The 72089-nt window shown below is 42.9% G+C and overlaps 3 protein-coding genes across 3 annotated transcripts in view; all 3 read left to right on the top strand.

Moving 5' to 3' along the window:
• LOC137621855 (uncharacterized) overlaps positions 1-5498 on the top strand; it is an 8861-nt gene extending 3363 nt beyond the window's left edge. Inside the window, exons 4-8 of the mRNA XM_068352366.1 lie at positions 16-166; positions 2114-2255; positions 3374-3462; positions 4713-4806; positions 5328-5498. Of these exons, the coding sequence (XP_068208467.1) occupies positions 16-166; positions 2114-2255; positions 3374-3462; positions 4713-4806; positions 5328-5498 (647 nt within the window). The remainder of the gene's footprint in view (positions 1-15; positions 167-2113; positions 2256-3373; positions 3463-4712; positions 4807-5327) is intronic.
• Positions 5499-7716: 2218 nt separating this feature from the next.
• LOC137629560 (uncharacterized) lies at positions 7717-12793 on the top strand. The gene is made up of 4 exons (XM_068360997.1): positions 7717-7842; positions 8399-8620; positions 10597-10794; positions 11975-12793. The coding sequence occupies exons 2-4, from the start codon at positions 8402-8404 to the stop codon at positions 12770-12772; spliced, it is 1215 nt and encodes a 404-aa protein (XP_068217098.1). The 5' UTR covers positions 7717-7842; positions 8399-8401; the 3' UTR covers positions 12773-12793.
• Positions 12794-14337: 1544 nt separating this feature from the next.
• mRpL17 (mitochondrial ribosomal protein L17) lies at positions 14338-45802 on the top strand. Its single transcript, XM_068353450.1, has 4 exons — positions 14338-14652; positions 16660-16761; positions 18781-18889; positions 45398-45802. Exons 1-4 carry the CDS (start codon positions 14455-14457, stop codon positions 45550-45552), a joined length of 564 nt encoding a protein of 187 aa, XP_068209551.1. The 5' UTR covers positions 14338-14454; the 3' UTR covers positions 45553-45802.
• Positions 45803-72089: the final 26287 nt, after the last annotated feature.

The following is a 72089-nucleotide window of genomic DNA, read 5'->3' as shown; positions in this document are numbered from 1 at the left end:
CTTACCACCTTTCAGACACAGAGCGATATGAAGGCGCGTGTGGACTTATATTCGACGCAATAGCGGCCACCATGACAACTTCCGCTTCTCTTAGCTCCAGTGGCCCAACAGGAACGCATATCAGCAGCAGTAGCAGCAATATGAGCAGTAGTAGCAGTAGTTATGGGTAGGTAATCACTGGCTTCACAATTTAAGGTGTACGCGAAAGTAAAGGTTTGGCTGGATGATAGAATAGTTGAGTCAACTCCTACTTATGGAAGTGAAGTGGGGATGCTGAATGCTGATGAGTGAGAAAAAAGCTAATAGGTGTTGAAAGGGACTATTTAGGGTTGTGGTGGCCGATGTGGTAACGTCCCTGGCTTGTGAACGCCACACTGGGGTTCGAGTCCCGCTCTAACTTGTTAGTTTATTTGGTCGCTGCAACCTCACTATCCTTGTGAACTAACGATGGGGGGTTTGGGGGAGCCTTTAGGTCTATCTGCTGAGTCATCAGCAGCCATTGCCTTGGTCCTAGCTTGTGGAGAAGGGGCTTGGGCGCTGATCATATGTATCTATGGTCAGTCTCTAGGGCATTGTCCTGCTCGATAGGGCAATGTCACTGTCACTTGTCTCTGCAATTCATGAGCGGCCTTTAAAGCTTTAAATCTGTCGATGAACTTTCGGAAATGCATAAAATCTTAAAGATATATCAAAGTTACACTTGTTTGTACCAACAAAGAAATCTTGTTCATGCCAGGAAAATTGATATAACTGTCAACAGTATGACTTCAATATTCAAACTGGTGGTGGACAAACTGACAAAGAATCAAAGTTACAAACATGTTCTACCAGTCTCAGTACAGTATACTCAATAGCAAGTAACCTATAATTATCTAAACCTAAAAATGTCCCACAATATTAACTATGCAGTGGATGAAACGGGTAGCAGATTGCCTAGTTTACTGGGCATAACCCACAAATTGTGGTACCACAACCATATTGTCATGCCTGTTAGGTTTCCCGTTTAAAAATACATACATATAACATAAGCTAGGAGCCAAATCAACTTCACAATAGCATAGAGGTGTAGTGAACATTAATATGTACCTTTGGAGAATAATAAAATTCATACAGATAATGAACATGTATCTACAAGCAAATCAAGATGAATTTAATACTAAAAAGCTGCAGAAGCTAAACCGTGGCAGAAGTGGTGGACCTGATCACACTACAGTATGGCAAAAGCAACACCAAGAAAAGGAGCAAGATAGAAGACAGAAGATAAGTGCAAATAGAAAATGATAACAGAATAGGACTTAAGTTTAAAAGAGTAAGAAAGAAAGGAGCAGCATCAGTTTTGTAAAGTATGGCCCCACAAAACAAAACATGGGAAAACGCAGCATCTACGGAAATTTTGAAAATACACCTAAGCAGATTCTGGTGAAGAAAACTGCACAAGTCTCTCAATCGCCAAAGATAACGTCTTCACTACTCCTAACCTCACCAAGAAATCAAGAAATAACCATAGTACTCATACACAGATGCACTGATAATGCCACAAACCCTGGATCTACTACAGAACAGCTTTACCACAAAACACTGAAGTGTAAGAAAGATTAAGTTTCGATCAAGAGCACCTCGCTCTCAAACTGTAAGATAATTCAAGAGTTAACAGCATAAATTTACCAAGATATAGCCTCATAGATATGATTTTAAGACTAAAACTTCAGTGTGTTTAAAGCACATGAATAAGAGTATAGTCAAATGTTGTTCATATTATACTTATGTCTTGTATATATAACACTCCTTGGTAAGCAATGCGCTATTGTCCACGCATTTCTGAGCTTATGTCTCCACAAATAAATTACAATGTCATGAGTATCTTCCTCCCCTCACTAAAATATTAGAGTCTACTTCATCAGCTGACCCTGTAATATTTTTGCGACAATCGTAGAAGTGAAAAAAAAATCACCTACCACTTCAGGTTTAGTTAACCTTACTAGTCAACAGTTACAGCTTAGAATAAAAATACTATCTTGTCTCTTAATTTGCCATCCTTTCCTTCCACCCCAACCATCCAAGTTAATTCTACCAACATACATGATACTAACCTCATACATTATCAATTTTAAAGGGGGAGCACCAGTACTGTGGGGATCAGCTGGGGTGGTCTCATTACTTACCTGGCCACTGGCGTTGGTGCAAGAGGTCATGACGTTTCACAGGAAAAGTTGTTTACTCCCACGCCCAAATATATTCTTCTCACACACAACAAGGTAAGATGGAAGAACCTCAAGGTATAAAGTTCTTTTTTTCATTATTCTAAGACGATTTATTAGTTGGATAGTATTATCAATAATTCATTATAGAAAGAAGACGACTAAAGTATATGAAAATCAGGGGATAATATTCCTCTAGATATTTCCATACATCCCTGTCCCTCTTAAATTTGTTTTTTGATGTTCTCTTTTGCATCAAAGTGGATGATACATAGGTAATGGAAGAGTGATTTGCTATATCAATAGCCAATTTATCATAATGTTTTATTATTATTATTATTATTATTATTATTATTATTAGCTAAGCTACAACCCTTGTTGGAAAAGTAAGATGCTATAAGCCCAAGGGCTCCAACAGGGAAAAATAAGGAAATAAATAAACGATACAAGAGGTAATAAAGGATTAAAATAAAATATTTTAAAAACATTAACAACATTAAAACAGATATTTGATATATAAACTATAAAAGGACTTATGTCTGCCTGTTCAATATAAAAACATTTGCTGCAAGTTTGAACTTTTAAAGTTCTACCAATTCAAATGTTTGTAATTGAATCAGTAGAACTTTCAAAAGTTCAAACTTGCAGCAAATGTCTTTATGTTGAACAGGCTGACATAAGTCTCTTTTTATAGTTTATATATGAAATATCTGTTTCAAAGTTTTTAATGTTTTTAAAGTATTTTATTTTAATTCTTTATTAATTCTTATATTGTTTATCTATTTCCTTATTTCCTTTCCTCACCGGGATATTTTTCCCTATTGGAGTTCTTTGGCTTACAGCATCTTGCTTTTCCGACTAGGGTTGTAGCTTAGCTAGTAGTATTAATAACAACAACAACAATAATAATAATAATAATAATAATAATAATAATAATAATAATAATAATAATAATAATAATAATAATAATAATCTCAACCAGTTATAATTTTTGTAGTTGCTCATACTTTTCCTTGTACAAGTTCCCTGTTAGAGCCCATGGGCTTATAGCATCCTGCTTTTCCAGCTAGGGTTATAGCTGAGCTAGTAATAATAATAATAATAATAATAAGCAGCTATAATTTTCCTTGTATATACCATACTATTATCTGCTTCTTTCTTCAATTTGGATATAGAGAGAAGCTATAGCTGGGGTGTCAGTATGTGGTCGCAAAAAGCTGCTGATTGTTGGAGCGAGAGGCATCGTTTCCAAGACAATGCAAAGGTAACATGTTCTATTTGGTTTCCAGGATTTCATTTACGTATTCAGGCAGGATAGAGAATATTCTAGAGATTGTTAACATTCTGTAATCAGAAATGGTTCAACAGAAAACGTGTTAGTTGTAGCACAATGAGATCGGGAGTTGTAACGGCTCGCGTGCCCATGTATCCTACCCTCTACCTAATTCTTCGAGACAAAGTTAACTCTATTCGGGGAAGGATAACCATGGTTGTTATTGACACGTCCCTGATTTATACACAATATATCTTGGGATATTAGCTCCAGAGGTTAGAACTCCGTTGATACCACTAAGGTAAAATTTCTCTGGTATATCACTCGCAGAAATATCCCAAGTAGAAGCTGCCAATGAAGAACTTCCATCAGGACAACATGGCTCGAGCCAAAAAATAACTTTTATAACAAACAAAACTTGCAATAAACTCTATCCTATATCTCTTCCCTTAATACCATAATGTAAACATGTATAGAGATGTAAAATAATGACATGTCTAAGGTGTTCACCCCGGGGTTTGTAATTAAAAGATAACAAACAGTAAGAAATTAGAACTTGGTTTTGATTGCAGGGTTGATATTAAAAGGCTGTGTTTAATCAAGGAAGTTAAATTAAAGCTACATGTGTTTAATACCTAATTATTCAAATGAGATTGTTTAAATACTCAAAATATATCCCAAACTCGGATAAGAAAAAGCAACGTTCATTGATATTTTCCAGGGGAACATGAGTGACATGTTAAATATTTATCATCTGTAAAGCACGTTTACATTCACCGTGGATATCCAATTTATTCTTTAACTGGTACAGAAATTAGTTGCTTTTCACAAGGAGTTAAATCTATTATAATTTTCTTTGGTACATACAAAGAAACTATAGTAAATACAAAAAAAATGGGTTAAAATATAGTCTAGCTCGTACAAAGAGTACTAAAGAAAATATACAACTTCAAGATTATACTGTCAAAGAAGGAGTAATGATCCAATCACCTAACTACAGTAATACATCAGGTTACGAAATTAATTAGTCACGAATTTCATTTCGTATCCTGAGTATTTTTTCGTAATACGAGGCGAAAATATCTTCATATGCTATTCCGTATGATGAGATTTTTGAATGCAGAAACTTTTGTATCCTGAAGTTTTACTGTATAGAAGTATATCTAGTTTTTTAAAATGCTAGTTTTATCTCATCCAAATAAACATTAAGCTAATCAATTAATTGGATTTTCCACCTCAAGAGTCCGCCAGCAATCTCATCACCAATGTGGAAGAATTTATTTGGATTCAACGCCAGAGGAGGAGCCTAAAGGAACAAACAATGTTGCACGCAAGGTACGAAATTTAAAGTAACTTGAATTTGTACAACAGCATTATACATCATTATGATTTATTATTATTATTATCTATTAATATTATTATCATTATTTATTAACATTATTATTAATTATTATTATTATTATTATTATTATTATTATTATTAATATTATTATTATCATTATTAATTATTAATATTATTACTATTATTAATTATTAATATCATTATTATCATTAATTATTAAAATTATTATTATCATTATTATTATTAATTATTAATATTATTATTATCATAATTATTATCATCATTATTATTATTATTATTAATATTATTAATAGTATGAAAGCTGTGCTGTCTGTGTAGGAGGTAAGTAATGATAATTAATTTTCTGCAGATTGCAGCGCTTTGTACGTACTACGCTTCTTCTAGTAGCGTACCCACAATCGTCGTATTGTGGAGAGAGCTATGAGGAACCTGGAACCCATTCAGTTAACAAGCATCCCTTTACATTTAAAAATCCTTTAATTTCTCATTCCAGACTAACCTTGGAACCTGGATAGTCGAAGTGGCCATGGTCGAGGAGGAGATGGCCGTCATGGCAGCTTCTTCTTCTACGTTGCATTTCGTGGAAACCTCCGGTGCTGTTCCGGGTGAAATTCTTCGTATCACAAATCTGCCCAATCTTCCAAGTTGTATAGCAGCTGGGTGAGGATATTAATTGAACTATAAATCAATGTGGATAAACGTAAATTAATATTTTAAGTTAAAACAAGTGAATAATATAAAGGTAAGCGTTCATAAGTATTAAAACTTACTTAATACAGAATCTATATCATATGGAAAGGCCTTTAGTTTAAAAAATTAAAAGTCATCTGCAACAGTGGTAAAATCACAGTACTAATATCCAGCTAAAATACAAACATATTTGAAAATCACCAGGTTTTAAATAGATTACAATTTTTGGACAATATCAATAATATAAAATCCATGTACATAATTTAGACAAGGGAGATTTACTAAGTTAAAAAAACTGGAATGGCATCCTATTTTCTAGATCCTGTTGGGGCACACGATTTTGAAAATTCATAAAAGACAGCTGATATGCATATAGGGTAGACTCAAGAAGGTTCCAGGGCATTTTTCCAGTGTCACAAATGAGTCAAGATGCTAGTTTCCCTTATGTGCTAGCCTCACTTATGCATCACATAAGGAAGATATTATCTCCATATCATGGGGTGTGGCAGCAGTAGTCGATTCTCAGATGTTAGTGTCAGTTACCTGGTGAACATGAGACCCAGGTTTTTGGAAAGTAAATAAGGGAGCTCAGTGCTCATGGATTGCAATTATGCCATCAATAGAGCAGCCAAGCTTCAGAGTTAATGACTGATAGATGAATGTTAACTCGCTTAATAACCAGCGAGTGGGTGAAGCATCTTTAGGAATGACAATTTAATGAATGATTCTAAGATCGTAGTAAAGAGGATGACAAATGGTTCCTTTTAAATCAACAGGTGAAGGATAAAACTAGTTAGGAAAATCTGACAGGGAACAATATAAATGCAAGTCTATCTTACAGGGAGGATGAAATAGAGGAAAAAACTGGGAGACACAAACATGCAGGTAAAATGAACATACGATCAACTGTATGCGATGCAAAAGAACTCAAAGTTAACTATTGTAAAATTATATGCAAGTGGGATATGTTCGCCCCACGTAGGGGACTCCTCCTTGTTCACACAGATAGTCTGTAGCTGGCTCTCTTGTGTGATGGACCACGATACATTATATTCCTCATGCGACATTCAGGTTTTCACTCCCATACTATGTATCTCGACATCCTACAACTATCTTGAATTAGTTCTTTATACTCCACACTGTATCTAGACATCCTACAACTATCTTGAATTAGTTCTTTATACTCCACACTGTATCTAGACATCCTACAACTATCTTGAATTAGTTCTCTATACTTCACACTGTATCTAGACATTCTACAACTATCTTGAATTAGTTCTTTATACTCCACACTGTATCTAGACATCCTACAACTATCTTGAATTAGTTCTTTATACTCCACACTGTATCTAGACATCCTACAACTATCTTGAATTAGTTCTTTATACTCCACACTGTATCTAGACATCCTACAACTATCTTGAATTAGTTCTCTATACTTCACACTGTATCTAGACATTCTACAACTATCTTGAATTGGTTCTCTATACTACACACTATGTATCTAGACATCCTAAAATTATCTTGAATTGGTTCTCTATACTCCACACTGTATCTAGACATCCTACAACTGTCTTGAATTGGTTCTCTATACTCCACAGTTTGTTTCTAGACATCCTACAACTATCTTGAATTGGTTCTCTATACTCCACACTGTATCTAGACATCCTATAACTATCTTGAATTGGTTCTCTATACTCCACACTGTATCTAGACATCCTCCAACTATCTTGAATTGGTTCTCTATACTCCACACTGTATCTAGACATCCTCCAACTATCTTGAATTGGTTCTCTATACTCCACACTGTATCTAGACATCCTCCAACTATCTTGAATTGGTTCTCTATACTCCACATTGTATCTAGACATCCTCCAACTATCTTGAATTGGTTCTCTATACTCCACACTGTATCTAGACATCCTCCAACTATCTTGAATTGGTTCTCTATACTCCACACTGTATCTAGACATCCTCCAACTATCTTGAATTGGTTCTCTATACTCCACACTGTATCTAGACATCCTACAACTATCTTGAATTAGTTCTCTATACTCCACACTGTATCTAGACATCCTACAACTATCTTGAATTGGTTCTCTATACTCAATACAGAGTCAAGTATGGAGCCTCAGCTTGTCGGCTATAAAATACAAAATGTTGAGAGTGACATTATCTTTTCCAGGTGCGAGAATGAAGGCCGATGGATTGTCATTGGTGACGACGTAGGGGATGCATATCTAATACGATTCTCTCAACCTGTTGGCTCCCTGTTAACCCGATCACGCAGTGAAGGTCTCACCATTTTGACATGGCAGGTATTGGTGATCTTTTCGATGACTAGTTTGAACATAAAGTGAGGGTATTTTTTTGTGGGGAGACCCTTACTGTTTTTATAAGCACTCTTTTTAAAATGCATAGCCACTTGCCAGAATAAGTGTTATTTTTTTTTGCTCTCAAGACAATCATACAAACATGCATAATCCTTTAGCAAAACCAGCTTTGGGATCAAAATCCGCACATTTTTTTCAACGATGAAAAAGGCCTACTTATACAAATATTACTGGCAAAGAATATAAAGAATTTTATATAAAAGTAATAAAAGTTTTTGACACGAAATAAAGTTCCTAATATTTATGAGCTCTAAAAGATAAAATACGGTCGTTAGATTACATTACCATCAAATTGCAGAATAATATAATGGTAGTGTAGAGCTTTGGGCAGCTTATATAATTTGAATATCAATTAACAGAATGCTTCTCGTATAATCCAAAAATTAATTAAAAAATTCAGTTGAAATTGACTATTGTTGCCCTACATTGACCAAGACCTGTCATGAAAGTTTGCTGATTACCTGTCCAAACTTTAATGAAGGAAATGTGTGCTGGGTACCAAGAAATTAACGGCCGAATGAAGGAGATCTGTGTCGGAGTGAGGGTCGTCAGTGTTCCAGATCTCCATAATGCAAGTATAAGGCAGATATCGTATCACCCACCCTCGTCATCACTGGTTTCTTGCAGCAGTGATCCAAAGGCTAGTTTAGTCATCCGAGCTCCAGACCACAACACCAAGACCTATACTTTTGTCATACCAAAGGTAAGTCTCTTCTTTTTCAGGTGGCATGAACACTATTGTATATCTTTTGTAAACAATATATTGTTATGAATATAAAAAGATCTAGGATTATAATAACTAAATAAATGACCCTAGGCACCAGGAAGCAAGGCGAAGAGTGAAATTCCACGAAAGCTTCACAACAGTGGATTGACTGGAACCAATCCCGGCAGCTGCTCACAGGCTAGAGAAGTGGCGGGAAAGTAACCAGTGGCCATCCAATGAGGAACTGCCCAGCCCAAATGAAGTTCTGCCCAGTGGAACAACTCTCACCAGGAAGGAATGGCGAACCCTAAACAGAGCAAGGGTAAAAGTGGGCAAAACTGGAGATAACTGCCACAAATTATGATTAGCCACCAACCCTGAATGTCCTTGTGGGGCAACACTACAAACAATGGAACACATCCTACATGGGTGCTCACTGGGCCCTCATTGCTCAGATCAAGACCTCAGAGAGGCAAACGACAATGCCATCTGGTGGATTTGACATTGACGTGGGAAGATATGATGAAGATGTTGTTATAAAATCTAAATAGCTTTCAGAAGAATTGCTTCGGAAATAAATCTGAAAATACAGCTTGCATACAGGTAGTATAACACGCCTTGCCCAAGAATCTTGGCAGGGATGAACCTGCCATCCTCACCTCGAGCCTCAAACAGGTATCTATTTCTTTCAGTACTACAGTATATGGGGCATTCGGTCAACAAATGGCCCACTGTCAAGGGTACCATACAGTCGTTGCAATATGGCTGGTATTGGCCAGTTAGCAGAAACTCGTTTGTCAACCGAGTGTGACCAATGCAGAGATGGCAAATCATGAGCTAAGATTTGGCCTTAATATCGTGCATCATTATTAAGGGGAGGAGATTTACCACCTCGATGAGTCAAACTTGACTCCTAAAGAACTGGCCACCATGCATCAAAAGAGGGCCTTCATCTTTATCTCTAAAAATAGGTCATGGTACTTGGATGCTGGAATATCCTTGAAACCAATCATCTTTTAAAGGTTGAATAGCCGCTCATGAATGGCTGAGGCAAGGGACAGTGACATTTCCCTAACATGCAGGACAATGCCCTAGAAACTAACCACATATCATATGATCAGCACCCAAGCCCAATCTCTACCCAAGCTAGGATCAGGCAATGGCTACTGATGACGCAGCAGATGGACCTGTAGGATCCCCCCAAACCCCCATCCTTAGCTCATAAGGATGGTGAGTTGCAGATACTAAAGGCTCTAATGAATCTGAGCGGGACTCTAACCCACATCTGGCAATCACCATGCAGAGACGTTACCAATCAGGCCACAACAACCCTTTCAATTATTTGTATACAAACAACATGATCAATCTCTATTTGTCAATTAAGAAAATTGCCTTACTGATAGCTCAAGGTCAAGAAAGGTGTCAAGGGATAAAGGTGACATTATTCATATAGTTTTCTGAATGGCTATGAACTTGCATTGTACCTAAGAAACCAAATAGAAGCCTCTTCTACATCAGCACTATTCGTGTTTACTTTACGGAGAAGAATAGCTGCAGATCTGTAGGAATATGATTTTCAACTAATAAATTATAAAAAACTTATGACTGTAGTAAAGTGAAGATCCCAAGATTACAGCAATAATTAATTCATGAAGAAAAATTGATGACTTCGGGCCCAAGAAATACCTAGAGAAAATTGACATATAATTTCATTAAGCTATGTTACCATAAAAAAAATTGGTAATATGTATGAGCTGGAATTGCTCAGAGTTGAACAAATGCCTTGATAAGGAATAATACTCAACAAAACAAATTCACACTTAAAACTAGCTGCCTCAAGATCTGAAGTCATAGCAGCTCACCATGCCTGGGAAAATGTGAACAAGGATTTAGTCAAATACTGTACAGTTAAATTATGCCAATGCAAAATTCAAACATGATTCACTATGCTGACCAAGTTTTTTATATTTCAGGGAGTAAGAGCATTTGCTACCGAGTGGCAACTGCATATTGTGGTTACGGGCAGCAGCGATGGCCGACTACGCGTCTGGAACCCGTATTTGCCGGCAGCACCCCTGTCAGTCCTCCCTCCGTCTCCAAATCGTGCACCTCCTGCTGCTGTTTTGATTTGGTCCCAAAAGAGGGTCATCATCACGTGTGATGCAGACTGCGTAAGTATTTTGTCACTGAAATTACTGCCAGTTTTTTCTCAAGACAGCATTCATAAGGTTTAAAACACTTCCAGAAGGCGGAAATTACTGCCATATCTTTCCTCAGACAGCATTTATAACGTTTAAAATGCTTTGTGAAAAATAAAATAACTGCCAGACCATTGCTCGGACTGCGTCTATAACGTATAAAACGCTTCGAGAAAACTAAAACAACTCCCAGACCATTGCTCAGACAGCATCTATAACGTTTAAAACGGTTACAGAAGACTAAAATTACTACCGGATCTTTCCTCCGACAGCATCTATAGCATGTAAAACACTTCCAAAAGACGAAAATTACTGCCAGGTTGATCATAATTCCTTAGAGAATTGTCATCATGTGTGATATGGACTCTGCATTTTGATCTCACAGATGTCAACTATCTTCTTTAACCAGGAAAGTCCTAACAGAGCAAAATTCCAGTTGCAGTTGCCGTAATACTTGATATCTTGAGCGATTTATATTTTTTTCATATAATTGCCATCAATATACTTAGCTACAGCTACATGGCCTCCTTCCAAAATTTACACTTTCAAGAGTCAAATAGTAACAACAGTAAAAACCTACAAAATATTCTGTAGTAAAGAGTTAACCTTCAATTTAGAACATGGTATACTTCACACATTCCATTGGTTTTCCTATTTCAAGAATTTAATTTCTTATAATCACATATTTCCAAGGTGTTAATTTCCCAATTACTTTCTCACCTTAAATTTGAAAGTAGGTCTTTTAGCAGTTTGTTGACACTGATTAGGCCTTCCTTATCAAACCAAAATGTAAATACTGTACAGTGCCATATAACTGAGAATGATCTTCATTTACGCCTATCAAATTTTCATATTAACAATTTTCAAAAGTGATATTTCAATTCTTAGTTCTCAAAATGCTATAAAGCAGGATATTTAAATCCTAAATGTTACTACCAACATTATTTCTATTCAATGGTGTGGAGGACATTTTCAATATCCTTTCCAAAAGAGAGGGCATATTTGTTTCATTTCATTGCTCAATAGCTTAATTGTACACTATGCACTACAGGTAATGAATTCTTAAGAATGACAAAGCCTTTGTATAATATCTGAAATCAATTGATCTTTCCTTTGAATTAATTCAAACCGATACATTAAATATACATTTCAGGTTGTACGATTTTATGGTCTGGAAGGTGGACGATGCATACAAACAATACAACTGAAGTTTCCAGGCGGTTCAACTGGTCTAGCTCTACGTCCTTTGACCCTCCTCCAATCAGGACGTATTATCATTGCCTGCAGGGACTACCTTGCAACAATCACTCCTGTGCCACCATCCCAATCTTCCTCACAACTAACCCCTGCTCCAGATTTTAGTTCTCTCCACAGCGAATTACTTTCAGATGCGGAGAGTGACGCTGGTGAAGGTAAGACTCCGAGTCAGGTTCTCGTCGATGATGATGATGAAGAGGAGGAAGATGATGAAGCAGAACGTAAAGAGGACAAGATACTTAAAGACTCCACACTTCTATCCGCACACGAAAAACGAGAGTGCATGCGCATGAGACGTCTGGTACGCCAAGGAGCTACTTTTTGTTGCTTAAAGCTCTGTAAAGTTTCACCTCCCAACATACCCCTCGACTTGCCTCTGCCACCTCGGCTGGCTAACTTGGGGCTCACAGCATCTGATCCAGTAGCGTTACTAGCACACTTACCAGTCTCAGCGACTTCCAACTCTGCGTCGATGCAGACACCGAGATCAGCTCCTGCCTCAGCAAGGTCCCCATCTGCTCGTCTTGCATCCGCCAGATCGAGAGGCCACGCTGGACGACCTTCGTCGGCCCAAAAGAGTGCCTCCTCCAAATCACCCAGGTCAGCAGCTCTTGCAGATAATCACTCGGAGGTACTTGGAAGCCGCAAACACTTGAGCCCTGGGTGGCGCCCGCAGCAGTCTACCATAAAATAAACACGAAGTGAATTTTACCATCAACTCTTCGTATTACCATCTAACATCATAATTTTATTTAAAAAATAAGAAACAATTTGGTGAAATAAATATTTTATAAGTACTGTATTGTAATATTTTTTGGATACAAATAAACAAATTGATTTATTTGCCTACATGTGTTATGACTGGTCCCTTTCTAAGTCGAGATATCTTAATGTGGTAAAAGGATTTACATAGCCTATTGCCATGCTCAGCAAAATTGTACTAGTCAGGCCACCCATAACTAGGTTGGTTTGCCGAGTGATGAGACAAAAGTATCCCACAATCACCAATCCGCAGTTGGGTGATGAAAACTGGCTAAACCCCAGACATGAATAAGCACGTCTGAAGCTTGTTGCCGTGGACTAGAAACGGCTGCATTTGTTGTTGTTGTTGTTGTGAGTAGTGTGGCCTTTGAATTTTATTACATACTCAGAAGCACAGTTCTGGATGTAGGTTTGTATATTCAACATACAGATAGAAAATTAGACTTCTTCAATATACTACGGTATGTACCATGAGAATAATCCAACACTACTTATGTGGCAATTAGAAATTTCATACTATGGACTTGTTATGGTTCAGATATCACCAAGATATGCATACAGTATAATCATTACTTCCAGGAGGACACTCCAAAACCAAACCACTGTTCTCCAGTCTTGGGTAGTGCCATAGCCTCTGTACCATGATCTTTCACTGTCTTGGGTAAGAGTTCTCTTGCTTGAGGGTACACTCGGGCACACTATTCTATCTTATTTCTCTTCCTCTTGTTTTGTTAAGTTTTTTTTTATTGTTTATATAGAAAATATTTATCTTAATGTTGTCACTGTTCTTAAAATATTTCATTTTTCCTTATTTCCTTTCTTCACTGGGCTATTTTATCTCTTGGGACCCCTAGGGTTATAGCATCCTGCTTTTCCAATAACTAATATAATAATAATAATAATAATAATAATAATAATAATAATAATAATAATAATAATAATATAATAATAATAATAATAATAATAATAATTTGATTCATAATGGCTGAGAAGTGAAATAGGGATACATAATTTAAAACTAATGTAGAAAATGAACAAAAAGTTGTATGAATAAAAAAAGCATGAAATATATATTCAGTAATTAATAAGAAGAAAATGGGAGAGAAAATGTAATTTAGGGATAAGTAGGATATAAAATAAGCACATAAATGAACTACAACGCCATTGAGATTCAAGGAGCCGTTGCAAGAGTTACACCTTGTTCACTACTACTGTTAACATAGCGTCTTACTAAATGCTCTGATTTTCAAGGTAATTTACCTCAGATTGAGTAATTTTGGTTGATTTAAGGAAATTTCTAGTGTAATGGAACTTTCAAGGTAATCTTTGTCATCAAGTATCCTTTAGATTATGGAGTGAAATTTTGTATCTAAAATTTATCTTTCAGGTTTATCACAAAATAGAGAGCTTTTGTTAATTTTAGATATATATTTTTTTTTGCGTTTTAAGAGATTTTTCAGGTATTTAAAGCAATTTTCCTAAATTTGAGGTAATTTCTCAGGTAATTCCTTGAACATCATACGAGAGCCCTGCCTTGTTCTCTCGGTCCTTCATAAGTTTATCAATCTAATTCCTGTACTTCTGAAGTTACATATATTACAGTTCGAGTTTAAAATGAGTCAGGCCGAAATCAGGAAACTTATTCCTGCCCTAAGGATCACGATAAATAACCGCCGCAGGAGATTATCAAATCCCCTAGGACCCGAGGGAAGATTGATCAACCTAAGGAAGACCGTCACGAGTTTGGTGAAGGACGAGAGGATTGAACTTAATTATAATCGTGCTGATGAAGCTCGAGGCTATGCTGAAAGAGTGAGTTATGGAATAAATATTAATGGGATATATATGCAAATTATATCATATTTATTAGCAAATGTCAAAAACCTTATACTTGTAACCTAGGAGCCTTTGTATATCAGCGGCCAGTTCCTCACGTGTTCATTAAAAATGGACAACTAACCTAAACTTCCCCCCCTCCCCAACCTAACCTATCACCCGTATCCTTAACTACTTGACTAACGGTGCGACTCCCCCTTACACTGCCGTATTCTAAGTTAGCTGTAATCATACATACATGTGGCCGCTATCATACATAAACCCCGTACCTTAACCTACAACAACTTAAACAAATGACCTAACCTAATCTTGGGTGGGTTTGTCTCAGTTCCTTAAATAATCAAATAGGTTTAAATCTAGAAACAAAATCAGTGGCCAGTTCCTCCCACGTGTGTAAAAAATAGACATCAACTAACCTACACTTTCCTGCCCCTAACCTAACCCACAAGCCGTGTCCTTACCTACTTACCTAACAGGGGGCTAACGCTCCCTGCAACCCCCCTTAGATAATATTACGGTAGAGTTCCACACAGCGCCATTAGCTCTTGCCAGTACATAGGAGCTTGATGTTTTTTCTTTTTTCGCAAGTGAAGTGAGCCCACGGCGGAGCAAAAACCATTAGATATCGGTAATATATCAATAGAGTCGAATGGTTTCTGTTCAGTCGTGGGCTCGCTTTGCTTGCAAAAAAAGAAACATTAAGCTATGTACTGGCAAGCGGTAATGGCGCTGGGTGGGACTCTACCAACCCTTACACTGCCGCATTTTTAGTCAGCCATTACGATACATACAGGTGGCCGCTATCATGCATACTCCACAATTCCTTTAATAATGAATTTGGTAAAAATCTAGAAAGAAATTTAAATAATTGTGGAGTGCGGTTTTAGTAAACATGACATACACCAATTCAAATTCTGGAGTCTTTGTATACCGATGGACAAAAACACATGCATGTTGTATAAGATTTGCGTTTATTATATTTACGAATGGGGAAATCTAAATAAGTTTTTTCTTACAGAAAAATTTCTATTTTTTTTAAATGATATTTATTTTCACCACAAATAAATACCTTACTTTGTAAAATATTTATATATATATCTATATCTGCCGATACTGGGGATCCCGGGGTTTTGGGTGGGGAAAACATACTAGGAGAACGGTATATAATGATAAAACTAACCTTTTCTTCTCTATACATTATTTTCTTGGACGTATAATAAATCCATGGAAAACTGCACAAATTATCGGTGTCCTTTACTACTGGTAGGCCTATATTTTTCACTTGTTTGTTGACATTCTACGAAACGGTTGTATTTGCTCCCGTTCGTTAGTATGCACATTCGCGTAAACCAGTTTTAGAACTAATATGCATAAACTCCCCCCCCCTTTATTTTGACCAATAGGATTACTCGTTTGCTTATAAGCCCTCCTCATTTTTACCGACATTCAAGTATTTGACCGACATATTGCTTGCTTTTCAAATTAAGGTTGTAGCTTAGCATGTAATAATAATAATAATAATAATAATAATAATAATTCACTCTTTATTATGAGGGCTTTAAAAGTGCTCAAGGTCCCATAATAAAGGGCTCGGGTTTGTATAGTTAAGAAAAATACAAATTAATTCCAAGTTAGTTATTTTTTTGGAGCATTTGTATATCAGCGGCCAGTTACTCCCATTTGGATTTAAAATTGACATCAACTTATCTAAATTTTCACCCCCTAACCTAACCTACAAGCCGTGGCCTTACCTACTCAACTAATGGGGGGGCGTTACCCCAATTTCCACTGCTGTATTCTAAGCTAGCCATAATCATACATACAGGTGGCCGCTATCATACGTACACCCCATTTTTTTATTTTGTTAAAACTCATGTTTTTGAAAACTTTTTACAACTTCTTTTTTCTTTTATTTACGCCTACTTATCAGTTAAGGAATTATACAGGAGTTACCAAAGACTAAAGGTAATTTTTTTTTTGTAGCTCATCAGTGATGCTATTAAATATGGTGACCGACATAGACCGACAATGGAAATGGCAAGTTATTGGCTGGAAGAGAAACAACTTGTACACAAGTTATTCAAGGTTAGTCAGATTTTGTATTTGCAATGTACTGTACAGTATCTAGTTATTGGTTATTGGTTTTTAAATTTATACCAAACAAATATTCATTACAAATTACTTGTACAGTAAGTGGTTTTGTCATTCAGTGCTTCTCTTAGAGCAGGTATGGGCATCTGCTCGTCAACTGGGGACCGAGCTTAACTATATCCTAGTGAGTGAGGGCCCCATGATGATGCGCATATGCAAGAATTATTACTTGTCTAATACTGTATAAACCGATCCTTTTTTTTATTGCAATTCTTCCCTGTTTTATTTGTCTTACTCTGAAAGTTTATATAAAACTGACATCTCTCATTATTTCCTAATGATAATAATCATAATTACTGGTATAAATAACCTAGACAGCCTTAGGGGATGCAGAACAAGAAGCTGCGGGCCACAGGTTGCCCATGCCTGTCTTAGAGTAAGGGCTAGCTTTACAAGCATAACATGCGAGTGTCATCACTAAATTTCTTCATGATTCACTGCTGCTCTTTAATCCGATTTTCTCCTCTGTATGTATCGTACTTTATATGTGAATACCTTATTAAATGCTTTCCTAATTTTAATTGCTATTATCAAGGTTCCTGATCTGTAGAAAACTTTGCGGATGATTTTTTGCTCATTGCCTTATAATAAACCATCAAGTCAACCCTGATCTACAAGTTAGTTCCTTGCATCAAGGATAGTTATTGCTTGTTCACATGTCTGTACAAACAGTTGCATAACATTTACAGCACTCTACCTATTAGTCTGATCATGACAAACAGTGTGAATATACTTAAATATACCATTGTTATAGTACATTAATAGTATATTTAGCATTGTAGTTAGAAGATAGCACTTATGATCCTGAGTGTTTACAATAATGTAGCGTAGAATCCCTACAGGATCACCATCTCTTAGGCGAGATTGCTAAAAGAAGTTTCCTTTTTTCATCATCATAAACGTTTTCTTGTTAGCTCATCCCTATACCTCCTCAACAGGGTTATAAGTGATATTAGTTCTCTTCTATCATGTACTTTGTCTTCCTAAATTCCATTCAGGACTTTGTATTCATCTATCACTCCCAAAATTTTCTGGTCCTTCCTACAGCTTCTTAACATGCTACTTCCATATTTACTGTTTCTTAATGTCTTTTTCCTCATCCTTTCTCATCACATGTCCAAACCATCCGAGTCATTTGAGTTGTTCAGGTCTTTTTCCAGCTTCTGGATGCCATATTGCTCCAATTCTTTGGTATTAATATGATCTTCCCATCATACGCTATCCCTGAATCCTGATATTATAAGAGAACGCCTTATCTAAATCTCTTTCACTATCATTGTCAATGTTTCTGCTACATAGAGTGGTAGAGTACTTATATAACACATTGCTTCAATTCTCTGCTCTTAATATGATCTTCCCATGATACTCTATCCATGAAACTTAATATTATAAGGGCATGCCTTATTAAAATATCCTTCATTATCATTTTCAGTGTCCATGTTTCTGCTGAATAGAGTGGTAATCATAAATCTTTGTTCTCTGTAAGGATGTTTAACCCTTTTACCCCCAGGCTATTTGGAAATTTCCAACCCTTAACCCCCAGAGGGTTATTTTTTTCCCAGCACATTTTGCAGTATATTTTTTTTAAATTGCTCTAACAGCCTTAATTTTTGTCATGGAGAGGTCAGGTTGGTCTCATTCTCTTGGAAAATGCCTGAATTTTCTCGAAAAATTATCAAAAATATGAAAAAAAAATTTTTATAGCCTTTTTTTTCGAGGACGTACCGGTATGTCCATGGGGGTAAAGGGATGGCTTTTGTGAAACGTACCAGTACGTCCTTTGGGGGTAAAAGGGTTAAGTTGGGAGTTCGTATGCCTACTTGCCAAGTCATCAGCAGCCATTAAAATCAATTTACGCTAATATTTCCTCCGTTGGTAATGTACTTAGAGTTGAGCAAGTCTAACGTGACAGAATTAATTTTTTCTTTATTAATATTGTGATCCGTATTTCAGGTTTTAGTACCAAGGCTGAAAGACACCCAGTCATCTTATACAAAATTGCACAAAGCCCCTAAAGAACACCCTGGTCATCATTATGAACGTGCTGTATTAGAACTAAGAGGTAAGCTTTTTCTTTTTACTCGTTTTGTTGTTGTGGTGGCCGATGTGGTAACATCCCTGACTGGTGAACGCCAGATTGGGGTTCGATTGATTGATTGATTTAAAGTTTTCAGGCATCCTGACATCTGAGGTCATTGACGCCGGAGACTGGGGTTCGCGTCCCCCTCAAACTCGTTAGTTTCTTTGGTCGGTGCAATTTCACCATCCTTGTGAGCTAAGGATGGGGTTTGGGGGAGCTTAAAGGTCTACCTGCTGAGTCATCAGCAGCCATTACCTGGCCCTCCTTGGTCTTAGCTTGGGTGCTGATCATATATATATATATATATATATATATATATATATATATATATATATATATATATATATATATATATATATATACTGTATATATATATATATATATATGCGTAAAAATCACAGGAAAACGTGATGCTCAGATGCAGAAGAACCACAGGGAAAATGAAAATACAGAATATACACTTGAGTCCTGACTAGTTTCGTGATACTTCCTCAGAGGACTGATTTATTGAGAGAGGTTTCTTACATTTTATAGGGAAAGCAAAAGTACGAACATACATATAGAGATTTAGAGAACAATGACACTCCCTTACCCGCTACCTGGGTTTGACTCAGGTGTGCGTAGGCGGAGTCCGAAAGCTCGTTAGACACCTGCTAAAAAGGGTCATTTCTAGTGGCGGGTATATTCTTGTTTTCTTCTTATTTTACTTTCATTACAGTTATTTATATGTCAATGCGGTAGCCTTATCTATATAAATACATAAGCAAAACATACACAAAATTACAAATATATATACATATATATACATACATACACATATATGTGTATATATGTGTATGTATGTATATATTTGTATATATATTTGTAATTTTGTGTATGTTTTGCTTATGTATTTATATAGATAAGGCTACCGCATTGACATATAAATAACTGTAATGAAAGTAAAATAAGAAGAAAACAAGAATATACCCGCCACTAGAAATGACCCTTTTTAGCAGGTGTCTAACGAGCTTTCGGACTCCGCCTACGCACACCTGAGTCAAACCCAGGTAGCGGGTAAGGGAGTGTCATTGTTCTCTAAATCTCTATATGTATGTTCGTACTTTTGCTTTCCCTATAAAATGTAAGAAACCTCTCTCAATAAATCAGTCCTCTGAGGAAGTATCACGAAACTAGTCAGGACTCAAGTGTATATTCTGTATTTTCATTTTCCCTGTGGTTCTTCTGCATATATATATATATATATATATATATATATATATATATATATATATATATATATATATATATATATATATATATATATATATATATATATATACACTGTATATATATATGGTCAGTCTCTAGGGTATTGTCTAACTTGATAGGGCAATGTCACTGTCCCTTGCCATTCAGGAATGACCTTCAAAAGCCTATAATGATGTATATATTTATTGTGTTGTGACTAAGCGGGGAAGTGAAAACTACAGCACTGTTAGTAAGATCAATGAAAATTGCCCTTCTGCATATCAGAATCTAAAATGCAACCATCCCACAACAATACAGACTTCTTGAAGATCCAGACAATTTGGAATTTATTTGTGTAGAAGCTTAAACACTGATATCTTATCTCTCTCTTCAAAAGCCTTCATTTTAGAACCCCTTGCTTATAGGCCTAATTCAAAAGCCTAATTTTATAACAATATTAATAAACTTCATTAAAAGAAAGAAAAATACTGGTGTCTAGTCTTATGATTGTACAGTACTATATCATACTCTCACAGTCTCTTACTTTCTCGAGATAATTTTGAGTGAAAATACTGTAGTTTAGGTCTCATGTTAATCTCATGATTACATTACAAGAATTTTTCAATATTAATCTTACCCGATGATCATGTAGCTGTCAACTCCGTTGCCCGACAGAAATCTACGGTCGGGATACGCCAGCGATCGCTATACAGGTGGGGGTGTACTCACCAGCGCCATCTGTGGTCAGGTACTCCAGTACTTCTTGTCAACAAGACCTCAATTTTTCCTCTGTCGTGCCACCGGCAAGACCTACATGGATACGCTGTTGATTTTGGAGTCTTTTGTTCACGATTTGGTGAAGTATTTGCTCTAAAATTTAGCCTTCGCTGTACAGGAAGCTTTAGCCTTAGCTTAGCAAGCTTTTGGTATTAATTTGATTCATTGGTTAACGATCTTTGCTTTACTTTGGAATTCCCCCTTTGACTACTTCTAAAATTCAAGATGTCTGACCATTCCCAAGTTCCTAAATACAGGCGATGTAGTGTTAGGACTTGTAATAGGCGTCTTCCGAAGGCCTCTGTTGATCCTCACACCGTATGTTCCAATTGTAGGGGAAAATCCTGTCAATTGGAAGATCGATGTGGGGAATGTGCTGGGCTTTCGGAATTCGATTTTAATGAATTCCTCAGATATACTCGTAGGTTAGAGAAGGAGAGAGATAGGAGGAGTTCTTCTCGCTCTTTGGATATTTCCTCTCCCCATGCCCCTCAACCTTTTCCTTCCCCTGTGGTGGTGACCCCCGAACCTGCTACGAGTGCTCAGCCTGCAATGGCTGATATGTTGCGTGCCATTCAGGCTCTCGGTGATAAGGTGGAGTCATTGGTTAGTGACCGCAATCAGCTCTTGGCAGATGTCAGAGAGCTGAAAGCGAAGAGTGCAGTGGGAAGTGTTAGTGCTAGTGCTGTGCATAGTGTCAGTGTCAGTGTTGCGCATGAGGATGCATCTGTGCGTGCCAGTCGTCCTCCCAGTCCGGGACCTCTTGCAAGCTCCCAAGCCCAGGGGAGAAGCAATGTCGAAGGACCAAAGGGTTCGGCAGGCCTTGATCGGCGCACAGATGTATCCTCAGTGGTTGCGGACGTATCTGCTAAGGATCGTCCCTTCCACTCCCAGACGAATGAGCCCTTACATTCCTCGTCTGTGGAAGAGGTTTCCAGGAGGAAAAGGTGGACTAAGGTCTCACGACCGCTCAAGCGTAAAGTCCCTTCCGAGCTAGTCCAACGGCCCAGGTGTAGCCACTGGGTCAGTTCGGACTCGCCGCAGTCATCTGATGACTGCACACCTCCTAAGAGAGGTAGAGTGGTCCCTCAACAGGCCTCTGCTCCAACCACAGTAGACCCTAAGTGGTCCATGCTGCAGACTATGCAGTCTCAGCTTGCGGCTTTTATGCAGGAGTATCATGCAGAGAAGGTTAACACCCCTCCTCCTGTGAGAGCTCCTCCACCGTTGCGCAGTCCTCACTGCCAGACGCATGTTCGTGCTGCACCTTCTGCTTACATGCGTGAGCTGCCGCATCGGGAGTTGCCGGGTTCCAGCACTATGCGGCATTCTCCTCAGCCCATGCAGCATGCTCTGCAGACCTTACAGCATGCTCCGCATACCATACAGCATGAGCCGCATTCCATGCAGCATGAGCCTCATACCATGCAGCATGAGCCTCATCCCATGCAGCATGAGCCGCATACCGTGCAGCATGAGCCGCATACCGTGCAGCATGAGCCGCATCCCATGCAGCATGAGCCGCATGCCATGCAGCATGAGCCGCATGCCTTACAGCATGCTCTGCATACCACACCGCATGCTCCTCAGCCCACCGCAGACCCTCCCTCTCACCGGCCCTCTGCTTTTGTTGTTGCCAGCTCACAGTCTGTCCAGCAGAGGCATGATGATGGATCCGCAGGTACGCATGCACCCGTTCTGCAGGATTCAACCGTTCAACTTGCTGCTCTGCCTTTGCCTCTTACAACTCAACTGTCGGGTGAGGAGGTTTCTGAGGATGAAGCTGCTCATCTAGATGATCCTCACTCTGATGTTGAAGGACACAAGTCTTCGCCACCCTCCTTAGACTTTCGCAAAGTCCTTGCTTTGTTCAGAGAGTTGTACCCTGAACACTTTGTGTCTGCAACCCCTCGTTCTCCTCCCTCCGAGTTTGCTCTGGGCATGCAGACTACTGCGCCTGCCTTCACCAAGCTTGTTCTCGCCAGATCATCAAGGAGAGCTTTGAGGGTTATGGGGGATTGGTTGCAGTCCAAGAAGCAACTGGGAAGGACCTCTTTTGTGTTTCCTCCTCCCAAGCTGGCTTCTAAGTCGGGCGTCTGGTATGCCACGGGAGAGGAACCTGGCTTGGGGGTTCCTGCCTCTGCCCAGGCCGACTTCTCAAGTCTGGTTGACTCTCCCCGCAGGTCGGCTATGAGACGTTCGAAGATCTGCTGGTCCTTTTCAGATCTTGATCACTTGTTTAAGGGAGTCTTTCGTGCCTTCGAGATATTCAACTTCCTCGATTGGTGTCTGGGAGCCTTAAGCAGGAAGACTTCCCCTTCTGACAAGGACTCAGCCATGCTGATCATGTCCAGCATGGACAAGGCAATACGGGATGGGTCTGGCGAGCTTGCGGCTTCTTATGTATCAGGGGTCCTCAAGAAAAGAGAACATCTGTGCTCCTTCTTATCTGCTGGTATCACCCCTTGCCAGAGGTCAGAGTTGCTGTTTGCTCCTCTTTCCAAGTGTCTGTTTCCGGAGGAGTTAATTAAGGGGATGGCTGCCTCTCTTCTCCAGAAGGATACGCATGACCTCATGGCTTCTTCTGCACGTAAGGCTAAGACCTTACCTTCCGTGCCTAAACCTTACCGCCCCTTAGCAGTTGATACACCTGCTTCCAGGTTCATCCCGCCCTTTCGTGGCAGAACCTCCAGCAGAGGAGGTACCCGTGCAGACAGTCACCGTGGCAAGTCCAAGAAGGGTTCCAAGTCCACAAGAGGCAAGTTTTGACTGCCTTCCTCTCCAGACAGCTGTAGGAGCCAGACTCAAGACCTTTTGGCAAGCTTGGGAGAGCAGAGGTGCAGACGCTCAGTCTGTGAAGTGGCTGAGGGAGGGATACAGAATTCCGTTCTGCCGCAATCCCCCTCTAACTACATCTCCCATCAACCTCTCTCCCAACTACAAGGAGAAGGACAAGAGGCTAGCGTTGCAACAAGAGGTGTCGCTCTTGCTACAAAAGGAGGCAGTGGTCATAGTCCGGGACCATCAATCCCCGGGCTTTTACAACCGTCTCTTCCTGGTAGCCAAGAAGACAGGAGGTTGGAGACCGGTGCTGGACGTCAGTGCGCTCAATGCTTATGTCACCAAGCAGACGTTCACGATGGAGACGACGAAGTCGGTCCTAGCAGCGGTCAGGCAGGAGGACTGGATGGTCTCGTTAGACCTGAAAGACGCATACTTTCACGTCCCCATCCATCCAGACTCCCAACCTTTCCTGAGATTCGTCTATGGAAAGGTTGTGTACCAGTTCCAAGCCCTGTGCTTTGGCCTAAGCACGGCACCTCTTGTGTTTACGCGACTGATGAGGAATATTGCGAAATTCCTTCACTTGGCAGACATCAGAGCCTCCCTCTATTTAGACGACTGGCTTTTAAGAGCTCCCACAAGTCGTCGCTGTCTGGAGAATCTCAGATGGACTATGGATCTGACCAAGGAACTGGGCCTCCTGGTCAATTTAGAGAAGTCCCAGCTCGTCCCATCCCAGACCATTGTTTACCTGGGTATGGAGATTCAGAGTCGAGCTTTTCGGGCTTTTCCGTCGGCCCCAAGGATCAACCAAGCCCTAGAGTGCATCCTGAGCATGCTGAGAAGGAACCGATGCTCAGTAAGGCAGTGGATGAGTCTAACAGGGACACTTTCATCGCTGGCCCTGTTCATCGAGTTAGGGAGACTCCACCTCCGCCCCCTTCAGTATCATCTGGCTGCTCACTGGATCAAGGACATGACACTAGAGACGGTCTCAATTCCTGTTTCCGAAGAGATGAGGTCTACTCTAACGTGGTGGAAGAACAGCATACTTCTCAAGGAAGGTCTTTCGTTAGCTGTTCAGACCCCCGACCACCGTCTCTTCTCGGACGCATCAGACTCGGGCTGGGGTGCGACATTGGACGGACAGGAATGCTCGGGAACATGGAATCAGGAGCAAAGGACACTTCACATCAATTGCAAGGAGTTGTTGGCGGTTCATCTGGCCTTAATGAACTTCAAGTCCCTCCAGCTAAACAAGGTGGTGGAGGTGAACTCCGACAACACCATAGCCTTGGCTTACATCTCCAAGCAGGGGGGGACTCATTCGAGGAAGTTGTTCGAGATCGCAAGGGACCTCCTCATTTGGTCAAAAGATCGAAGGCTCACGCTGGTAACGAGGTTCATTCAGGGCGATATGAATGTCATGGCAGATCGCCTCAGCCGGAAGGGTCAGGTCATCCCCACAGAGTGGACCCTTCACAAGAATGTTTGCAGCAGACTTTGGTCCCTGTGGGGTCAGCCAACCATAGATCTGTTCGCTACCTCGATGACCAAGAGGCTCCCATTGTATTGTTCTCCGATTCCAGACCCGGCAGCAGTTCACGTGGATGCCGTTCTGCTGGATTGGTCCCATCTCGACCTGTATGCATTCCCGCCGTTCAAGATTGTCAACAGGGTACTTCAGAAATTCGCCTCTCACAAAGGGACACGGCTGACGTTGGTTGCTCCCCTCTGGCCCGCGAGAGAATGGTTCACAGAGGTACTGCAATGGCTGGTCGACGTTCCCAGGACTCTCCCTCTAAGAGTGGACCTTCTGCGTCAACCTCACGTAAAGAAGGTACACCCAAGCCTCCACGCTCTTCGTCTGACTGCCTTCAGACTATCGAAAGACTCTCAAGAGCTAGAGGCTTTTCGAAGGAGGCAGCCAGAGCGATTGCCAGAGCTAGGAGGACATCCACTCTCAGAGTCTATCAATCTAAATGGGAAGTCTTCCGAAGCTGGTGCAAGGCCAATGCAGTTTCCTCAACCAGTACCACTGTAACCCAGATTGCTGACTTCCTGTTACATCTAAGGAACGTTAGATCCCTATCAGCTCCTACGATCAAGGGTTACAGAAGTATGTTGGCAGCGGTTTTCCGCCACAGAGGCTTAGATCTTTCCTCCAACAAAGATCTACAGGACATCCTTAGGTCTTTTGAGACCTCTAAGGAACGTCGGTTGTCCACTCCAGGCTGGAATCTAGACGTGGTCCTAAGGTTCCTGATGTCATCTAGATTTGAACCGCTCCAATCAGCCTCTTTCAAGGACCTCACATTAAAAACTCTTTTCCTCGTATGCCTAGCAACAGCTAAGAGAGTAAGTGAGATCCACGCCTTCAGCAGGAACATAGGTTTCACATCGGAAACGGCTACATGTTCCTTGCAGCTCGGTTTTTTGGCTAAAAACGAGCTTCCTTCACTAGTACAAACTTTCATCCTTTACTAGGAAATTGATTCAAGTGTAGCTGGAATTCAGCAGTTAAAACTTAAGACGAGATGGTGGCAATAGCTGGTAATTTCAGCCCCTTACCAGTACACTGGACAGCCACTTTGATTCCAGTTGCTGAATAAAAGACGTGCTATCGGCGCTTCTTCAAATTTAGCCTTTAAAATCTCCTTTTTTTCTTTAGAGCATGTGTGAGCATGTATGCTTACTAATGCCCAAAGCGCACCTGTCTAGGAGTATAGAGAAAATGCAGCACTTTATGAGTGGCAGTATGGTGGATACTTTCATACGTTATGCCCCTTATGCAAGAGGTATGTATGCCACTTGGATTCCCCATGTGAGGAATATAAGTCGTAGTCACCCTCACAGTGGCAGGTGTATGGCAGGAGATGGAAAGAGAATTCCAAAAATGCTGCTTCTTCTTTGGGCTCGTTCTTAAGTTTGAAGAAATTGGCTAAACCTTCCTTCAACCCACGGTACTCTGCCCTCTGACCTTTCCCTATCGGATGACCAATACCACGTACATAACTTATTTACGAGTAAGGAATCATTCCCAATACGAACCTATCATCTCAAGGTATGAGTATACTAGGATAGTCTTCTCAGACGGGTCAACTATTGAAACGTACCGGAAACTAGGAGGCATCGAAGTGTCCTGGGAATGATGCGGGAATATCCAAGAGTATGAGAGGAACAAGGGTAGTTGTTAATGTCCTCACCAGCAGCTTTGTCTTCCATGAACCAAACAAGGAAGTAGGAGCGTTCAACTCCTATATTTCATACCATAACTTGTTCCTTGGAAGGGGAGGATTCTGGTACAGTGTTGCTCCTCCCCTAAAACCATGAAGAGCAGTGGTTAGTGTCTTTCTAGTCTCAGTCTGATAAGCCGTCGTGTGCTTCGGTGACCAATTGCTCTTCTTCTTTTAGGTGGGACACCTAAGGGCACAGCTATAGGTGAGCAATAAAATAATGAAATAGGGTAAAGCGAGTACGTAGGCCCTTAGTTCCATGCCAGTCGTCCAGAAAGTGAGAAAAAGGGCACTGCCATTTCCCTCATAGAATTGACTGGTTCCAGGAGGAGCAAGCAAGAGTCAAAACTTCTTCCCAAAGGTCGGTAAGTTGTCCAGGACATCAGCCACCTGTTGAGATACTACCACTAAAGAGTTTTTGGGTTCTTTGACTGGCTAGAGAGTACTACATTTGATCCTTCTCTCTGGTTACGGTTCAATTTATCTTTGCCTACACACACACCAAATAGTCTGGCCTATTCTTTACATATTCTCCTCTGACCTCATACACCTAACAACACTGAAATTACCAAACAATTCTTTTTCTCTCAAGGGGTTAACTACTGCACTGTAATTGTTCAGTGGCTACTGTCCTCTTGGTAAGGGTTGAAGAGACTCATTTAGCTACTTAAAGCACCTCTTCTAGGAGAACTCTCCAAAATCAAACCACTGTTCTCTAGTCTTGGGTAGTGCCATAGCCTCTGCAACATGGTCTTTCACTGTCTTGGGGTAGAGTTCTCTTGCTTGAGGATACACTTGGGTACACTATTCTATCTTATTTCTCTTCCTCTTGTTTTTATAGTTTATATAAGAAAAATTTATTTTAATGTTACTGTTTTTAAGATATTTTAATTGTTAATTACTTCTCTTGTACTTTATTTATTTCCTTATTAGTGTTATTGTTCTTACGATATTTTATTTTAATTGTTAATTACTTCTTTTGTAGTTTGTTTTTTTAAATATTTAACTTAGCCGGTGAATATATAATAGCTGCTGCTCCAGCGGCTCGACAGAAAAACACACAAAAACTCGCGAGCGATCGCTATGAAGGTTGCGGGTGTGCCCACCAGCGCCAACTATCGGCCAGATACCGCATATGCATGTAAACAAGCCTCAATTCTTCTCTGTCGGCCTTAACGACAAGACGTATCATTACTCGCTGTATAACCTGGAGTTTTCTCAACAGACTTGGTGAAGTACTTCATTTTGGTTTGAGCTTTCGCAGTGCAGGTGTTTTTCCTCAACTTAAACTCTTGAACTCTTTTTTGGACAGATTTAATTGTTGATGACTTGGATTGTTTTTTGGACTTTCTTTGACTAATTCAAAATGGCTGACGCTTCTCAAGTTCCTAGATTTCGTAAGTGTAATGCTAGGGATTGCAATAGGCGTCTTCCAAAGGCATCTCTCGACCCACATACTGTGTGTTCTAATTGTCGGGGTAAAACCTGTCAATTAGGAGATCGGTGTGAGGAATGCGTGGGCCTTTCGGAATTCGATTGGCTAGAATATGACAAATATTCTCGTAAGCTAGAGAGAGATAGGGTGAGGAGGAGTTCCTCTAGATCAGTAGATTTTTCCTCTCCCCATGCCCCTGAACCTAATCCTTCCCCTGTAGTGGTTGTGCCTGAACCCCCTACTGGCACTCAGGAACCATCAATGCGGGACATGTTACGTGCCATTCATGCTTTGGGTGAAAGAGTTGAGTCATTAGCTACAGATCGTAATCAACTCATGGCGGACGTTAAAGAGCTAGTGTCAGAGTGCCACAGCGGAAAATCGTGGGAAAGTGATTAGTGCGCAAAGTGTTTTCAGTGTTGCGACCGAGGGTTCGTCTGTTCGTGCCTGTCGTTCGCCTAGTCCGAGACCTCTTGCAAGCTCCCAAGTCCAGGGGAGAAGTAATGTCGTACGACTTATGGGTTCGAGAGGCCTTGATCAGCGAACAGACGTTCCCTCTATGGTAACAGGCGTGTCTCATCAAGACCGCCCCTACCATAAGACGAGAGAGACCATTTTCTCCTCGTCATCCGAAGGCTTTTCGCATAAGAAACCGTGGAGCAAGGTTTCAAGGCCCTTGAAGCGAAAGTCAGTCCCTTCAGGACAGGTCCAGCGTCCTGGTTGTAGCCATTGGGACAGCTCTGACCCCTTACAGTCATCGGAAGACTGCTCGCCGCCTAAGCAGCAACGTTACACAGGCTCAGAGAGTCTTGGTGTAGGCAAGGTTGTGCAGTCTCAGACGTTAACCCCGTCTTTTACCGCACCCATTCCCGTTGATCCTAAATGGGTTGTACTGCAAGACATGCAGATCAAGCTCGCCTCCCTTATGAAAGACTATTCTGCTGAAAAGGTTCACGATGATCCTCGCCGCTTAGCTAATCGAGATCCTGGCCTTCAGCCGCCAAAACGAGCCTTTGCTCGTCCTGTTGACGTTGGCGTTGCTAAGTCACGTCAATCGCGCTTTGTAGAGCCTCACTCGATGCAGTCACGTGTTGACTTTCAGCCGCATATGGACGTTCAGCCACTTCCTAATGCTCTTGTTGACGTTCAGGACGTTCGCCAACCAGCGGAGTTGACTTGTTTTGACGCTGAGCGTCAACCACCGCAGTCTAGAGTTGTTTTGACTGCTCAATCTAGGCAGTCAAAACAATCTCGAGTTGACGTCGAGCGTCCTCCCGCTCCTGTTGTTGTTGACAGTCAGGCTGTTAAGCAGTTACATGACGTAGCGTCCTGGACTGCTACTAGTACACCAGTGTGTGTGGACTCTGCGTGTCAAGCATTGCCAACCCCTTTGCTTGTTCCTCAGCAGTTGTCGGATGAAGATCCTTCAGATGAGGACGTTGCTGACCCTCATCATGATGATCATCCTTCGGATGTTGACGAACCTAGAACGGTTCCTCCTTCAATGGACTTTAAGAAAGTCATGTTAATTTTCAAGGAGCTTTTTCCCGATCACTTTGTTACCGTTGCTCCTCGTTCGCCACCGTCTGAGTTTGCTCTAGGCTTACCTGCTCTCATGCCAGCCTTTACTAAGCTAGTGCTCTCTCGCTCTTCCAAGAGAGCTTTACGACTTTTAGGCGACTGGTTGGATACCAGGAGGAGTTTGGGGAAGACGGCCTTTGCCTTCCCTCCGTCAAAGCTCTCGTCTAGATCGAGCGTCTGGTATGCCACGGGAGAAGTTCTCGGCTTGGGAGTCCCAGGGTGACTTCTCAAGCCTCGTAGACTCTCCCCGCCGCCTAGCCGTGAGACGCTCGAAGATTAGTTGGTCCTCCTCGGACCTTGACCATCTGCTGAAAGGCGTATACAGGGCCTTTGAAGTTTTCAACTTCCTTGACTGGTCATTAGGAGCTTTAAGTAGGAAAATCTCGTCGACTGATAGAGATGTTTCCTTACTGATAATGTCTTGTATGGATAAAGCCATCCGCGATGGTTCCAATGAGCTCGCCTCCTCTTTCACGTCGGGAGTCTTAAAGAAGCGAGAGTCCCTTTGCTCTTTTCTTTCGGCAGGAGTTACTCCCTGTCAGAGATCAGAACTGCTCTTTGCTCCCTTATCAAAGTTTTTGTTTCCGCAACAATTGGTTAAGGACATAGCTTCTTCGCTTGTGCAGAAGGACACCCATGACTTAATGGCATCCTCTGCTCGCAAGGGGACTCCTTCTACATCCTTTGCTGTAAGACCCAGGATCGACACTCCGGCATCCAGATTTATCCCGCCCTTTCGTGGCAGAGCTCCCAGCAGGGGAAGTACTCGTGCCGAGGGAAAGAGAGTAAAGAAGAGAGGAGCCAAGTCCTCACGTGGCAGAGTCTGACTGCCCACAGCCTCAGACAGCGGTAGGAGCCAGATTGAAGAACTTCTGGCAGGCCTGGGAGAAGAGGGGCGCAGACCAACAGTCTGTTCGGTTGCTCAGAGAGGGGTACAAAATTCCGTTTGTACGCAAACCTCCTCTAGCGAAAACTCCCATCAACCTCTCTCCCAGGTACCGAGAGGAGTCAAAGAGACAAGCCCTAAACCTAGAAGTGTCTCTGTTGCTAGAGAAGGGAGCGGTGGTGAAAGTCTCGGACCTTCAATCACCGGGGTTTTACAACCATCTCTTCCTAGTCCCAAAGAAGACAGGAGGTTGGAGACCGGTGCTAGACGTCAGTGCGCTCAACGTTTTTGTTACGAAAACAAAGTTCACTATGGAGACCACGAAGTCAGTCTTAGCAGCGGTCAGAAAGGGAGACTGGATGGTCTCTCTAGACCTACGAGATGCGTACTTCCACATTCCTATACACCCAGATTCCCAACCGTTTCTGAGGTTTGTTTTCAGGAATGTGGTATACCAGTTTCGGGCCCTGTGCTTTGGCCTAAGTCCTGCTCCTCTCGTGTTTACGAGGCTTATGAGGAATGTGGCAAAATTCCTCCATTTATCGGGAATCCGAGCCTCCCTGTACTTGGACGACTGGCTTCTCAGGGCTTCGTCCAGTCATCGCTGTCTGCAGGATCTTCATTGGACATTGGATCTGACCAAGGAATTGGGACTTTTGGTCAACCTAGAAAAGTCCCAGCTGATTCCATCCCAAACTATACTGTATTTAGGGATGGAGATTCGCAGTCCAGTTTTTCGGGCTTTTCCGTCTGCCACCCGAATAGATCAAGCCCTGCTCAAAGTCCAACTAATGTTGAAGAGAGAACGGTGCTCAGTAAGGAGTTGGATGAGTCTAGTAGGAACTCTATCATTCCTGGAGCAGTTTGTCTCGCTAGGAAGACTACACCTTCGGCCTCTCCAGTTCCATCTAGCCTTTCACTGGAACAAGGACAAGACGTTAGAGACGGTCTCAATCCCGGTCTCCGAACCAGTAAAGGCATGCCTGAAATGGTGGAACAACAATATCAGTCTGAGAGAGGGACTTTCCCTAGCAGTTCAGAACCCAAACCACGTACTATTCTCAGACGCGTCGGATTTGGGTTGGGGTGCGACCCTGGACGGTCGGGAATGCTCAGGTCTGTGGACCTCAAGTCAGAGGAGCATGCACATCAACGGCAAGGAGCTTTTGGCTGTCCACTTGGCCTTGATGAAATTCGAAAGTCTCCTTCGAAACAAAGTGGTAGAGATCAACTCCGACAATACCACAGCCTTGGCGTACATCTCCAAGCAAGGAGGCACCCTCTCCCTCACGCTGTACGAGATTGCAAGGGACCTGCTCATTTGGTCAAGAGATCGAGGAATCTCCCTGTTAACGAGGTTTATCCAGGGCGACTTGAACGTCTTAGCAGACTGTCTCAGTCGGAGGGGTCAGGTAATTCCTACGGAATGGACCCTCCACAAGGACGTGTGCAAGAGTCTTTGGGCGACTTGGGGTCAACCCACCATAGACCTCTTTGCCACCTCGATGACCAAGAGACTTCCAATCTATTGCTCTCCAGTCCCAGACCCAGCAGCAATACACATAGACGCATTTCTCCTAGATTGGTCTCATCTGGACTTATATGCATTCCCACCATTCAAGATTGTCAACAAGGTACTGCAGAAGTTCGCCTCTCACGAAGGGACAAGGTTGACGTTGGTTGCTCCCCTCTGGCCCGCGAGAGAGTGGTTCACCGAGGTACTTCGATGGCTGGTAGACTTTCCAAGAAGTCTTCCTCTAAGGGTAGATCTGTTACGTCAGCCCCACGTAAAGAATGTCCATCAAAGCCTCCCCGCTCTTCGTCTGACTGCCTTCAGACTATCGAAAGACTCTCAAGAGCTCGAGGCTTTTCGAAGGAGGCAGCCAGTGCGATTGCAAGAGCGAGGAGAGCTTCTACCATTAGAGTATACCAGTCGAAGTGGGAAGTCTTTCGAGATTGGTGCAAGTCAGCATCTGTGTCCTCGTCCAGTACCTCTGTAGCCCAAATCGCAGATTTTCTTTTACATCTTAGAAAGGTTCGCTCCCTCTCAGCTCCCACGATTAAGGGCTACAGGAGCATGTTGGCTTCGGTCTTTCGACATAGAGGCTTAGGTCTTTCTAACAATAAAGATCTCCAAGATCTCCTTAAGTCTTTCGAGACCTCTAAGGAACGTCGTTTGGCAACTCCTGGGTGGAACTTAGACGTGGTCCTAAGGTTCCTCATGTCAGACAGGTTTGAGCCATTACATTCAGCCTCCCTGAAGGATCTCACCCTCAAGACACTTTTCCTAGTGTGCTTGGCTTCGGCTAAAAGGGTCAGTGAACTTCATGCCTTCAGTAAGAACATCGGCTTTTCTACAGAAAAAGCCACTTGTTCACTTCAACTTGGTTTCCTGGCCAAAAATGAACTGCCTTCTCGTCCTTGGCCTAAATCTTTTGATATTCCTTGCTTATCAGAGATCGTAGGCAACGAACTGGAAAGAGTATTATGTCCTGTTAGAGCTCTTAAGTTCTATTTAGCTCGTACTAAGTCATTACGAGGTAAATCTGAGGCATTATGGTGCTCAGTTAAGAAACCATCATTGCCTATGTCAAAGAATGCTTTGTCATATTTTATCAGATTTTTAATACGAGAAGCTCATTCTCACTTGAATGAGAAAGACCGATGTTTGCTTAAGGTTAAGACGCACGAAGTTAGAGCTATAGCAACCTCCGTGGCCTTCAAGCAAAATAGATCTCTGCAAAGTATTATGGACGCGACTTTTTGGAGAAGCAAGTCAGTGTTCGCGTCATTTTACTTAAAAGATGTCCAGACTCTTTACGAGGACTGCTACACACTGGGTCCATTCGTTGCAGCGAGTGCAGTAGTGGGTGAGGGTTCTACCACTACATTACCCTAATTCCAATATCCTTTTTAATCTGTCTCTTGAAATGTTTTTAATATTGTTTTTTTGGGTTGTACGGAAAGCTAAGAAGCCTTTCGCATCCTGGTTGATTTGGCGGGTGGTCAAAGTCATTTCTTGAGAGCGCCCAGATTAGGGGTTTGATGAGGTCCTGTTTGTATGGGTTGCAGCCCTTGATACTTCAGCTCCTGGGAGTCTTTCAGCATCCTAAGAGGATTGCTGGGCTTCGTGAGGAAGACAGACTTACAAGGCAGAGTAATCGTCTAAGTCAACTTCCTTACCAGGTACCTATATATTTGGGTTTTGTTATATTATAACTGTCAAAAACTCTAAGCATATACGCTGTAAACTTAATTAACTCTGGTCTCTACCCACCACCTTGGGTGTGAATCAGCTATTATACATTCACCGGCTAAGTTAGATATTTAAAAATGATATTTTAATTATAAAATAAATTTCTGGGCTCAATCCCTGTGCCGCGCAGTGAAATGCTCCTTAAGCACCATTTCAAAGGAATATAACTGCTAATATTACCAGAGAAAAAATGTAAAGGAATGCTAGGTTGAACTAGCTCGCTCACCTAATGGTGTCGGTATAGACTGGGGCGAAATACCAGAGGTCTCGTACCATTTAGATTTCTCCTCTTCGAAATCCCCCAATAGTGAGGTGCCGTTCAACCTCCCCTGCCTCGCAGACCAGTACTACTAACTCAACCCACGCTTGCCCATCACTCCTTTCAAGCACCTGTTTGATATAAGTCCAAGTGTTTTATTTCGTGTGTTTCATTGGATTTATCATCAACTTTCTCTCGATGGCCGATTCCCAAGATACCCCATCGAAGTTAAGTACCTTATCCATGAGTTTTTAACGAGATTGGGCAGTGTCATCTTTGTTTTTATTATTTAGAAGTGTTTATATATGAGCGGCGTCCCCGTTCTTTCTTTCGCCTCTGCCCTTTGTCTCGTTAGTTCGTCCGTCTTTTATATTCGTTCGATCCTTTAGGAGTTTTTTCCTTATATTCATTTAGTACACCAACTTTATGCTTTCATATAGCAATATTCATTTAGTACACCGACTTTATGCTTTCATATAGCATTTATTTTATGTTATCCTATGATATCGGTGTTAGCGTTTCATCAGGAGTAGGTTATGTTGGTATGCCTGCATTCGTGCGTGTTGGTGGATAGCGTCAACATTGAGATTGTTTCGCTAGTTCTAGGAGCTTTAATTTCGACCATCTCACTTATTATTAGTAAAACCTTTTGTTTTATTACGCTCCACCTAGTTTTACGTTTGGTTCGAGTGGGACTCTCGCGTATTTTGTTGTTTTTACTGTTCGATCTACCGCTTCAGTAACTAGGTTGGTACCCCTGCTTTCCATCTGCTGATGGCGTCATGCTTCCTCCCCTACCACTCGCCCGAGTCCCTCTCTCGCCATATTTTTTCTGCATGCCTAACCTTACTTACGTGATTTCGCTTTTAATTCATTAATTATTTTTATGTATTTGTGCATTGATATTATATTTATTGCTTACTCCGTTATGATCATATTTTTGGGATTTTCATGTCATGATTAGGGGATCTCCAGTTGGTAGCCCTGTCTACCACTGCGCACTGGCGATTTCCCTGTACCATTACACCCCCCCCAACAAGTTGGGGAGGTTATTCCATCCCCCCCCCCTTCAGTGTACACCCTTCCTCTCACTCGATGGTTGTTGGTTATGATTTACGGGTCAAGTATGCTTGTACCTCAGTCTTCCATCAACGTTCCGACATATTGAGGACTGAGTATACCAACGGGGTATGACTTAGTCTCATTCATTCATACCGGGCGGTTTCGTCTCCCCCCTCCCGTCGCCATCGGTCGGGGAGGGGGAAGGCCGGGACCACCGGGGACTATCACACGTGATTAGTCGGTATATCTGCACCTTGGTGTAACCTTGCTTTTAATTACGGTTGTTAGAATGAGCACTTATATTAGGAGTGTCCTCCCCTACGGTACCTCATGCTATTATCGTCCGTATAGGACTTATTATATCCCATATCATTATTTTATATTCTACATGAATCATTACCTTTGTCCCGGTACCTCAGGTAAGGTAGGGGGGGGTTCCACTGGCTCCCCCCGCGCTCTCCCGTTGTACCCTCCCGTCATCAGACATCGGAGCCGCCGAGCTCTTAACTACATGATCGGTTGACACTGACACGGTTTTGATTAATATCCTCCCTCCGGGAGCCCTATTCATTACAGACATTAGTTTTTGATCATAATTGGCGTTTTCTATTTATGTACTTTAAGGATGTATCTTGGGTACTTTAAGTTTACTTTAAGTTACTTTAAGTTTACTTTAAGTTTACTTACCAACCCTGTTCCCCGGCCACGGGGGCCCCGGAACTAGTTATGATTATATATTAATCACTGTTTTTTGCATCCTTTTTCATACCCGGCTCTGCCGGATTGCTATTGGAATAGTCTCAGTTCTCTGCATGTTTAGTCTAAGGCTATACATTTATTTTATTAACTGGCAGGTCCCGGACCCTCCGGGACCCCTTATAGAGAAACTAGTAGATGCTCATGGACTATTCCTTTTACAGGTGGTCCGTTGCCGGATGACAGCCTGCGCGGCCGTCCTTCACCAGCCTTGCGGCCATGCTGTCTGTCGGTCCCACGCGGACTGTGGGATCCAGATGGACGATATTTTGGTATGGCACCCTGACAACTGCCTTATCTGTTATGACCTTATCTCCACCCTCGCTTCAGATTCGGTGAGCCTCTTTCAGTCATTTTTGTATTTACTTCCCTTCACTGGGCGACATCAATATGATAGATAATCATTGACTTCTGTTATGAATCTTCGGGTTCATTTATCATTTTGTCCTCGGGTTTGCTAACCTTATCCCCGTTCTTTCAGAGTTCCCAGGCGGTTAAAACTTCAGCAAGAGCCACTTTGAAATTGTGGGTAGGCGGCTTCGCCCGTAACGTAAAGGCCAGGAAGCCCTACGTCCTCTCAGAAGATTATTGTAGACTTATCTACCCGAACGCAAAATCTTCGGCAGCAGTGCCTAGGCAAGTGGCGGCTCCTATAATTGCTGACATTGCGGAAATCGTAGAACTCAATCTCGTCCAGGATACAGACATCCCTGACGACCCGGACCCCATTGAAGACAATGTTACGGCTCTGACCTTAGACGTAGAGCCCATGGTTTTTGACGAACCTGACACAGGTAAGGTTGTAAGTGAGGCAGGTGGGTCTGGCGCTAAGACCTCTCTTCTTAGCCCCTCTTTTTCTCCAACTTCTAATAATTTTTCCTTTCTTGGTTTTGAAGGGAACCACGAATCCTCCCCAAGATCGCTCTCGGTTCCTGCCAAGGTCAAATTTCAGAAAAGACCTTTAGTGAGGACTCGTCAGAATCCTACACTACCTGGATCATCGAAGCCCAAGAAGGCTCCCCTCCCCGGAGCTCCTAGTGACTCGACTAGCACTGCCCCTATGTCTCAGGACCCGGGAGTGCAGTCATCCCCCTTAATTACCACAACCAACCTCGACCCGGAGGCCCTCACGAATATGTTGTCGAGGGTCGTTACAGAGCAGATTAGTTCTATACTTTCTGCCGTCACCAGAAGACTAGATACCCTGGAAAGTGGACTGCCTCAACAACAGCAGTTCCTCATCCCGGACGCCTCAAAACTTCCACCCTTCACGAAGAACAACCCGTGGAAAATGGCGCTCCACTGTCCTTTCACGGACGGAATGTTGACCATCGAGGGTTTTGGGACCAGGCCCATTGAAGATTTTGAGTTCTTCCCTCCCGGTCTTCAATTTCCTTTCCCCGGCTTCGCCCGGCTTACGGAAGAGGCTCTTGTCCGACTAGATAAGGTCCCTAAAGAGACCGTTATCTTTCCAAAGGAACAGGCTCAGTCTGTTTGGGTTCGAACCTTAAATGAGTGGGGTTGTACAAACACCATGCTGACCCCCCACAAGAGTACTTACACCATGTTTCTTGTGGACGAACAGACCCCCACTCCTTGCGTCACCAAAATGGTTGAATTAGCCCTTCAGGCAGTGACCGAAGATAAGCCTTTGCCACAACTCCGGGAGACAGATCCTACATCTCTGCTGTTCCCATCAGATAATGAATGTTGGCTTAACATTCAATCGACATTCACTTCTGGTAAGCTATCCGCGGACTGTGCATCGACGCAATTCAGTGAACGCCTCCCAAGACTACCTGAAACCTTAATCCGACTCGAGTTCGAGTCCCGGTCTAGGTTTAGCCGGAGCCTCAACATCTCGACTATGGCGGAGATGTTTTCTCTTACTTATGACGAGGAACACTCTTTTAAAGTTATGACTAAAGCCACCCTGCAATCTTTGTTAGCAGACTGCTACGACTTCTTGGTGACCAAAAGACGTTGCCGTAAGCATGTCTTATCTGAAGCCACTATCCGCCATGAGCCAAATAAGCTCATTAAAGCCTCTGCTTGGGGTCCGGACCTTTTCCCGGAGGACATGGTCAACTCGGTATTGAGCGAAGCTGCCAGAGTGAACCAGAGCCTCAAAGTCCGTTGGGGTCTCACTCCCAAACGGAAGTTCGAACAATCGAGCATTCACTCCCGGGGCAGAAAAAGGCTACGCCCTTATAGCTCTACCCAATTCCGCCAACCTATTCAAGTAGTCCAGTCGGCCCCGGTCTCTCAGGGCATCCAACCCTCCACCTCCAAGTCTCAGCCCCAAGTGAAGTATGTCCTCGTCCCTGAAAACCAAGTGGCTTCGAACTCGTTTACCTCTCCTGTTTATAACCCGGTCTATGAGTCCCGGTTTTCCTCCCAAGGATACCAACGAGGCAGGGGCCCCGGTTCGAGGGGTTCTTTTCAGAACAGAAGCAAAGGGAGATATTTCTCCCGTGGAAAAGGGTCACGTGGTGGCCGAGGCGGTAAAACCTCCAACTACTGACGGTCTTCAGGTAGGAGGGAGACTTTATGTGTTCCGGAGTCGCTGGAAATTCAGTCCTTGGGCCTTCAGCATAATCTCCAAGGGCCTGGGGTGGAGTTGGATAGAAGGGCCTCCTCCACCGAACAGATTCCATCAACCCTCGACACCGGACCTACTTTTGTTTACCCAAGATCTTCTTCGCAAGAACGCGATCAAGGAAACGAAATATCTGAAGTTTCAAGGTCGCTTATTCAGCGTTCCGAAGAAAGACTCCGACAGCCGAAGGGTCATCCTCGATCTGTCTCGACTAAACTTGTCCATTCAATGCGACAGGTTTCACATGCTTACCGTCTCGCAGGTGCGAACCTTGCTTCCCCGTGGGGCCGTCACCACCTCCATCGATCTTACCGATGCTTACTATCACGTTCCAATAGCGAGACACTTCCGCCCATTCCTAGGATTCAGACTGGACGACAAGGCTTACACGTTCAAAGTGATGCCTTTCGGGCTCAACATCGCGCCCAGAATCTTCACGAAACTGTCGGAATCGGTCATTCAGGAACTCCGATCCCACGGAATCCAAGTCGTCGCATACCTGGACGATTGGCTAATCTGGTCAGACAACGTCGAGGATTGTCTCAAGGCAACAAACAAGGTGATCCAATATCTTCAGTTTCTGGGATTCCAGATAAACTTCGGAAAGTCTCGTCTGACACCAAAGACCAAATTTCAGTGGCTGGGATTACGGTGGGACCTACGTTCTCACACTCTATGTCTCCCCAGGTCCAAGAGGATAGAGATTGCGAAAAATACCAAACGCTTTCTCGGGGAAAAGGTAACTTCCAGAAGGAACCAGGAGAGGATTCTAGGGTCCCTACAATTCGCTTCAGTGACAGACCTCCTTCTGAAAGCGAAATTGAAAGACATCAACCGAGTTTGGCGCTCCAGAGCGAACACCAAACGTCGGGACAAGAAGACACGCCTTCCTCCCATTCTTCGGAAGAGGCTTCTCCCATGGACAACCGCCAAGAGCCTATCAAAATCGGTTCCGTTGCAGTACCCCCCTCCAAGGATAGTCATCCACACGGATGCCTCCCTATCAGGTTGGGGAGGCTACTCCCAACTCAGGAAAGTTCAGGGCCTTTGGTCTACAATGTTCCAGCAATTTCACATAAACGTCCTGGAGGCCATGGCTGTCTTACTAACCTTGAAACGTCTTTCCCCGGCCAAGAAACAACATCTGAGGATAGTCCTCGACAACGAAATCATAGTCCGTTGTCTAAACAGAGGGGGCTCCAAGTCAGGTCCCATCAATCACGTGATGGTGGCAATCTTCTCCCTGGCGGCCTCAAACCAATGGCACCTATCCGCCGTTCATCTGGCTGGAGTTCGGAACGTTGTGGCAGACGCACTCTCCAGGACGGTACCGTTGGAGTCAGAATGGTCACTAGATCGCAAATCCTTTCAATGGATCCTCTTCCAAGTGCCGGATCTCCAGGTAGACCTCTTCGCGACGGAATCCAACCACAAGCTGAAATGTTATGTGGCCCCCAACCTGGACCCTCGGGCTTACGCCACGGATGCCATGTCTCTCGACTGGAACGCCTGGGAAAGGATTTACCTTTTCCCACCGGTGAACCTACTGATGAAAGTGCTGGACAAACTTCGAACCTTCAAAGGTCAAGTAGCCCTGGTGGCCCCCAATTGGCCCAAGAGCAATTGGTTTCCTCTTTTACTGGAGCTGAATCTCCACCCTCACCAGATTCCCAACCCGACTTTGACCCAGATAGTACAAACGTGCACTGTGTTCGCTTCCTCAAACATTCAGACCACCCTAACTTTATGGACTTCATGAAGTTTGCGGCACACAAAGGGGCTAACATAGACCCCCAGAATACTTTATTTTTAGAATCTGACAAGGGAGACTCCACTCTTCGTCAATATGACTCAGCGGTCAAAAAACTAGCTAAGTTTTTGAAAGATTCTAGTACTGACTTTATGACACTAAACCTAACGGTAACCTTTTTCAGAACCTTGTTTGAGTCGGGCTTAGCAGCCAACACTATTACTACCATCAAGTCTGCCTTGAAGAAGATTTTTCTAATCGGCTTTAATATAGATCTAACAGATTCATTGCTAGCTTCGATCCCAAGAGCCTGTGCCAGACTGAGACCATCTTCTCGTCCTAGCCCGATTTCCTGGTTTCTCAATGATGTTCTTAAACTAGCGTCAGAAACCGTCAACGATTCATGTGAGTATATTCCTCTACTCAGGAAAACTCTCTTTCTCGTGAGTTTGGCATCTGGCGCCAGGATTTCGGAATTAGCTGCCTTATCAAGGGATCCAGGCCACATAGAGTTCCTTCCGTCAGGAGAGGTCCTCCTCTCCCCAGACAAGGTCTTCTTGGCCAAAAATGAAGACCCTCAGAATAGATGGTCCTCCTGGAAAATCATCCCTCTCCTTCAGGATCCTTCCCTATGCCCGGTTACCACTCTAAAGTCCTTTCTATCAAGGACTTCCTATAAGACCTCGGGACCCTTGTTCATCAGGGAGCGGGGAGGGACTATAACTTTGAAAGGGATCAGACAACAGATCTTGTATTTTATTAAACAGGCCAATCCAGAGTCTTTTCCTCACGTCCACGACATTCGGGCGGTAGCGACCTCAATAAATTTTTTCCATCATATGAACTTTACAGATATCTCTAAATATACCGGATGGAAATCCCCCTCAGTGTTCAAGCGGCACTATCTTAAACAATTAGAGGCCCTTCAACTCGCTACCGTAGCTGCAGGGAGCGTGGTATCCCCCGGACAAATTCCTTCTAACTAATCCCTGAATCCTATATCTTCCACCTTCTTCCTCTTACCTGCCTCACTTACAGTTCCTACCTGAGTTCGGTTTGTTGTATCACACCCATGGGTGTTCCTAGTTCGTAACATTGCCATTTTATTATTGTTCAATTTATTCTTCCATACGAACTGTATTTCTTTAGTGTTCAAGTGTATGTAATTTGTTCCAGTGTTTGACCTTAATTGGTTTTGTTTTAAGTTAATGTTCTTTTGTCTTCCCTTCCTGGGATATTATACCTTATCATGCTGATGTTATTAAAGACGTCCGTCTTCTACGTTAACTTTTGATTAAACCACTGTTTGTTATGTTGATTTTTATTCGTTCCCATATAGTTAATAAAGTTTGGGTTCGTTTTCTCTGGTACTATTTCACTGCGCGGCACAGGGATTGAGCCCAGAAAAGGGATTTTGATGAAGGAAAAATCTATTTCTGGGCGAGAGACCTGTGCCGCCCAGTGAACCCACCCTATTTGCTCCCCCCCTGTTCAGACCCCAAACTTAAGGGTGCTGTAAGGAGTGATGGGCAAGCGTGGGTTGAGTTAGTAGTACTGGTCTGCGAGGCAGGGGAGGTTGAACGGCACCTCACTATTGGGGGATTTCGAAGAGGAGAAATCTAAATGGTACGAGACCTCTGGTATTTCGCCCCAGTCTATACCGACACCATTAGGTGAGCGAGCTAGTTCAACCTAGCATTCCTTTACATTTTTTCTCTGGTAATATTAGCAGTTATATTCCTTTGAAATGGTGCTTAAGGAGCATTTCACTGGGCGGCACAGGTCTCTCGCCCAGAAATAGATTTTTCCTTCATCAAAATCCCTTTTTTGAATATACTTACCCGGTGAATATATAAATTAAAGGCCCTCCCTTCCTCCCCAATAGAGACGCAGCGGGACGAGAAGAATTGAGGCTTGTTTACATGCATATGCGGTATCTGGCCGATAGTTGGCGCTGGTGGGCACACCCGCAACCTTCATAGCGATCGCTCGCGAGTTTTTGTGTGTTTTTCTGTCGAGCCGCTGGAGCAGCAGCTATTATATATTCACCGGGTAAGTATATTCAAAAATTTATTTTATAATTAAAATATCATATTTTCTTATTTCCTTTCCTCACTGAGCTATTTTCTCTGTTGGAGCCCCTGGGGTTATAGCATCATGCTTTTCCAACTAGTGTTGTAGCTTAGCAAGTAACAAAAATAATAATAAAAGAGAAAGTAAAAAAGCACTGTGGAATTAGATAACCTTAAGTCCATGTAGAGCAGTCAAAGTACCTGCTTTGACCAAAAATAAGGACGTGTGGGAATCGTAATCTGGTCGCAAAGAGTGTTGAGAATTTTGGGCCAAATATTGACTTTGGATTATTGGACAGCTCTGTATGTTTAGAAAAGCATTCGCTGTCAGTGTAGTGTTGAATGGAAGTATGACAGAAGCCTTGTGACTTGAACATTCCGTTCCTTGAAATGTAAGGAGATTAATGAATCAACCAGCATCTGATTCAAGTAAAATCAGGCCTATACTTTGCTGCATAGATGAGAAGTGGATCTTTTCAATCCATTGAATTGTCTCAGTAGAACTGGTTACTCTGTGGGCATCATCAAAGGTGATATCTATCCAGAAGCTTCCTGAAAGTCCAACGATGAAACAGAAGGGTAGCGCCACCATCTGTCTTGATTGAGTGGCAAGTTTTCTGTCTTATACAGGACAGAGTACAGTACCAGAAAGAACTATGTATTGAAACAACTCTGTCTTCCTGGTACATAACATTTTTTTTAACAGGACCTTTTATTCTGAGTGGATAGTTAGGTACATGCAGATCTTCCAAGTTACATATACAGTGTGGACGCTAATTGGCGAATGTGTTTCACACATGGGAGTCCACAAAAAGCAGAACACACTTTCCCGAAAGATTGTACATGAAAAGAAGTGTGTGAATCCATAGGAAAGGGCTAGAGTGCAAACAGATGAATAAGCGCTTACAGGAAATTCTTCCAGTTCAGAAAAATTCTTGCTAGATGTGGTGCCCTTGGAATCTGGAGATCGTGGGCTAGCTGTAGAGCACACTTGAGTGTGAAAAGGTGTGACATCAAGATCTAATGAGTTCGTACCACGCATGCTTGTTTGTGATCAGTGGATTGCGTGCGAGGATACAAGTGCTCCAAGACCAATGAATGTGTGCTAAGAGGAAAGCACGTGCATCTGAAGAGTGCTTCTCGTAGGAGTGTGCGTGTATACAGGCGAATGTTCACGAGACTAAGTGTGCACGAGCAAGTGAATGCTAAGTCAGTAGCAAGTGCATCAATTAAAGGATTCGCACGCTTTGAACAGCGTGTGTGATTGGGAACAGAAGTCAAGAATGCTTGCTAAATGTAAAGAGTAAGAACAGTCGATTGTTCATAAGAATGATAGTCGCGACCAATGGGGCATGAGTGAATGCTCAACATCAAGAATGTGTGTCAATTGAAGAGTGCATATGCTCCGAAGAGTGTGCACGATTGCAAACAAGTAAAACACCCATAGGAACATGATCGCACAGATAAGGTGGCATTCTTATAGGAGTATGAGATCACAAATAGGCAAGATGGTGTTTTTCCTTTATTATCGTTGGAGCACATACAGTAGTATGCTAATGCATAGTAGCGCACTGGTGGGCACTCATGTACAGGGAGGTATCGCACAAAGAAACGCAATCTCATCGTTTCTTTCTTTGTACTTGCTGAAGCATTGGGCAACACTGTCTCTCCCATGGAGAGAGAAACGGTAGGAGTTACGTGTATTATATATAACTCCTATCAGTTGGTCTTAAAGGACTACTCTTTCAAAAAGGGGGAAAGTATTGCATAATCCAGCTTTGCCGAAAGAATAACCATAATAAATAACGTAAAGTTTTTTTAGTTTGGTGAACAAACCTATCAGTCGGCTACATTACGAAGAAAACTGCTAAACCTTTGATGAAAAACTAGAAAAAATGGAAAAGAAAATTGCCTGTTGAGGGTGCTGAAAGTGAGTCTACTATCCGGTGGCTGAAAACAAAATGGCACCTGAAAACAAAATGGCGACTGAAAAAATGGCTAGCCAGTGACAGTGTGCCCATGGAGGTGGTCTGGGCTTCCCCGCCACCCATCACAAATTTGTTATAATTTTGACAACCAAGTTCCAACATTTCTTAAAACATATTCCTATTAAAGACCGAGTATTTGTATCCATGTAGGGACTATTATCACTAACAGAAGTACAAACAATAGCTCTTATAAGAATTACATATAAGATTTTATTTGTAAACCATCAAGATTTCTAAACTATGTCTTGTGATTTATTTTGTACTTCTGAACCCTTAATCCTCTTGGAGGAGGATTCTCCAAGTAATTAGTTGGAAAAATTTTCTGAAATACTGTACTGTATTGGATTCTATCTAGATTAGCAGCTCTTCTAGGTGAAGGACACTCCAAAATCAAACCATTGTACTCTAGTCTTGGGTAGTGCCATAGCCTCTGTACCATGGTCTTCCACTGTCTTGGGTTAGAGTTCTCTTGCTTGAGGGTACACTCGGGCACACTATTCTATCTCGTTTCTCTTCCTCTTGTTTTGTTAAAGTTTTCATAGTTTATATAGGAAATATTTATCTAAATGTTATTGTTCTTAAATTATATTATTTTTCCTTGTTTCCTTTCCTCACTGGGTTATTTTCCCTGTTGGGGCCCCTGGGATTATATCATCTTGCTTTTCCAACTAGGATTGTAGCTTAGCAAGTAATAATAATATGCAGAATAGTCCGTAGAGAACCTGTTTTCCCTGCAATGTATTTTTCAATGAAAAATTTAATTACTGTAAATCGTATGACTTAATATATCCTAATTGGCATCATGTTTTTCTTTTTCAGGTAATCCATTCCCTCCACTTGAAAATAAGCCAATTTCTACTCGCAACTGGATTAATAACGTTCTTCTTGAAGAAGCTCGGAGGGAATTCAATCAAAACAAAGCAAAAGCTGGCTTAGGACCCAATGCTAGAAGTGAAGAAGAAGAAATAGATTAAGTCAGATTTAAGGAATTTGATTGCCATAGAGTTATCAAAGGATGAAAAGAATTGTGAATATCTAATATATTAGAAGTCTTTACTGATTCAAAGTATAGATAGGATACAACTGTATATTTATTACTATGCTGTAATTCTTTTGCCTTTTTTGAAATCCTGTAAGTAACAAATTTCCTTTCAAGTAGTACTGTATACGTAAGACACTCGTCTTAGTTTTACATGTTAATGAATAAAGAATTTTGTATATATATACAGTATTTGCTTTCACTTCCATGATTACAATTAAAATCACCATTACCACCAAGGTCGTTTGTTTTGTTCATTTCTTAGGAAGATTACCAAATATTTACCAATAGAATTTTGTTAAAAGTCTTACCTCTGGACTAGATTTAGATTACATTTAAGGAAAGATATGAGAACCCTGTTTGTGTATTATTATTATTATTATTATTATTATTATTACTACTTGCTAAGCTTACAACCCTAGTTGGAAAAGCAGGATGCTATAAGCCCAGGGGCTCCAACATGGAAAATAGCTCAGTGAGGAAAGGAAACAAGGAAAAATAAAATTATTGAGAAGAGTAACAACATTAAAATAAATATCTCCTATATAAACTATAAAAACTTTAACAAAACAAGAGGAAGAGAAATAAGATAGAATAGTGTGCCCTAGTGTACCCTCTAGCAAGAGAACTCTAACCCAAGAGAGTGGAAGACCATGGTACAGAGGCTATGGCACTACCCAAGACCAGAGAAAAAATGTTTGACTTTGGAGTGTCCTTACCATAGCTAAAGAGTCTCTCCTACCCTTAACAAGAGGAAAGTGGCCACTGAATAATTACAGTGCAGTAACCCCTTGGGTGAAGAAGAATTGTATGGGTAGGATGGGGTGGATAGAAGACCCCTTTTTGTGTATGGGGTGGTTTTATTGCTACAAGCTCATAATTTATGTAAAAGACCTGCATATTACAGCTTGTATAAAGTCATGGTACCAAAAATATTCTTGAAACAAGGTTACTTGATGATAATTACAATACAGTATGTAATTTAAAGCTCTTCAGTCGTTTCATTTCTATTTTTTCAATATTTAACTTAGCCGGTGATTATATAGCTGCAACTCTGTTGCCCGACAGACAACTCTACGGTAAAAACTCGCCAGCGATCGCTACACAGGTTGCGGGTGTGCCCAACAGCGCCATCTGTCGTCCAGATACCCAGTACTCAATGTAAACAAAGACTCAATTTTCTCTCTGTCGAGCTATCGACAAGACGTACTTACTCGCTGTTGCTAAACTGGAGTTTTTTCACAACTAATTGGTGAAGTACTTTATTCTAGTTTTGAGCTTTCGCTATGCAGGTGTTTTATCTTCATCTTAAATCTTGAACTCGTTTTGGATAGATTTAATTATGGTGACAAAGAGAGTTTGGACTTTCTTTCACTTTTAAATGGCCGACCCTTCCCTTAGACGGAAGTGTGTTTAGGCTTTTAGTAATTATCTTATCACGTTATAGATTTTCCTCTATATATTTTATATCTCTCCGCCTTTATTAGGCCTCTTCGATTAACTTTCCATTTATTATAAACATATAAAAATAATTTTAATGTTTTGTTTATATAGACCTTTCCTGAGAGTAGGCGGTCCTAACTTGGAAACCGAAGTTAATCAACGTTGAGCCCTTTATATCGTAATTAGCTTTTAAAGAGCTAAGGATTTAAAACTTTTTAAATGTAATATTTTATGAAAGAATTTCTTTGATAGTCTTCGTACTGTTTTCAAAGATGAACTAACGTTTAGTTTATTTATGCTACGCAGTTGTTGACGTTCAGGACGTTCAACATGCGCTCTATCGTTACGATAGAGAGAGAGTGTATCACGGTTTCACTTTGAAGTAAGAGTAAATCGATTCTGACGTTTTGTTCATTCTTTCTTAGCTTAAATATTTTAAATTCTATTTTAAAGGAACTTTTTATTTGAAAAACCTTTCAGTTTTTTCCTTTAGTCAAATAACATGTTTTTTTGACGAAATATGATTGGGCTCTTCTCTTAGGTGCGAAATCAAGAGAGAAAGAGAGAGAGAGATAGAGACGGAGGGAGAGAGAGGAGAGAAAACGTTCCGTTCAAGCGGGTAACGTTGTTCTCGAGTTACTCTCGTCCCTAGTCGCTGTACGGGGAGGAAGGATAAAACGTTTTTAGTTTTTTATTCTCGTCCCCAGGCTATGTGCGGTGAGAGATTGAAAACGTAGTTATATGAACTAGTGTTTAGTCTCTTTCCCAGCCACTGATTTTTTTATCTTAAAATATGTTTTCTGTTTTTTGCTGGTATTAATGAGCTTGCATTATACGACTGATTTCGCAATTACTACCTTTTAATGAAGGGTAGAATTGCGTGTTTCAGGTAGAAATCAGTAAAAGTTTCGATTTCAGTGAAATAAGTGCAAAACAGAAAATCAAAGTGATAAAGTGATATGCGCAAAGTGTTACAGTGTTGCGTCCGAGGGTTCGTCTGTTCGTGCCTGTCGTTCACCTAGTCCGGGACCTCTTGCATGCTCCCAAGCCCAGGGGAGAAGTAATGTCAAACGACTTATGGGTTCGAGAGGCCTTGATCAACGAACAGACGTTTTCCCTCTATGGTATCGGGTGTATCTTACCAAGATCTCCCCTACCATAAGACGAGAGAGACGTTGTTTCTCCTCGTCATCCGAAGGCTTTTCGCATAAGAAACCTGTCACAAGGTTTCGAAGCCCTTAAGCGAAAGTCAGTCCTTTAAGGACAGGTCCAGCGTCCTGGTTACAACCATTAGGACAGCTCTGACCCTATGCAGTCATCGGATAACTGCTCGCCGCCTAACAAAAGCGTAACACAGACTCCGAGAGTCTTTTTTTGTTGGCAAAGTGTTGCGGTCACAGACGTTACCCTCGTCTCTTACCACAACCATTTCCGTTGATCCTTAATGGGTTGTATGGCAAGACATGCAGTATATGCTTGCCTCCCTTATGGAAGACTATTCTGCCGATTAGTCTGTTGAGTCTAGCCGTTTATCTCATCGATATCCTGGCTTTCAGCCAACCTAACGTTCCTTTGTGCTTACTGTTGACGTTGGCGTAGCTTAGTCACGTCAGTCAGGTTGTTTAGAACCACACTCGATGCGGTCTCGTGTGGTTTTTCAGCCGCATTTGGACGTTAGGCCACTTGCTGATGCTCCTGTTGACGTTCAAGACGTTCACTAACAATCGGAGTTGACTTGTTTTGACGCTGTGCGTCAACCTCCGCATTCTAGAGTTGTTTTGACTGCTCAGTCTAGGCAGTCAAAGCAGTCTCGAGTGGACGCTGCGCGTCCTCACGCACCTGTTGTGGTTGACAGTTCAGTTGTTGACAGTTCACAGACTGTCAAGCAGTTACATGACGTTGCGTTCTGGTCCGCTACTAATGCACCAGTGAGTGTGGACTCTGCTTGTAAAGCATTGCCACCACGGTAGGTCTCTCCCTTGCTTGAGACTCAGCTTTTATCGGACAAGGTTCCTGTAGATGAGGAAGTTGCTGTTCCCCCTCCTACTGATATTCCCTTGAGGACTGTCAGATGGAGAGGAGCCTAAAGCTGCTTAGCCTCCTATGGACTTTAATTAAATCATGATGATTTTTTAAGGATCTTTGTCCGGATCTTTTTGTAACTGCTGCTCCTCGTTCGCCTAAACGTCAGAGCTTACACTAGGCCTAGCTACTTCGAAGCCGTTGTTTTTAAGCTAGTGCTCTCTCGCTCTCCTAGAGAGCTTTACGTTGGCTAGGCGACTGGTTTTTCACCAGGAAGAGTTTGGGGGATACAGCCTTTGCTTTCCCTTCTTTTAAACTGGTTTATAGAGCGAGAGTCTGATATGACACGAGAGAAGTTCTCGGCTTGGGAGTTCATGCCTCTGCTCAGATAGACTTCTCAATTCTCGTAGACTCTCCCTGGCGCCTGGCCAGGAGACGCTCCAAGTTGTTTACAGGTCAACTTCACAGCTGTTTTCGAGCCTTTGAAGTTTTGCTGTACAATTATGTCATGCATAACAAGGCTTTCAGGGATGGTAAGCGGTACCGCCTCAGTCGCTAACCCCGTCTGTTGCCACACTTGCTCCCGTAGACCCTAAATGGGCTTTGCTGCAAGACATGCAGTCCAAGCTTGCGTCCTTGATAGAGGACTTTAATGCGGAGAAGGTTGCTACCAAACCTTCTGGCCAACAACCTTCCAACCGGTCGGTTGTGCGCCCTGTTGACGCTGAGGTAACCTACTCGCGTCTGCCAGTTGAGGTGGTTCCTCCACCGATGCGACCCAGTGTGGGTTGCCAGCCGCACGTTGACGTTAAGCGACGCTCGGAGGTGGTTGTTGACGTTCAGGACGTTCAACAACCAGCAGAGGTGACTTGTTTTGACGCAGTGCGTCAACCTCAGCAACCCGGTAGGGTGTTGACTGCACAACCCAGACGGTCTAGACAGTCTCGGGTTGACGCTGTGCTTCCTCGCGCACCCATGGTTGTTGACAGTTCACAGACTGTGCAGCAGTTCCATGATGTTGCGTCCGGCTCCGTCACGCATCCACCAGTGCGACCGGACTCAGCGAGCCAGACGTTGCCCACTCCGTTGCCGTTTCCTCATCAGTTTTCGGATGAGGAACCCTCTGATGAGGACGTTGCTGAACAACAAGACGATCAGCCCCCAGAATAGATCAAGCCCTGCTATCCATCCAGAAGATGCTGAAGAAGGAACGCTGCCCAGTCAGGCTGTGGATGAGTCTGGTAGGGACACTGTCATCCGTGGAACCATTTGTGTCACTAGGAAGACTACACCTCCGTCCTCTTCAATACCATCTAGCTTTTCACTGGAAAAAGGACAAGATGCTAGAAGCGGTCTCGATCCCGGTTTCCGAAAAGATAAAGTCTTGTCTGACTTGGTGGAAGGACAATATCAACCTAAGAGAGGGTCTTCCCCTGGCTGTTCAGACTCCCAACCACGTTCTCTTCTCGGACGCATCGGACGTGGGCTGGGGCGCGACACTAGACGGTCGGGAATGCTCAGGACTGTGGAACTCGAGTCAGAGGAGCATGCATATCAACTGCAAGGAGCTGTTGGCAGTACATCTGGCCTTGAAAAGCTTCAAGTCTCTCCTTCGAGGCAAAGTGGTGGAAGTTAACTCGGACATCACCACGGCCTTGGCGTACATCTCCAAACAAGGAGGTACCCACTCACTGACGTTGTACGAGATCGCAAGGGACCTGCTCATCTGGTCAAAAGGTCAAGACATCTCCCTAGTAACGAGGTTCATCCAAGACGACTTGAACGTCACAGCAGATTGTCTCAGTCGGAAAGGGCAAGTAATTCCAACCGAATGGACCCTCCACAAGGATGTGTGCAAGAGACTTTGGGCCACTTGGGGTAAAACCATCCATAGATCTCTTTGCAACCTCGCTGACCAAGAGGCTTCCAATCTATTGCTCTCCAGTCCCGGACCCAGCAGCAATACATATAGATGCTTTCCTCCTAGATTGGTCACATCTGGATCTCTACGCATTCCCACCGTTCAAGATTGTCAACAAGGTACTGCAGAAGTTCGCCTCTCACGAAGGGACAAGGTTGACGTTAGTTGCTTCCCTCTGGCCCGCGAGAGAATGGTTCACCGAGATACTTCGATGGTTAATAGACGTTCCCAGTAGTCTTCCTCTAAGGGTAGACCTTCTACGTCAGCCACACGTAAAGAAGGTACTCCAAAGCCTCCATGCTCTTCGTCTGACTGCCTTCAGACTATCGAAAGACTCTCGAGAGCTAGAGGCTTTTCGAAGGAGGCAGCCAGTGCGATTGCTAGAGCAAGGAGAGCTTCTTCCATTAGAGTCTACCAATCGAAGTGGGAAGTCTTCCGAGACTGGTGCAAGTCAGTTTCTGTATCCTCGACCAGTACCTCTGTAGCTCAAATAGCTGTTTTTCTCTTATACCTGAGAAAAGGACGATCCCTTTCAGCTCCCACTATCAAGGGCTACAGAAGCATGTTGGCATCGGTCTTCCGGCATAGAGGCTTAGATCTTTCCAAACATAAAGATCTGCAAGACCTCCTTAAGTCTTTTGAGACCACCAAGGAGCGTCGTTTGGCTACCCCTGGATGGAATTTAGACGTGGTACTAAGATTCTTCATGTCAGACAGGTTGGAGCCGTTATAATCAGCCTCCCTGAAAGATCTCACACTTAAGACTCTTTTCCTGGTATGCTTAGCCTCGGCTAAAAGAGTCAGTGAGATTCATGCCTTCAGCAAGAACATAGGATTTTCATCAGAAAAAGCCACTTGTTCGCTACAACTTGGTTTTCTAGCCAAAATGAGCTGCCTTCTCGGCCTTGGCCTAAATCTTTCGATATCCCCAGCTTATCGGAGATCGTAGGCAATGAACTAGAAAGAGTCTTATGCCCTGTTAGAGCTCTTAAGTTCTATTTAAAGCGTACTAAACCTTTACAAGGCCAATCTGAAGCTTTATGGTGTTCAGTTAAGAAACCATCCTTGCCTTTGTCAAAGAATGCTTGGTCAGACTTTATCAGATTGTTAATACGAGAAGCTCATTCACATCTGAGTGAGGAAGACCGAACTTTGCTTAAGGTGAAGACGCACGAAGTTAGAGCTGTAACAACTTCCGTGGCCTTTAAGCAAAATATATCTCTGCAAAGTATAATGGACGCAACCTATTGGAGAAGCAAGTCAGTGTTCGCGTCATTTTACTTGAAAGATGTCCAGTCTCTTTACAAGAACTGCTACACACTGGGACCATTCGTAGCAGCGAGTGCAGTAGTGGGTGAGGGCTCAACCACTACAATTCCCTAATTCCATACCCTTTTAATCTTTCTCTTGAAATGTTTTTATTGTTGTTTTTTGGGTTGTCCGGAAGGCTAAGAAGCCTTTCGCATCCTGGTTGATTTGGCGGGTGGTCAAAGTCATTTCTTGAGAGCGCCTAGATTAGGGGTTTTGATGAGGTCCTGTTGTATGGGTTGCAACCCTTGATACTTCAGATCCTAGGGGTCGATCAGCATCCTAAGAGGATCGCGAGGCTCCGTAAGGAAGACGTACTTAAAAGGCAGAGTAATTGTTCAAGTCGACTTCCTTACCAGGTACCTATTTATTTTGTTTTTGTTATTTTGATAACTTCTAAAATGAAATAAAAACTCTTAGCTCATAAAAGTGTAAACATATATTGCTGGTCTCTACCCACCCCCCTGGGTGTGAATCAGCTATATAATCACCGGCTAAGTTAAATATTGAAAAATGTTATTTTGATAATAAAATAAATTTTTGAATATACTTACCCGGTGATTATAAATTAAAGGACCCTCCCTTCCTCCCCAATAGAGACGCAGTGGGACGAGGAGAAAATTGAGTCTTTGTTTACATTGAGTACTGGGTATCTGGACGACAGATGGCGCTGTTGGGCACACCCGCAACCTGTGTAGCGATCGCTGTCGAGTTTTTACCGTAGAGTTGTCTGTCGGGCAACAGAGTTGCAGCTATATAATCACCGGGTAAGTATATTCAAAAATTTATTTTATTATCAAAATAACATTTTTTTTAAGAAACCAATCACAATAACATTTCTTATAATATATTATCATTACTATTACTAAGCTACAACCCTAGTTAGAAAAGCTAGATGCTATAAACCTTAGGGCTCCAACAGGGAAAATACCTCATTAAAGAAAGGAAATAAATAAAATATACGAGAAGTAATGAATAATTAACAACATTAAAATAGAAATGTCATATATAAATTATGAAAAGAGATTTATATCAGCATGTTCAACATAAAAACATTCGCTCTATGTTTGAACTTCACAAGTTCCACTGATTCAACTGCCTGAGTAGGAAGGTAATTTCACAATCTGTTCACAGCTGGAATAAAACTTCCAGAATACTGTGTAGTATTGAGCAGATGCTTTTTCCTTGTTAAGAAAGTAGTAGGTTGGCCTGGGCACCAGCCACCCATTGAGATACTACCGCTAGAGAGTTATGAGGTCCTTTGACTGGCCAGACAGTACTACATAGGACCCTTCTCTCTGGTTACGGTTCTTTTCCTTTGCCTACACAGACACCGAATAGTCTGGCCTATCCTTTACAGATTCTCCTCTGTCCTCATACACCTGACAATACTGAAATTATCAAACAATTCTTCTTCACCCAAGGGGTTAACTACTGCACTTTAATTGTTTAGTGGCTACTTTCCTCTTGGTAAGGGTAGAATAAACTCTTTAGCTATGGTAAGCAGCTCTTCTAGGAGAGGGACACTCCAAAATCAAACCATTGTTCTCTAGTATTGGGTAGTGCCATAGACTCTGTACCATGGTCTTACACTGCCTTGGGTTAGAGTTCTCTTGCTTGAGGGTACACTCGGGCACACTTTTCTATCTAGTTTCTCTTCCTCTTGTTCTGTTAAAGTTTTTATAGTTTAAATAGGAAATATTTATTTTAATATTGTTACTATTCCTAAAATTTTTTATTTTTCCTTATTTCCTTTCCTCACTGGGCTATTTTCCCTGTTGGGGCCCCTGGGTTTATAGCATCCTGCTTTTCCAACTAGGGTTGTAGCTTAGCATTTAATAATAATAATAAATGTCTGGGATTTTGCAAGTTACGCATAATAAAAGGTTAACGTAAAAAATTAACCTTACCCCCAACCTGCCTCCTTACCGACAGACAAGTGAAAAGGAAAGAACTTGAACAAGATTAAGGGGTCTCTAACTAGCTACCCACAACTAAAGGCTAATGATCTCTAGACCAGATAACCTAACCCCCAGAAACCAAATGTCTATGGTAACTGTATCCACTAAAAGAACGAAGGACATTTCCCGTTCAGAGGAAAGAGAAAGGAAAGGTGCTTCGTTTGTAAAACGCTACAAGGTTTTGAAAGACAAGATAAAAAGAAGAGATTTCAAAAGAGAGTGTCTCTCAGCAACTATGAGGACAAAATCACTTCTTATCTTTTAGTAACTAATCAAGATTTAAACAAAGAATTGGGGTTAGCGGGCACTTGTGATAAAAATGTTATTTTCATTAGTAAAATAAATTTTTGAATATACTTACCCGGTGATCATATAGCTGTCAGCTCTGCTGCCCGACAGAAAAACCTAAGGACAAAATACGCCAGCGATCGCTATACAGGTGGGGGTGTACATCAACTGTGTCATCTGTCGAGCAGGTACTCAAGTACTCCATGTCAACACAGAACCAATTTTCTCCTCGGCCCACTGGGTCTCTATTGGGGAGGAAGGGAGGGTCCTTTAATCTATGATCACCGGGTAAGTATATTCAAAAATTTATTTTACTAATGAAAATAACATTTTTCAATATTAAACTTAGACGGTGATCATATAGCTGATTCACACCCAGGGGGGTGGGTAGAGACCAGCATTACATGTTGACATTATTATGAGCTAAGTATTTTGTATTTCATTTTAGCAGTTATTCAAAATAACAAACATAAAATAAATAAGTACCTGGTAAGGAAGTCGACTTGAACAATTACTCTGCCTTTTTAAGTACGTCTTCCTTACTGAGCCTCGCGATCCTCATAGGATGCTGAGCGACTCCTAGGAGCTGAAGTATGAAGGGTTGCAACCCATACTAAAGGACCTCATCAAAACCTCTAATCTAGGCGCTTCTCAAGAAATGACTTTGACCACCCGCCAAATCAAGGGGATGCGAAAGGCTTCTTAGCCTTCCGGACAACCCAAAAACAATAATAAAACATTTCAAGAGAAAGATTAAAAAAGGTTATGGAATTAGGGAATTGTAGTGGTTGAGCCCTCACCCACTACTGCACTCGTTGCTACGAATGGTCCCAGAGTGTAGCAGTTCTCGTAAAGAGACTGGACATTCTTAAGATAAAAAGACGCGAACACTGATTTGCTTTTCCAATAGGTTGCGTCGAATATACTTTGCAGAGATCTATTTTGTTTAAAGGCCACGGAAGTTGCGACAGCTCTAACTTCGTGTGTCCTTACCTTCAGCAAAGCTTGGTCTTCCTCATTCAGATGGGAATGAGCTTCTCGTATTAACAGTCTGATAAAAAAGGATAAAGCATTCTTTGACATAGGCAAAGATGGATTCTTAACTGAACACCATAAAGCTTCAGACGGGCCTCGTAAAGGTTTTTAAATAGAACTTAAGAGCTCTTACAGGACATAAGACTCTTTCTAGTTCCTTTCCAACCATACGATAAGTTTGGAATATCGAACGATATTGGTCAAGGCCGAGAAGGCAGCTCGTGTTTGGCTAGAAAACCAAGTTGTAGAACATGTAGCCGTTTCGGATGAGAATCCGATGTTCTTGCTGAAGGCATGAATCTCACTGACTCTTTTAGCTGTGGCTAAGCATATCAGGAAAAGAGTCTTAAAGGTGAGATCTTTCAGGGAGGCTGATTGTAGCGGTTCGAACCTGTCTGACATAAGGAATCTTAGTACCACGTCTAAATTCCAACCAGGTGTAACCAAACGACGCTCCTTCGTGGTCTCAAAAGACTTAAGGAGGTCCTGTAGATCTTTATTGTTGGAAAGATCTAAGCCTCTGTGACGGAAGACTGATGCCAACATGCTTCTGTAACCCTTGATAGTGGGAGCTGAAAGAGATCGTTCTTTCCTCAGATATAAGAGAAAGTCAGCTATTTGAGTTACAGAGGTACTGGTCGAGGATACGGATACTGACTTACACCAGTTTCGGAAGATTTCCCACTTCGATTGGTAGACTCTAAGGGTGGATGTTCTCCTTGCTCTAGCAATCGCTCTGGTTGCCTCCTTCGAAAAGCCTCTAGCTCTCGAGAGTCTTTCGATAGTCTGAAGGCAGTCAGACGAAGAGCGTGGAGGCCTTGGTGTACCTTCTTTACGCGTGGCTGACGTAGAAGGTCCACCCTTAGGGGAAGTGTTCTGGGAACGTCTACTAGCCATCGAAGTACCTCGGTGAGCCATTCTCTCGCGGGCCAGAGGGAAGCAACTAGCGTCAACCTTGTCCCTTCGTGAGAGGCGAACTTTTGCAGTACCTTGTTGACAATCTTGAACGGAGGGAATGCATATAGATCTAGATGTGACCAATCTAGTAGAAAGGCATCTATATGAACTGCTGCTGGGTCCGGGATTGGTGAGCAAAATATTGGGAGCCTCTTGGTCATCGAGGTTGCGAAGAGATCTATGGTTGGCTGGCCCCAGGTGGCCCAAAGTCTCTTGCATACATCCTTGTGGAGGGTCCATTCTGTTGGAATTATTTGTTCCTTCCGACTGAGACAATCTGCCATGACATTCAAGTTGCCTTGGATGAACCTCGTTACTAGTGAAATGTCTAGACCTTTAGACCAGGTGAGGAGGTCCCTTGCGATCTCGTACCATGTCAGAGAGTAGGTCCCTCCTTGCTTGGAGATGTACGCCAAAGCCGTGGTGTTGTCCGAGTTCACCTCCACCACTTTGCCTTGAAGGAGAGACCTGAAGCTTTTCCAGGTCAGACGTAATGCCAGTAGCTTCTAGCAGTTGAAATGCATTGTCCTTTGACTCGAGTTCCATAATCCCGAGCATTCCCTACCGTCTAATGTCGCACCCCAGCCTACGTCCGATGCGTCCGAGAAGAGAACGTGGTTGGGAGTCTGAACAGTCAGGGGAAGACCCTCTCTAAGGTTGATATAGTCCTTTCACCAAGTCAGACCAGACTTTATCTTTCCGGAAACCGGGATCGAGACCGCTTCTAGCGTCTTGTCCTTTTTCCAGTGAAAAGCTAGATGGTATAGAAGAGGACGGAGGTGTAGTCTTCCTAGTTACACAAATTGATCCACGGATGACAGTGTCCCTACCAGACTCATCCACAGCCTGACTGGGCAGCGTTCCTTCTTCAGCATCTTCTGGATGGATAGCAGGGCTGGGGGTTGATCGTCTTGTTCAGCAACGTCCTCATCAGAGGGTTCCTCATCCGAAACTGATGAGGAAACGGCAACGGAGTGGGCAACGTCTGACTCGCTGAATCCGGTCGCACTGGTGGATGCGTGACGGAGCCGGACGCAAAATCATGGTACTGCTGCACAGTCTGTGAACTGTCAACAACCATGGGTGCGCGAGGAAGTACAGCGTCAACCCGAAACTGTCTAGACTGTCTGGGTTGTGCAGTCAACACCCTACCGGGTTGCTGAGGTTGACGCACTGCGTCACAACAAGTCACCTCTGCTGGTTGTTGAACGTCTTCCTAGTGACACACTGAACGTCAACAACCACCTCCGAGCGTCGCTTAACGTCAACGTGCGACTGGCAACCCACACTGGGTCGCATCGGTGGAGGAACCACCTCAACTGGCAGACGCGAGTAGGATACCTCAGCGTCAACAGGGCGCACAACCAACCGGTTGGAAGGTTGTTGGCCAGAAGGTTCTTCTCCGTATTTAAGTCCTCTATCAAGGACACAAGCTTGGACTGCATGTCTTGCAGCAAAGCCCATTTAGGGTCTACGGGAGCAGGTGTGGCAACAGACGGGGTTAGCGACTGAGGCGGAACCATTTACCATCCCTGGAAGCCTTGTTATGTGTGACATAATAGTACAGCAAAACTTCAAAGGCTCGACAAAAGTTGAGAAGTAGACCTGTAAACAACTTGGAGCGTCTCCTGGCTAGGCGCCAGGGCGAGTCTACCAGAATTGAGAAGTCTACCTGGGCAGAGGTATGAACTCCCAAGCCGAGAACTTCTCTCGTGTCCTATCAGACTCTCGCTCTATAAGCCAGTTTAAAAGAAGGGAAATCAAAGGCTGTATCCCTAAAACTCCTCCTGGTGCAAAAACCAGTCGCCTAGCCAACGTAACGCTCTCTAGGAGAGCGAGAGAGCACTAGCTTAACAACAACGGCTTCGAAGTAGCTAGGCCTAGTGTAAGTTCTGACGTTAGGCGAACGAGGAGCAGCAATTACAAGATCCGGACGAAGATCCTTTCCATAGGAGGCTAAGCAGCTTAAGGCTCCTCTCCAAATGACAGAGTCCTCAAAGGAATATCAGTAGGAGGGAGAACAGCACTTTCTCATCTACAGGAACCTTGTCCGAGAAAAGCTAGGTTATCTAAGTGAGGGTCTCACTGGTGCATTAGCAGCAGACCAGAAGGCAACGTTATGTAACTGCTTGACAGTCTGTGAACTGTCAAAAACTGAACTGTCAACCACAACAGGTGAGTGAGGACATACAGCACTGGTGCATTAGTAGCAGACCAGAAGGCAACGTCTGGAACTGTTGGTCAGTCTGTGAGCTGGCAACAACCATAGCTGTGTGGGGAAGCAAAGCTTCTACTCCTGACTGACTAGAATGCTGCGGGCGAGTAGCGGTAACCACCGTGGGTTGCGGAGGTTGAAGCACAGCGTCAAAACAAAGCAACTTAACTCCACCCTCCTGTTGTTGTGGTAACTCGCGACCGTCAACGGAGGGTTCCGTGCGTCAGTGAACGTCAACGTGCGGCTGGCAGGGTACACTGCGCATGGGTGGTGGAACTCTCACAGCCGGAGTGCGGGAGCAGGTAGCGTCAGCGTCTACTGTACGCACAACCGTGGTTGGTTGTAGGCTAACGGGTGCAGCGTCAACCTTCTCCGCACGATACTCCTGCATAAAAGATGTTAACTGTGTCTGCATGGTCTGCAGCAAAGACCACTAGGGTCTACAGTAGCAGGTGCGGCAACAGACGGTGTTACTGCCTGTTGCGGTACCGCTTTGCCTCTCTTAGGAGGTGAGCAGTCGTCGGAAGACTGCAGCGAGTCCGAACTGACCCAGTGGCTACAACTGGGCCGTTGGACTTGCGCGGAAGGGACCGACTTGCGCTTAATAAGCTGCGAGACCTTGGTCCATGGTTTCTTACGAGAAACCTCTTCCGCAGACGAGAAGTAAATGGGCTCTCTCGTCTTTGTGTGGGTGGGGCGATCTTGGGTAGATACGCCCGAAACCACGGAGGGAAACGTCTGTTCGTTGATCAAGGCCTGACGAACCCAGAAGTCGTTCGACATTACTTCTCCCCTGGGCTTGGGAGCTTGCAAGAGGTCCCGGACTAGGTGAACGACAGGCACGAACAGACGAACCCTCGGACGCAACACTGTAACACTTTGCGCATATCACTTTATCACTGCGATTTTCTGTTTTGCACTTATTTCACTGAAATCGAAACTTTTACTGATTTCTACCTGAAACACGCAATTCTACCCTTCATAAAAAGGTAGTAATTGCGAAAACAGTCGTATAATGCAGCTCATTAATACTAGCAAAAACAGAAAACATATATAAAGATAAAGAATTCAGTGGCTGGAAGAGACTAAACACTAGTTCAAATAAACTACGTTTACAATCTCTCACCGCACATAGCCTGGGGACAAGAATAAAACCCTAGAAACGTTTTACCTTCTTCCCCGTACAGCGACTAGGGAGGAGAGTAATACAAGAACAATGTTACCCGCATGAACGGAACGTTTTTTTCTCCTCTCTCTCCCTCCGTCTCTATCTCTCTCTCTCTCTCTCTCTTGATTTCACACCTGAGAGAAGAGCCCAATTATATATCGTCAAAACATGTTATTTGGCTAAAGGAAAAAACTGAAAGGTTTTCCAAATAAAAAGTTCCTTTAATTTAGAATTTAAACCATTTAAGCTAAGAAAGAATGAACGAAACGTCAGAATCGATTTACTCTTACTGCAAAGTGAAACCGTGATACACTCTCTCTCTATCGTAACGATAGAGCGCATGTTGAACGTCCTGAACGTCAACAACTGCGTAGTCTAAAAAAACTAAACGTTAGTTCATCTTTGAAAACAGTACGAGACTATCAAAGAAATTCTTTCATAAAACATTAAATTTAAAAAGTTTTAAATTCTTTAAAGGCTAAATACGATATAACGGGCTCAACGTTGATTAACTTCGGTTCCAAGTTAGGACCGCCTACTATCAGGAAAGGTCGCATATAAACAAAACATAAAAATTTATTTTTATATGTTTATAATAAATGGAAAGTTAATCGAAGAGGCCTAATAAAGGCGGAGAGATATAAAATATATAGATCTATAACGTGTCAAGCAAAATTACTAAAAACCTAAACACACTTCCGTCTAAGGGAAGGGACGGCCATTTAAAAGTGAAAGAGATTCCATACTCTCTTTGTCACCATAATTAAATCTATCCAAAACGAGTTCAAGTTTTGAGATGAAGATAAAACCCCTGCATAGCTAAAGCTCAAAACTGGAATAGTGTACTTCACCAAATAGTTGTGAAAACAAATCCAGTTAGTAACAGCGTATTTAGTAGGTCTTGCCAGTGGCACGACAGAGAGAAAATTGGTTCTGTGTTGACATGGAGTACTTGAGTACCTGCTCGACAGATGGCGCAGTTGATGTACACCCCCACCTGTATAGCGATCGCTGGTGTATTTTGTCCTTAGGTTTTTCTGTCGGGCAGCAGAGCTGACAGCTATATGATCACCGGCTAAGTTTAATATTGAAAACTAAAGAATAAGCTGATGTACATTCTGAAAAAACCATAAATTAATAATTTTATCAAATTGGTGCTATAAAGAAGAATCTTCCTAAGAACAAAATCCAAGAAATTTATGTAGCATATGAAAATTTATGAGAAAATAAAACTTGACTAAAGCAATATATGGAGTGAACCCAATTAAAGCCACGTATGGAATAAAGTCCCCCTTGATTGGTAACGTCTCTGCCTGGTGATCGCCAGACGGGAGTTAGTCCCCCGCTCAGACTCGGTAGTTCCTTTAGTGTCTGCAACCTTACCAACCTTGTGAGCTAAGGATGGGGTTTTTTGGGGAGCCTATCTATCTGCTGAGTCATCAGCAGCCATTGCCTGGCCCTTCCTGGTCCTAGCTTGGGTAGAGAGGGGGCTTGGTGCTGATCATATGTATATATGGTCAGTCTCTAGGCCATTGTCCTACTTGCTAGGGCAAGTTCACTGTCCCGCCTTTACCATTCATGATTGGTCTTTAAACCTTTAAATAGGGAGACCTAGGCTGCTGTAGAGGAGAATAATTGTTTTGGGTTGATTTCATTAAATGCTTCTGGAACTTTAGTGATAGCATTATGAATATCAGGCAAGTACATGTATTGAAATTGATTTTATATTTAAAATTCTGTTTATACTTAAAGAAATTTTACCCTTCTTTGTGAATTAATTCTCTCCAGAACAAACAAATAGTTTTTCTCATGTTTTGAGTAGAGCATATTTCAACACTGCTCTTATTAATAAAATACTCATTTTTGTTTCCCCTAAACCAAACATTTAATGGCTCCAGAAGGCACTAGAAGAGTTGGAAGACCCAGGCCTACATGGCTGAGGACTATGAAGCATGAAGTAGATGACGAATGGAGAAGTATTGATTTAAAAGCTCAAGATAGAGACGACTGGGAAAATCTAACAGAGCCCCTTTGCATCAATAGGCGTAGGAGATGAGGATAATGATGAAACCAAAATCTTGGTTTGCCTTTATGTTAGGGTTGAAACACCCTACAGACCAATATCGCCGACTCTATATTTGTGGGACAGAAGTTTGAGTCCTGCCAGCTCTTCAAAATAGTTTTCACTAGTATTTTTAACCTCACCACTCCTGTGAGCTAGAAATGTGGGGTTTGGGGAAAGCCTCTAAAAGCCCCTTAAGCAAGAGGGGAAAATGCAGGGAGGGCACTCTGCTTTTCCCGTAATTCTTTCGCTTTGAAACAGCGTTACTAGATCAAACAGTCCAAGGCAGACAGTAGGCACTGATAGGCAAACTTATGACTTGAGCCAGACCCCAGGCAGAGTGCAGAGTTGTGTCAGACTAGTCAGGCACTCATACAGTGCCTCAACATTGAGAACGAGCACTTCGATGGTTTGCCCATTGTTTCCTCGTCTATGACGTCATTTACTCTCGTGACCATCAACAATACAACAAAATTGGCAACAGAGTCTGCCCGCCGTGCATTTGCCCCTCGTGTAGAAGGACCTTAAGTCTACCTTTTGAGTCATCAGCAGCCATTGCCTGACCCTCCTTTCTAGTCCTACCTTGGGTGGAAAGGGGCCTTGGATGCTGATATGTATATATAGTCGGTGTCTAGGATACTGTCCTATCCCTTACCATTTGCCTCTCACAAGTCATCTTTAAACTTTTGAGCAGTACACTATACTGTGAGACTTGTGTGAAGATGCTTGAAAAAAAAAAAAAAAAAGCATTTCCACGCAATTCAATTTTCAATATTAAACTTACCCGATAATCATGTAGCTGTCAACTCCGTTGCCCGACAGAATTCTATGGAGGGATACGCCAGCTATCACAATACTAGAAGGGGGTGTATTTACCAGCGCCACCTGTGGCCAGGTACTCAAGTACTTCTTGTTGACACCTCCTCAATTATTCCTCTGTCGTGCTTCCGGCAAGACGTTCTGGGATACGCTTATGTTCTTGGAGTATTTTCACGACTTTGGTGAAGTATTTCTCTTTGATTTCGGCTGTCGCTTTACTGGAAACTTCTATATTAGCTTAGTTAGCTTTTGGAATTAATTTGATTAATTTTGGTGACGAGAGAGTATGAACTCTCGTTCACTTTTCAATGGCCGACCCTTCCCTTAGACGGAAGTGTTGGTGTCTAAGAGAGTATAGACTCTCTTTCTTAATTTTGCTTAACAAAAGTTATAGATTTATTTTATATCTCTCCGCCTCTTATAGGCCTCTTCGATTAACTTCCTTTTATTATAAACTCATTAAAATTAATTTTTATATTTGTTTATATTCGACCTTCCTAATAGTAGGCGGTCTTTTACCGAAGTTAATAAACTTTGAGCCCGTCATTTCGGTTTTACCTGTTAACATATTATGCTATTTCCGCCACAGAGTTTGAAAGATTTTCTTTGACAGTCTCGTACTGTTTTCAAAGCTGAACTAACGTTTTGTTTTGTCTCTGCAGTTGTTGACGTTCAGAACGTTCAACTTGCACTCTATCGTTACGATAGAGAAAGAATGTTCACGGTTTCACGTTGCAGTAAGAGTAACCGTGTCTAGCGTTTTGTTCATTCTTTCTTAACTTAATGGTTTTGATCCTAATAAAGGAACTTTTCAGTTTTTTTTTTCCTTTATCAATAATATGTTTTAACGATATATATGATTGGGCTCTTCTCTCAGGTTCTAAGTCAAGAGAGAGAGAGAGAGAGAGAGAGATAGAGACGGAGGGAGAAAGAGGATAAACGTTTCATTCAAGCCTGCCAGGCGTACGAGTAACGTCGTTATCGTTTTTTGCTCTTCTCCCTAGTCTCTTTAGGGGAAGAAACTAAACGTTTCTAGAGTGATCTAGTGTTTAGTCTCTTTCCAACCACTGAATTATCTTTCATTAGATTTTTCTGTTACATTGTAATTCTGTTTTCGCAATTACTAACTTTGAGAAAGGATAGAATTGCGTATTTCAGGTACAAACCACTTAAAGTTTCGAGTTCAGTGAAATAAGTGCAAACAGAAATCAAAGTGATAAGTGATTAGTGCGTGAGGGTACTTTTGTGCGCGCCAGTCGTCCTCCCAGTCCGGGACCTCTTGCAAGCTCCCAAGCCCAGGGGAGAAGCAATGTCGAAGGGCATAAGGGTTCAGCAGGCCTTGATCGGCGCACAGAAGTATTCTCGGTGGTTGTGGGCGTGTCTTACCGAGACCGTCACTCCCACCCGCAGACGATTGAGCCCTTATTTTGCTCGTCTGCAGAAGAGATTAGGGGAGAAAATAAAGGCAGAGTAACGCTGGTCTCAGGTCTCAAGACTTCTTAAACGTTAAGTCCAGACCTATGCCAGACGTACGAAGTTAAAGTTCACAACCCGAATGCATTGATTACACTCCGCCTAAGAGGAGTAAGGTTCTGCCACAACAGATCTCTGCTGTTAAGGCTTTACCTCAGCAGAACTTAGTGTCTGCCGACCCCAAGTTAACTCTACTGCAGTCCATACAGTCACAACTTTCGGTCTTGATGCGTGAGTGTCGGGCTGAGAGTGTTGCACCTCCTCCTCCGCCTACACTCCCTCCACCTGTTCTCGCTCCGCCTGTGCTCGCCCAGCCTGCACCTGCTCCGCCTGTGCTCGCCCAGCCTGCACCTGCTCCGCCTGGTCGCAGCACCATCTGCCAGGCGTACGATGTTGTGAACTCTACTACAGTCCATGCAAGCACAGCTTTCGGACTTGATGAGTGAGTGTCGGGCTGAGAGTGTTGCTCCTCCGCCTCCGCCTACACTCCCTCCTCCTACACTCGCTCCGCCTGATCACAGTACCATCTGCCAGGCGTACGATGTTGTGGACTCTACTACAGTCCATGCAAGCACAGCTTTCGGACTTGATGAGTGAGTGTCGGGCTGAGAGTGTTGCTCCTCCGCCTCCGCCTACACTCCCTCCTCCTACACTCGCTCCGCCTGATCACAGTACCATCTGCCAGGCGTATGATGTTGTGGACTCTACTACAGTCCATGCAAGCACAGCTTTCGGACTTGATGCGTGAGTGTCGGGCTGAGAGTGTTGCTCCTCCGCCTCCGCCTACACTCCCTCCACCTACACTCGCTCTGCCTGATCGCAGTACCACCTGCCAGCAGTTCCACCTGCCAGGCGTACGATGTTGAGACACGTGCTGAGTTTGCTGTTCCCTGTGGTGTTCAGCCTCCGCCTTTCTTAAGGCAACCTTTACATTGGGATCAGAGGATTATACCTCTCTTCCTCCGCCTCCACTTGCTGCTCCACCAGTGATGCAACACTCGGTTGAGGTACAACAACCTCTCCCGTCCATGAGTCAGTTTCCTCAGCTCTTGCTGCAGCGAGCTCAACCCTCCATAAGGCAAGCACCACAACACCTTAGCCTTACGCCTCAGGAGCCTCAGCTTGCGAGACATTTACCTTGTTCTGCGCAGCCTCTTCCTCATCGCGCTCCGCTCACACCACAGGAACTGGAACTTGCTACTCCGCTTCCGCCAACCGCTCAGCAAGCGCAACCCTTGGGTTCAACCACTCATGCTAGGAGTCAGCCTCCTCCACCCATGCGCCTTCCTTCTGCTTGTCTTTTATTCAGCCTTTGCAGACTGAGCCTCAGGTGTTCCCTCATCGGAGTCTTGAAGAGGAAACCACACTATTATTGTTCCAGCTCGTTCTGACTCTGCTGTTCAGCATACCATGGTTTAAACCCCATGCAAGCATGCATAAAGCACTCTAGCACTGGTCATGGAATTTCTGAGAAATGTTAAACGCCATGCACACGCTCTGCTTTCCTTTCAGCAGGCTCTGCTTACAGCAGGCTCTGCTTACTACATGCTCAGCATTCAGCATGCTCTGCTTACTACATGCTCAGCATTCAGCATGCTCTGCATTCAGCATGCTCTGCATACAACATGCTCTGCATACAGCATGCTCTGCATTCAGCATGCTCTGCATACAACATGCTCTACATACAGCATGCTCTGCATACAGCATACTCTGCATACATCATGCTCTGCATACCTTACCGCATGCTTCTCAACACATCTTGGGTTGTTGCCAACTCACTAGACTGTCAAGCAGTTTCATAACGTTGCCTTCTAGTCTGCTGCTTTGCACCAGTGAACCCTCACTCAGAGAACTTAGCTTTTCTAGGATAAGGTCCCTGTAGATGAGAAAGTTCTTTTCTCCCTCCTTCTGATATTCCCTTGAGGACTCTGTCATTTGGAGGGAGCCTTTAGCTGCATAACCTCTTATGGACTTTTATTTAAGCATAACATGCTTACAGGGAAGGTAATGGTTACACTTCAGCCGCTAATCCCGTCTGTTACCACACCTGCTCCCATAGACCTTGAGCTGTGTTGCATGACATGCAGTCCAAGCTTAGTCCTTGTTAGAGGATTTTTTGTTTACGGAGTCAATGTGTCACGGGGAAGACGTTCAACAACCAACAGAAGGGACTTGTTGTGACGCAGTGCGGCAACCTCAGCAACCCGTTAAGGAGTTGTCTGTACGACCCAGACAGTCTAGACAGATTCGGGTTGTCACTGTACTTCCTCGCTTGCCCATGATTGACAGTTTACAGACTGTGCAGCAGTATCATGATCTTGTGTCCGGCTCCGTCAGACGACTGGCTTTTAAGAGCTCCCTCAAGTCGTCGCTGTCTGGAGATTTTCAAATGGACTATGGATCTGACCAAGGAACTGGGCCTCCTGGTCAATTTTGAGGAGTCTCAGCTCGTTCCATCCCAGACCATTGTCTCCTTGGGTATGGATCTTCAGAGTCGAGCTTTTCGGACTTGTCCGTCGGCCCCAAGGATCTTCCAAGCCCTAGAATGCATCCAGAGCATGCTGAGAAGGAACCGATGCTTAGTCAGGCAGTGGATGAGTCTAACAGGGACACTTTCATCGCTGGCCCTGTTCATCGAGTTAGGGAGACTCCACCTCCGCCCCCTTCAGTATCATCTAGCTGCTCACTGGATAAAGGACATGACGCTAGAGACGGGCTCAGTTCCTGTTTCCGAAGAGATGAGGTCTACTCTAACGTGGTGGAAGAACAGCATTCTTCTCAAGGAAGGTCTACCTTTGGCTGTTCAGACCTCCGACCACCGTCTCTTCTCGGACGCATCGGACACGGGCTGGGGTGCGACACTGGACGGACAGGAATGCTCGGGAACATGGAATCAGGAGCAAAGGACACTTCACATCTATTGCAAGGAGTTGTTGGCAGTTCATTTGGCCTTGATAAACTTCAAGTCCCTCCAGCTTAACAAGGTGGTGGAGGTGAACTCCGACTACACCACAGCCTTGGCTTACATCTCCAAGCAGGGAGGGACTCATTCGAGGAAGTTGTTCGAGATCGCAAGGGACCTCCTCATTTGGTCAAAAGATCGAAAGCTCACGCTGGTAACGAGGCTCATTCAGGGCGATATGAATGTCATGGCAGATCGCCTCAGCCGGAAGGGTCAGGTCTTCCCCACAGAGTGGACCCTTCACAAGAATGTTTGCAGCAGACTTTGGGCCCTGTGGGGTCAGCCAACCATAGATCTATTCGCTACCTCGATGACCAAGAGGCTCCTCTTGTATTGTTCTCCGATTCCAGACCCAGCAGCAGTTCGCGTGGATGCCTTTCTGCTGGATTGGTCCCATCTCAACCTGTATGCATTCCCGCCGTTCAAGATTGTCAACAGGGTACTTCAGAAGTTCGCCTCTCACAAAGGGACACGGCTGACGTTGGTTGCTCCCCTCTGGCCCGCGAGAGAATGGTTCACTGAGGTACTGCAATGGCTGGTCGACGTTCCCAGGACTCTTCCTCCTAGAGTGGACCTTCTGCGTCAACCTCACGTAAAGAAGGTACACCCAACCTCCACGCTCTTCGTCTGACTGCCTTCAGACTATCGAAAGACTCTCAAGAGCTAGAGGCTTTTCGAAGGAGGCAGCCAGAGCGATTGCCAGAGCAAGGACGACATCCACTCTCAGAGTCTATCAGTCTTAATGGGAAGTCTTCCGAAGCTGGTGCAAGGCCAATGCAGTTTTCCTCAACCAGTACCAATGTAACCCAGATTGCTGACTTCCTGTTACATCTAAGGAACGTAAGATCCCTATCAGCTCCTACGATCAAGGGTTACAGAAGTTTGTTGGCAGCGGTTTTCCGCCACAGAGGCTTGGATCTTTCCTCCAACAAAGATCTACAGGACCTCCTTAGGTCTTTTGAGACCTCAAAGGAACGTCGGTTGTCCACTCCAGGCTGGAATCTAGACGTGGTCCTAAGGTTCCTAATGTCATCAGGATTTGAACCGCTCCAATCAGCCTCTTTTAAGGACCTCACATTAAAAACTCTTTTCCTCGTGTGCTTAGCAACAGGTAAAAGAGTAAGTGAGATCCACGCCTTCAGCAGGAACATAGGTTTCACATCTGAAACGGCTACATGTTCCTTGCAGCTCGGTTTTTTGGCTAAAAACGAGCTTCCTTCCCGTCCTTGGCCTAAGTCGTTCGAGATCCCAAGCCTGTCCAACATGGTGGGGAACGAACTGGAGAGAGTACTTTGCCCAGTTAGAGCTCTTAAGTACTATCTAAGAAGGTCAAAACCATTACGAGGACAATCAGAAGCCTTATGGTGTGCTATCAAGAAGCCTTCTCTACCAATGTCTAAGAACTCAGTTTCTTACTACATCAGGCTTCTGATTAGAGAAGCAAATTCTCATCTGAAGGAAGAAGACCTTGCTTTGCTGAAGGTAAGGACACATGAAGTGAGAGCTGTGGCTACTTCAGTGGCCTTCAAACAGAACCGTTCTCTGCAGAGTGTTATGGATGCAACCTATTGGAGAAACAAGTCAGTGTTCGCATCATTCTATCTCAAAGATGTCCAGTCTCTTTACGAGTACTGCTACACCCTGGGTCCATTCGTAGCAACGAATGCAGTAGTAGGCGAGGGCTCAGCCACTACATTCCCATAATCCCATAACTTTTTAACCTTTCTCTTGAATACTTTTTATGGGTTGTACGGTCGGCTAAGAAGCCTTCCACATCCTTGTTGATTTGGCGGGTGGTCAATTCTTTCTTGAGAAGCGCCAAGGTTAAAGGTTGTGATGAGGTCCTTTAGTATGGGTTGCAGCCCTGTATACTTTAGCACCTTTGAGTTGATTCAGCCTCCCAAGAGGAACGCTGCGCTCAGTAAGGAAGACGATCTTATTAAAGGCAGAGTAACGGTTCAAGTCGACTTCCTTACCAGGTACTTATTATTTCATTGTTATTGTGGATAACTGATTATATGAAATATGGGATACTTAGCTATCCTTTAATCTTGTACACTGGTTTTCACCCACCCCCCTGGGTGTGAATCAGCTACATGATTATCGGGTAAGTTTAATATTGAAAAATGTTATTTTTATTAATAAAATAAATTTTTGAATATACTTACCCGATAATCATGATTTAATCGACCCTCCCTTCCTCCCCATAGAGAACCAGTGGACCGAGGAATAATTGAGGAGGTGTCAACAAGAAGTACTTGAGTACCTGGCCACAGGTGGCGCTGGTAAATACACCCCCTTCTAGTATTGTGATAGCTGGCGTATCCCTCCATAGAATTCTGTCGGGCAACGGAGTTGACAGCTACATGATTATCGGGTAAGTATATTCAAAAATTTATTTTATTAATAAAAATAACATATTTCTAACTCCCCCCTAATAATTTGCCTAAATTAATAAAAAAATAATTTCAGAATTTGGTCACATCAGGAATGAAACTTCTACAAGAAAACAAAGTAGTATTGAACTCCATAAAATACTGTAAAAGAGAAGACTGGATCCACTGAATAATTTTCGCTACTGTATGCAGTGGATGGCAAAGTTTGGAAAGATGTGTACTGCATGCAAAGGTTGATTAGAATTAGGAGAAATGATACCCATTTCAGGAAAAGTTTAAGATAGTACATTTTATCAGACGCTTCCCACTTGCCTAGGCTCAAACTAAACACGTCCTCCCTTGATGAAGGTTGAAATACTCTGTATTGCATGAAGAATGAAGTATGTATCCTAAAATCTATTTGTGAATTCTTTTTTTCTTTCTTTGATGGCTGCTTTTCTGGTCCCATACAGCAGGAGAACCCCACTCTCTACAGGACCTCCACTGTCATTTTACCTTCTTCGTTCAGAGTATAAATCATTTCAGATCACGTATTGTTCATTTACTGTTAAATCGTCACTGTTGAATGATTTCTTAAATAAGAAAGTCTTCAGTTTCCTCTTGAAAGCCTTAATGTCTTCAATCATTCGAATGTTTCGTGGGAGCTTATTATATAGTCTTGGGGCTGCATATTCAAAGGCTCTAGAGCCTAAAGTAGACATATATCAAATGCCTTTCACACCTAAGATGCAACAAATACAGTATTATGTAATTGGGGATCTCATTGCCAAGAAAAAAAAAATCAGATCTTTAAAGGCTTGAAGGATAGCTGATAGTTGGTGACATTCATAAATTCAGGTTTGAGGGCTAAATTTAACAAGTTGACTCGCTCCAGGTATGACAGCGCCTGATGGAAAAGGAGCAAAACTTTCAAAGAAACCTTCATGACCCTTTAATAAAACACATCACAACTGCTGTTGGTCTTGTGCCCCTGACAGACATCTATAAATGTGGCCAGTGACGATGAAAATTCTGGTGTGGACAGATGCTTACTTAGTAAGGAATAGAACCATCCTAACATTAGATTTTTCCATGAACACAAGTAATAATAAACCCATAACTTTAATCTCAAAATTTAGTTAGCAATCACAAATTTTAAAAGTAATTTTTATTTTTTCTGACTATACAAACCCAAGTCCATTAATTAGGAGACTGATTCAAGAGCAGATGGAATTAATTTCGGTAGTTAGAACTCATGACACGGTGGCGGCAGTACATTAGCCGATAATTACCGGGCGATGACTCCACTACACTGAAAGCTCCCTTTGATCGTATCTGGGACTTTTGGAGGCAGTAATCGCGAGAAGGTAGGTTAAATGACTCGGATTTATATACTGTACAGTAGTTAGAAAAAACACAAATTATTTTTAAAAGTAGCGACTGTTCTTACATGAATACAAACCATCGTCCCTTGATTAGGAGACTCATCCTAAGGTGAGAGGAAGTACCTTTTAACCAAACTATCTAACTAAAAATCCCAGGATTGCTCATCTTGGACCTGATAAGGTGTAGAGAATAGCAACCAATATACCTTGCGATCCAGGGTCGAAAGTACCATTGGGTTCATGGACCATGCAACCAAGGTTAGTGCAAAAGAAAACCTGCAATTTTCTTAGACTGGTAAGTCTGTAAAGTAAGGCATAAACAAATTGATGAGTTTGGATGAAATATCCAATCTCCCTTTCATAAGGAGGATAGTAGAATTAACACTTCTATTTAATATCATAAGAAAAGCTGCTAGCTAAAGATGATGCTTACCTGTATCTATATTTATCCAGCTACATAGGACTCGAACACCTATACCCCAGAAGAGAGGAAAAGGGCCCAGACTTTATCACTCTTGACCTAGAATTATGTGGTAACCGCTATTTAAGATATGTTACTTTTGGTCCTATAAAGGAGCAAGGATTCCTACACCACTTGTTGAGCAGCAGTCACAGGCAAGAGTGTATAAATACCTGCGAGTGCATTTCCGCAAATAATTCCTATAAGGCTGGTCTGACGCTTCCATACTCCAGCGTCTAAAACTTCGACCACCAAGAGAATTTTCTTGAAGGGAAGAGTAGCACAGTCCTCTGAACTCATGAGTGCGTACCTTAACTTGTGCTGATGCACCTGAGGATCTAGGGTGTAATGCTGTTAAAAGACTACTGTGTTAGCCTGTTGGAAACATCCCTATCAGGTAATCTACTGGACTGAGGTTTGTAACCTGCCCAAGCTTGATAGTATCCTGTAGTGTTTGCAACCTTATCACCCTTCCAAACTAAGAATGGGGTGTTTGGGGAGCCTATGAGCCCACTTGCTGAAACATCAGTAGCACCTGCCTGGCCCTCCCTGGTCCCAGCTTGGGTGGAGAGGGGGCTAGGGTGCTGAAAATATGTATATACAGTATGGGCAGTCTCT

The sequence above is a fragment of the Palaemon carinicauda genome, chromosome 2 (assembly GCF_036898095.1).
Source record: "Palaemon carinicauda isolate YSFRI2023 chromosome 2, ASM3689809v2, whole genome shotgun sequence".
NCBI classification, from domain to species: Eukaryota; Metazoa; Arthropoda; class Malacostraca; order Decapoda; family Palaemonidae; genus Palaemon; species Palaemon carinicauda.
The sequence above is the reverse complement of the archived record's forward strand: the minus strand, read 5'-3'. Positions and strand labels throughout refer to the sequence as shown.

Coding starts and splice junctions, on each gene's coding strand:
- LOC137629560 (XM_068360997.1), top strand. CDS start 8,402: ATGTGTGCTGGGTACCAAGAAATTAACGGCCGAATGAAGGAGATCTGT. Junction 8,621..10,596: donor ATACTTTTGTCATACCAAAG/GTAAGTCTCTTC, acceptor TTTATATTTCAG/GGAGTAAGAGCATTTGCTAC. Junction 10,795..11,974: donor TCACGTGTGATGCAGACTGC/GTAAGTATTTTG, acceptor TATACATTTCAG/GTTGTACGATTTTATGGTCT.
- mRpL17 (XM_068353450.1), top strand. CDS start 14,455: ATGAGTCAGGCCGAAATCAGGAAACTTATTCCTGCCCTAAGGATCACG. Junction 14,653..16,659: donor CTCGAGGCTATGCTGAAAGA/GTGAGTTATGGA, acceptor TTTTTTTTGTAG/CTCATCAGTGATGCTATTAA. Junction 18,890..45,397: donor TGCTGTATTAGAACTAAGAG/GTAAGCTTTTTC, acceptor TTTCTTTTTCAG/GTAATCCATTCCCTCCACTT.